The sequence below is a fragment of the Lates calcarifer genome, linkage group LG11 (assembly GCF_001640805.2).
Source record: "Lates calcarifer isolate ASB-BC8 linkage group LG11, TLL_Latcal_v3, whole genome shotgun sequence".
NCBI lineage: Eukaryota > Metazoa > Chordata > Actinopteri > Centropomidae > Lates > Lates calcarifer.
Genome location: NC_066843.1, coordinates 4,328,333 through 4,389,280, shown reverse-complemented (window position 1 = coordinate 4,389,280; position 60,948 = coordinate 4,328,333). Strand labels below are relative to the sequence as shown.

Here is a 60,948-nt window from a genome sequence, read left to right as displayed (position 1 = left end):
TTAAGAACTTTATTTACAACATGGTCACACATAACAAGACATAACATCACAACAATCAGGCATCCATTTAATAACTAAGTAAAGTACCCATAAAAATAAGATGTACATCAGTAAATTAGAAAAAGTCTAAATACATAAAGGTCATACATTAAGATAAATTAAGGCACAGAGAATGTCCTTAAGAGAAGCAAATTGACCACAAAGAGATTTAAAACAATAAGGAGATAGAAAAGGATTCTAAAGAGAGGTAACAACAATAAGATGCAAAATAACCACAAAAAGCATACAAATGACCACAAACAGACCCAAAACTAACACACACAACAAGAGACACAAACTGCGCAGCTGTTTAGCATTGTGGGGTGTGTTTTTACATGTCTGTGCCCAGTGGTCCATTTTTCACTATCTGTCCATGTGTAAAAGTATTTCTTTATATGTTTTAATACTACATTTGTGGCTTTTAATGTCTATTTTCTTGCTGTTCTGTCATTTTATCCGCTGCATGATTCACTAGGAAAACAATTTGTATTCATTTAATGCTCTTTTTTTATTATTGTAATAACAATAATAATATGATAATTGTTATCATTATAGGCGAGGTCTTTATTGTTTTATTATTTATTATATTGTGTCTCTGTTCAGGACGGGTCCTTCTGCGGGACCCAGAATCCTCTGCGCCGAGGCAAGATGGAAGAGCCCAGCAGCTGCGGGAAAACAATGTTTTGGCTCTAGATGTTGAAACGGACAGCTGAGGGGCGAACTAAACCGAGCCAAAACAGAAGGCCATGCTCCTGCACCGGTAAGAGAATAAATAAGAAGAAGGGGGTTAAACGTTTTTTGGGTGGTGGTGGGACAGAATCGGCGGAAGCTGTGGCGGTTTAAAACTCCTCCGTACAGGACAGACACAACAAAGCGCAGCGGCTAGTTAGCTGCTAAAGTTAGCCCCGTCGCGGCTAGCCGGAGGAGCATCATTGTTCGCTGGAGTTGTACGGGCCGTTTGTTATGGGTCATGCCTGTGCTGTGTGGTCGCTCCATCACTTACAGTCGGTAACTGTCCGCTTGTGGAGACGAAGCCAACAACTTCGGGGGAGAAAGCGGTTGTAAAAAAAAAAAAATGCACAGACGAAGTAAGATAAGCAACGTCTTTTGTTTTAACGTTAAGCGCAAACACCAACGGTCGGGTTCCTTTTCTAATTTTTTCCAGCTCGCAGATTTTCGTCTGTGTTGCCTTCTATGTGCTGATATCTCGCTACTAAATCGCTAATCTTTAATCTCAGCTGAAGGAGTAGAAAACTAACTTTGTTCGCTTGGTTAAAAGGGGCAGACTTTGCTCGGGGTTTCGGGTTGGTTTTCCGCTCATGTTTGCTCGTAGTTTTTTTGCGGTGTTCATCCATTAGCTCGGAATCTGCGGCTGTTATTGCATGGCCATATTAATTATTGCCTGATCCTGCATCACAAAGAAGACGAAGGGCCCCACAAGAGTGGGTTAGCCAGATGGTTAGCTAGGTAGCTAATTGCACAGCGAGCAAGCTTGGTAGTTTTCTTTAAAAAGGGGGTTTACAGATCGCAGGGTTTAAACCGGTGCCATTGTTTCGTCTTCCTGCAACACATTTGGGAAAGCTGGAGTAGCAGAAGTCTTGTTTTGTGTTTTTAAAAGTTTGCTTTGTGTTGAGTGGGTTACTGCTGCTAGCACACCAGAGCTGAAGGCATTTGGCAGCACTCATTAGCTGCTCATGCTGTGGCTGAAAATTATAATAATGCTAGCAGTTTATTCAAGAAACTGCAGGAAAATCACCTTCAGGAACTGCATCTGCTCACAGCTAATCACTCACATTTAAGTTGAATATTAGAATTAATATAAGAGCTGCTAAAAGGACATGCACTTGATTTGTGTTGTAATGCAGCAGCCACATAATTACACCGCCAGCCTTTCTAATGCAGTCTGTGTGTGCTCTCTCATTGGCAGATAAGCTCATGCAAATAGGATGACTGGGTCAGACGGGCCCATCAAACAGATTAACACACAACTTCAATCCTCCCATTCCTCATCTCATGTTGTGTCTAGCTCTGCAGCCACAGTGATCCTTTTTTACCCCTGTAAAATACTGTACTCATGCACATTGTAATAATCAACCAGAGAGAGTTTTGTGCAGGGTGGGTCCAGCTTGTTTGCTGTTGTCGTTGTGCCAGACTGTAGCCCTTTGTTGACCCACAAACCGTGCATTTAATCCGACTAAGCGCCCAGTTGTGAGATCAGAGGCCGTGACACTGATTCCTGAAGACCGAGCTTAACTGGCTGTGTAATTGTTTTCTGATTATTTGTGCATGTCCTCGCAGATTGACTATAAAGGCATTCAATTATCTGTTTTCCTCACAGGATGACACTGATTGCCACCCCATAGTTTTCCTGCCCACCGGCTTTCACCATGAACATCATTCAAGACAAACTAGGCAATGAATTCCTGCGCTCCAGTGGAGGAATGGACTCCAATTTCGGCCCCGGCATGATTATGTTCAGCCACCTCCCGCCGGTGACCAGCTTCACCCGGTTGGCCGCCCACTCCGTCATGCAGGACCTTCCGCCGCAAGAAATGATCCTGAAGAAGGAGCGCGACTCACCCGACTGCGGCATGGGCACCCAGGGTGGCAACCTGGGCTGTGCAGGGGTGGGCGACTATGTTCACACCATGGGCATCAAGCAGGAGAAGCTGTCGGAGCATGATTATCGTCTGCCGCTGTATCCCGGAGGGCTGGGGAAGAGCACGGAGCTGCTGGAGGTCACAGTCAGTAACAACCAGGGCCTGCTGGTACACGACCTCAACATGGGCAACGTAAGTACCTTTGACAGGAAATCAGAACAAGAGGGGGAGTTAGTTTGGTTTATTCTGGATTAAAGGCTGTGATTATTTATCAAGCTTAGAGCTGCAATAATTAGTTGATTAATGAATTAGTCATTCTAAACAAAATTAATCAGCAACTGTTTTGATAATTGATTAATTTAAGTCAGATTTCAAGCAAAACTTTCAAATATTTGATAGTTTCAGTTTCTTAAATGTGACACTTTGCTACTTTTCTTTGTCTTATATTACAGGTAGTTGAATATTTTGGGGGTTTTGGGCTGTTGGTTGGACAAAACAAAACAACTGGACTTTGGCTGCAATCAATTAATCGAACCAATAATCTGCAGATTAATTGATAATGCAAATGATGCAGCTCTAATCAAGTTCACAAGTGACGACCTTGCTTGGTGGTGCAGCTCTTTTTTTTCCACTCAGGGGCACCTAGCTCAGTTCTTTTATTATTGTATATCCTAAATGGTTGTAACGTATAATTAAACATAAAGTTACTGATGAAAAACATCACATCAATGCAGTTCAAATATGGTGTTTATTTTTACCATCCTACATTTTAATTCCATCACATTATCGCAGGTACCATAAAAAGCAGACAATCATATATTCATTCATATGTGTCTTTTAAATCTTATGAAAATGTGATTTGGAATAATTTTAGGTTAGTTTGTCCCCAAAACAACGCTGTGTGTTGTCAAACAGCTCATATTTTAAAAGTCTAGATAGGGAAGAGCTTGTGTTATAAATCTACTGACGGCTTGAGACGAAAATATAGATGAGGTTCCCTCCTCTCCTCCCTCCTCCTCATGCATCCCTCCCTCCTTCTGTTTCTCTTTCTGGGTGGAAGGGTGATGTCATCCCGTCTCAGCGTGAATGAAAATGTCTTGGCAAGGACACAGCTGTCTTGTTTGAGCTTGCAATTCATTTCAGACGTCTTTTGTGCTCATTCAAATAGGAATACACACATCCACACTCTCCCAACAATGGCCAGTCATCGGAGGTCATCAGGGCTGGAGATGCTGAAGTATGCTGAAAAACAGAATTAATTATTGTCTTCTCTGTGCCACATACTTTTTTTTTAAATAAATAAAGCTGTCTACTCAAGGACGGTTTCATGTTTCTAACTTTATTTTAATGTGAGACAAGGAGCCTTTAGAAACCACAGACTTAAATTTTTCAGTCAAACTCACATGAGTGTTTTATTCATAGATGTAAAGCTGCAGCTAATGTCAGAAAATGGTGTCAAGGTGGCATCTTTGGATGTCTTGTTTTGTCCAACCAACAGCCTAAACTTGGAAGATATTTAATTTCGGGTTGCAACTACTGTTTAGTTTCATTATCAGTTCATTTACTGATTGTTTTCTTGATTAAGTTATCAATTGTTTGCTCTATAAAATGCCAGAAACCAAGAAAAAAATCCATCACAGTTTCATAAATCCCAAGTAAAAACAGGCATTTTAATGACCTCATTAAAATGCCTGTTTTTATCCAACCAACAGTCAAATCCAAACATATTCAATTTACTATCATGTAGGACTAAGAATAGCAACATATCCCCAGCAAATTAGCTGGAGCCGCCTTATTTTGTATTTTACTTACTAATGACTTATTGATGATTAACACAGACTGTTATTTCCCTGTGAAACGATTAATCAACCTATTGTGGCAACCTGAACTCAGTTTATGAACATTTATGAAGCAGGAACCAGGGAATGTTTTACATCTTTTCTTTAAAAAGTCACTCAAACAATAAATTGATCATCAAAACAGTTGCAGAGTAATTTTCTGGTGATCAGCTTAATCGTTGCAGCTGTACTTTGGAGGGACAAGCTGATGAAATAAGCCACTCAAAAATTGTTGCACCTTTTCTCACGCCAATGCTGCTTCTTTTGTGTGTGCAGCAGTTTTTCAAACCACTCAAGACAAAAATGATTTTTTACCTGTTTTTTACCCTAAAAACTGGGCTGATTTTTGGAACAGCAGGTGCACCAGCAGTCGCCCTGTCAGTCTCCATATGGCAGTGAGGAGCTGAGAAAGAAATGTGCAGTGCAGGAGGGTAAACAGAAAGAATAAAAGAGGGATCAAGAGCCTATTTTCTTCTTTTCTGAATGAATGCCTCACTTAGATTGTTTTGTGATGAAGTTTAGTGAAGAGTAATAATTGTGAATGTTGAGTTTAGCGTGTGAGGTGAGCAGTTTGTGTATTTCTTTGGTTAGAATAGTAGATGAAAGGCCTCTCACAGTGAATTACAGGCTGTTTATCCATAGAGGAGCCATAAATTTCAGGCTTTGTTATCCCGCCCACTGGAACCACATCTCACACAACGAGTCTCCAACAGACAATCACTGCCCTAGTGTTTTTTATTTATTTATTTTGTTTGTCCGCTTGCACGAACAACAAGCACAGACTTGTTTGCATGATAGTTTTTGGACTGAAGGTCCTTAACCTTCGATCAAGTGATTTCCTTGTCATGGCCGGCTCTCACGGCCCTCTCCTTCTCCCTTTGTCATCCTCACAGCTGCCGAGTCAGTTAGGAAAGGAGCCCACTGGGAGAAAAGGTCGAAGGTCAAATGGTGAGGGACAGGAGGGTAAACCGAGAAAGAAGAGAAGCGAGGCGAAGGTTTGTCATGTATTTATGTATCTGTGCATGCAGTTTACACAGTGGTTAATATTCAGAATAAACTATAATACCTTCTTGTTTTTTTTTTGTTTTTTTTTGCCTTTTTTGTCAGTAACTGAAAACAACGAGCCCTGTTTTTATGTATTGCTAAAAATGTATGCTTTTGTCCACTGAAATCTCTTCAAAATGTTTGTAGGATCATAAAAACACTAATTATATATATATGCATATAATAGAAACTTGAACCCTCTATTCACTGATGAATGAATAGAGGGTTATAGCGTATGTTTTTATTTGTAGTAACATAGCTGTGTTCATTTATCATGTCGAGACAAGCTGAGGAATAGTGCTGATGTGGGGGTTTGACTCAGTGTCATTTATGCCTGTCGGCTATAACAGTTGTTTGTAATTTGATGATGATTTGTAAGCATGCATAGATTTTAAATGATAGTCATTTTACAAATGAATAGACTATATTATATTTTTTAATTATATTTTTTATTTATATAAATAGTGAAACAATGTTGTTTACAACCCTGACCTGCTCTATGATAATATTTTGATTGATTACCACTAAATATTACGTTTTACAGGTGCCTGTTTCATTTTTCTTGTATTTTGTGTTCCCTTCAGATTTACACATACGCAAGAGTCTGATATCATACATGTGGTGTAGGGCACTTTAAAAGGTGCTAAACAAAGACAAAAAGTGAGTTCAGTTCACTTAGAAAAAGACTGAATCTGACCCTTCTCTCTCCGTTGTTCTGCAGCAATCAATGATGCTGGATGCAGATGGAGGCAGCCTGTCGCCAGGAACCAAGCCTCACATCTGTGAGCACTGCACTGCATCGTTTAGAAGCTCCTATCACCTACGCAGACATGTCCTCATTCACACAGGTGTCATTTTGTGCTTCTTTCCACTTTCTTTCTCTTGAGGTTCATCATTTAATCATAGGTGAGGTCCATTGAAGCAAAAACATCAGTAGTAATGTTTAGAGTTTATGAAAATGAAAAATACCTACAGATAAGCTGATGCATTGGCCTGATTAATGTTTGTTTTATGATGCATTACTGAGTGTTGTGTGTTTTTGTTTTCTCCCTGTGTGTCTAACTCCTCTTTGTTCTGACTCGACACAGGACTTCAGTCCTCATTCAAGAATCCCTCTTGTATTTAATGTAATCGCAAACCCACCTGTACACAGTCTATCACTTTATCTGTTCAGATATTTAGACTCGCCGATTGATTATGCATGTACTATGTTATCTGTCTTAGTTTGTGCTCATATTACAACATCTTGGCAAATACGAACGTAAATACTGTATAAGAAGACTTTTACAGTCATTAAATTCAGTTAGTGAGAAAGGTTCTCTAAATTCAGAATGTGAGGTTGAATTGATAAATTAAATAATTTAAGGTTTTCTCTCTCAACTCTGTGAAAATAATGAACTCCACTCCCATGGGCAACAGTCAGAGAACAATAGATGGTGTTTCACCAAGAGATGAAGACAGTGGCATGAACACCTGTGAAATACAACGCAATCCATTGCAATAACCTTGCAACACATACTACTTTTGGTGAAGTGTGTGTGTGTGTGTGTATTGTTGCTTTAACTATGGCCCATGGTGTCACCAGGAAGAAAATTAACAGCTGTGATGACAAAAGAAATCCCTAAACAAAATAAAGTAGTAATTATTGCATTGAGTGGTGTTACATTGTGCAGCAGATAACCTTTTGGTTTTATTTCAGGTGAAAGACCCTTCAGATGCAGTCAATGCAACATGAGTTTCATCCAGAAGTACCTTCTTCAGCGACATGAGAAAATCCACAGCGGTAAGTGATTACTGATGACTGTTCGTATCACCTAACGACCTGATGCAACCTGTGAGTCATCGTGTGTTTGCAGTAAACTGGAAGGTAATTAACCTGGAGCTGTGCTGCTTCTGTTTGGCAGGAGAGAAGCCATTCAGCTGTGACCAGTGTAACATGCGATTCATTCAGAAGTACCACATGGAGAGGCACAAGAGGACACACAGCGGAGAGAAGCCGTACAGATGTGAGACCTGCCAACAGGTAAGCCAACCTCACACATCCTCCTCTTTGCTGGGTATAAGTCAAGAGCACACCCCCCCTGTGAATCTGTGTGATCTAACAATAATTGTTTTGTTTCTGGAAGTGAGGGGTATTTTAATATTATGTATGATTAAAAACAAACATGTTAGGTAGATGACATTGAAGTACAACGTCAGTGCAACAAAGTTCACTTTAACTGTCATCACTGGTACAAATTTGATCACACCTGTGATTTCCAGTCAAGGCTAATTGCATTAAGGTTATAAAATAACCTATAAAACAGCCTCCTCAGTTTTGGCCTGGACTGTGTCTGTTGCAGCATGTCTCCACATGATCAGGAACTGCCTGAACACATAAGAAACCAGAGACTTCATAAACAAAGGAGAGGGTACAAGAACATCTGCAGGTGACTGAATATAAGTGGTTAGGAGGTACAGGAAGAGTCGTACGGGCAATAACAGAAGGTGCAGTGACCGTCCTCAAAAAGTAACGCCACGCACAATTTACGCAACCTTGCCTTCTGACTTGGCACAAGGATTATCTGCGGAAATTGGTGTTTTCAGCGACAGATCAGACAGTGTGAAGGACGCTGCGGACAGGGCCCGAAAAGAGAAACCATTCCTCACATATCGGCACAAAACTGCACGATTACACTTTGCCAGAGAACATGAAACGAAGCCTGATGAATACTGGCAGCACATTCTTTGGGCAAATGAAACCAAAATAAATTTGTTTGGATAAAATGGAGTCCAGCATGTTTGACGTAGACCTGGCCAGTGCTGACTGTGCTAAAGAAGGTTGGCAGGAGAGGAGTTTTCTAACATGACAATGATTCCAAACAAACAAACAAAAACATGTCCCCTGACTCTGACTAATGAAAGGTGTACTGACTTTTGTTTGCAGTTGGTTCTTTAGAAGTAATTTGCTTCTTTTGCTTTGGCTAAAAACAAATAAAATGTCGTTACATGGACAGAATTTGCATTCATTAAACATTGTAGTGACCAGGTTGTGTAGTCAGCTTATTTGTATACATCACTTTAAAATCATTCTTTAGATATTTGCATTAAAAACAACATTTGGTGTTTGTTCCCTTCAGTATTTTTCTAGGACAGATCGACTGCTTAAGCACAAGCGAACCTGTGGAGAAGCCATAAAGAAGGGGCTGGATCCCGGGATGATGGACCTGGGTTGTGTTGACATGGGACATGGCAGCTATGGAATCACTCAGGGAAATGCTGGGAGCACTGGGAGAAAGAGGGGGAAGTCCAAAAATTGTGGAGAGGGAGGGGAGCGCAAAAAGAAGAAGGGTGACGGAGGAGGGGCGAGGGTCCCGCATGTTGATGGTTCTGTATCTGGAGGCTACAGCATCCATGAATACTCTATGGAGAATCAGACGGTGTCCTCCTCTACTGAGCCAGGACCCAGCATGCAGCAGAGCCACCACGGCCGAGCTCCAAAGATGGCGTTCAAGAAGGCCAATCGCAAGAGCCTGGATAAAGCAGGTCTGGGTCAGGCCAAGCCGGGCCCATTGGAGCAGGGTGTGGGCATGGATGGACTCGGCCTCATGCAGGGTAACGGGGCCAAAGTCGGCACCAGCAGCAACTACGACGACGCCATGCAGTTTCTGAAGAAGAGACGCTACCTTCACGCAGCAAACAATGCAAACCCATCAGGGCCTGCGGTGGCTGGAGGAACCGGCAGCGAGTACGACGTCAGTCACATGTCTTCCCAGCCGTCTGTCATCCAGGGCGTCGTTTCCAGTGTGATGGACAGTGACGCACCTCTGAGCCTCGACAAGTCAGGGATCCCCGATGAGGTTCTGCAGAGCCTCCTCGACCACTACACCCAGAAACCCGACGGCTCGCACCACAGCGTTCACTTTGACATCAGTGACCAGCACGTGGAGCTGAATCCCGCATCGGCAGATGGCGCCGACATCAGCCACGGCACCGACACCCCCAGCCCGTCCGGAGACAAGAGCGTCATGATGAATGAGTACTCCCGCTTCCTGCTGCAGGCTCTGGAGCGCACCAGCCACAGCGCCAGCTTCCCTCTGGGCCCCGGGCCTTCCCCCTCAGGACCGTTCACCAGTTCCCACCCAGGCAACCCTCTCTACACTGACAAGAACATCTACACTACGTCCCCACTGGAGTGTGGGTACGGCCAGTCGGTGGCCTCGCCTTCGCTGCCCTCCTCTGTGCCAAAGTCTCACTTTGCGATGCTGACAGGCTCCTCGCCACAGCACAGCTTCCACCTGAGCAGCCTGGAGCCCTCCACACACCAGCAGCTCACCCCATCTCAGGAGCTCACCGACCAGATGGAGAAGCAGCACTCCTCCACTCCCCCCTCCTCCTACCAGATCAGCCCATCTGACCTGAACGGCCAGAAGGACCAACCGCCGGTCAAGAACGGCACGACGGTCTACCCTCTGGCCCCCTCACAGGATCTGGCCCCACTGGACTCTTCTAAGCCTTCCTACCACATAGAAAACTTTGCCCAGGCCTTTGGCTCCCAGTTCAAGTCAGACGGCCGCGGCTTGTCTTATGGCACTGACTCTAGTGGGGAGGTGGATCACAGGATACGGACGCCTGTGTCTGAATTCTCAGGGTATAGTAGTTTGTTATCTGATGTCAATGAGCCAGTAAGTACAGGTTCCAAAACTCCAACAAGCCAAAGCTACAGATGAGAGAGCCTGAGAGGGAGAGAACACACTGTCGTTAAAGTTGATGTTCTTATTTTAATTTTTTAGTGCTCCTATTTTATTATTATTATTATTATTATTATTATTGTTATTATTATTTTTTAAGTGACATCTTTATTTTAATTATACTGATGCTCTGTTTTTGTGCCCACTCCTCTCCCCACAATAAGCCTGCAAGGCTTCTTGCAAATGCAATTTCTGTTATTTTTAAGTTAAATATGTATTGACTTGTTTATTCTCATCATATTAGTGACATTAGGTCTAGTCATTAATCATGAGCTGAAAGTACTTTTTAAGTAAGCGTACGTAGAGTTAGTGCCAGATGTATTTCTTTTCCAATGAGCTGAAGTGTTTGAGCAATCAACTTTACAACTGTAAAATAAATAATGGAAATAATGGCAGGGAATAGCCCAGAATTGAAATAGCAAAAAAAAAAAAAAAAGAATAGTAAAAGAAAACATAGATGTTATTGTCTGTTACAAGGTCAAACATATAACTCAGGAAAAAGTGGAAAAGGAGAAGCCTACGAGGTGCAGTGAGCACGGTTTTCAGAAGTGTAAGTTTGCGACTTCAAAGAGGATTTTTCTTATGTTTTGTTACTTGTTGAATGAGTGTGACACAAACAGACTGCTGCCAGCTCACTTGAACACTGAAACACTTTCTACTTGGCTATATAGAGATTATGGTACTTTCATGTCAATGTGAAACTCATGTTTTCTTCAATAAGGGCCATATATATATCTATATATATTTATAAGAATATATATTAATGTAAAATAACAGATTTAATCATTCTGGGGAACTGCCAGTTGAAGTGCAGGGAGAACGAGGGCTGGCTCAGGGGGTAAATGTTGTCCTTGATATATTTTTGGAGAACAAAAAGTGATGTTAGGGCTTTTCTGTGGCCAATAGAGGTTGCTGTTGGACAGCAATAGAATGGCCTTCCCCTTTTCCCGCCCTCCTCTTCTTCCTCAGTTCTCCTATTTCTTAAAAAAAAAAAAAAATCCAATTAGCACTTTGAGCCGTTTTCGTACATCGAGTAAAGTACCCCGTCAGATCAAGGAAGCTCAAACGTCAGGTGTGAACTGGCTTTTTGACTGAGACGTGTTGTTTGGGTATATGCAGATAGGGTTTAGACATATTCTGGGTGGATGATGGGGGGGAGGGGGGGGTACCCTTTTGTCTGGGTAGCATGGTTTATATGGGCTCATGGGAAGGGAGGGCTGATATGTGAAAGTGGGATTTTTCATTGACATTTTCTTGTTCTCCTTACTTTTAGGGAGGGTTTAGCTCGGGAGGGACGGTGGGAGGGTGGGTGGGGGATTTTAAAATACAGTAACATGTAATCGGGATAATGTAAATGTAATTCAAACCCCTAGTTTTAGTTTGACCCAACTTAGCAGCTTTGCTTTCTTATTGAATTTGATGACAAAATGTGTTAGTGATCAAGTATTTCTTCAGCTGTTACCGAGGCAGCCATATGCATTATAAGCAAAAAAAGAAAAGAAAAAAAGATGGCTGCCCATAAACAATTTGTATGCATTTAGACTTTTTTCACGTGTGCTGGCAGTACTGAGCATATATGTCCCGTTTAGAAATTGGGTGCCTATTTCTGAGAAGTGCAGGTGCAAGATATTGTCTAGTAAATGTTAGATGTCATTTCTTGCTGATTTTTAAATGTATTTATGCTGGGGTTTTTTGTAAAGACACAACAATAATTGCGCTGTCTTCCATAGCTACAACTGGCCTTGAGTGCTGGAAATGATATCACTCTGCTGAATGAGTCTTTAAACCCCTTTACGCCCTGATGGCCTGTTGTTTTAAGCAATCATTAAACATGGCAGAGTGAATGCAATGCTGTAATATCTTTTTTTAAAAATGTGTTGCCATGTTGAACGGTGGAGGCATGAGCTAGAATTCGCCTCACATATACCTCATATCACGATAAACCAGGGACAAAGGAGTGAAGGTTTGATGTATGTAGCAGAGATGCTGTTGTATGTAAAAAAAAAAAGAAAGAAAAAAAAAGAAAGAAAACAATGTCATGTTTCTGTGTGACTATTTTTGTGAACATGACATTTATGTGACCCATTAAGACGACGTTGCTGAAGGGTTTCTGTAAATGTCTCATGCCAACCAGTGTTCATCTAGTCTCTTCACTTACACCTCCTCTCTCCTCCACATCTTTTTTGCCATATTGTTTCAATATGCTTTGTGTTTACAAAAAAATGTACAAAACACTACATCTTATTTTACTTAATTCTGACCCCCTGTATAAATTTTATTTTACTATCTTTCTATCCTTTTATTTTTTTTATCACCGCCAAATTTTGTAGCTGATGATATCTTCCATTTTTATGTTGTTTCGGGATCCTGTGACGCGTCTCACAAGACTGTACTTGTCCAATGAATTTAAAACTGATTAGGGAGAAAACTAATAAAAAAAAAACTGTTACCGAGAACTCTTTATGTGGTAAGTGGTGTTAAACATGTTAATTCATCTGTGAAATGAAATGTATCAGTTGTAATCAGAGGTGTTGATGTTGATATTGTTAATGATGTTGTCCTTGAAGTGTTGTAGCACTTAAGAGGCTTATGGAAGCTTAATGTTGCTGCATTTATTTTCACCACCGGGTGGCGATAATGTCTCTCCTGTAGTGGATACTGTCAGCCTTTGCTGTGATGTCTCAGTAGTTCAGTCATTTTAATACTGAATGCAGTTCAATGTATTCTAATGTTCATATAAGTTCATTTTAACATCTGTTTTGCTTTTTCTCTACATGTTATTGATCATATATTTCAGGAGCAGCTCAGATTCCTGATAAGTTTCTAGTTCTAACTCAGGCCTGCTTTACAGATCTCTACTCACTTGGCTCATTCAATAGTTCATCCTGGAATTAAAAGAAACACGGTAAGTCTTTCTGCTTTAAAAAAAAAAAAAAAAAAAAAGGTGGTTTAATGGACTAGACGGTTCATATTCACTCCTATAAAATCACATCACACCTCTTAATACACTGATCTGAGAGCTGGCGTTTCAGGGTGCTAACTCACAAGAGCTTTGTCCTCAAGATAGTCTTCCACTTCTTTTTAATTATTCCTTTTCTTTCTTAAACAGTAGATTTTTACCTGTTTCCAGCACACAGTACTTCCTCTTCCTTTCATTCTTTCAATCATCTCTGTAAATTTAACTCAAACCGGGGGAATAACAGGCGTATGCATATCATTAATAATACACCAGGTATCATACATCTTCACCAAGATTCATCTAATGATTTACTATTCTCAGCCAAGATCCCAGCAGAGTATTTGGTGAGTACAGCAAGTACTGTGTAGAGTGATTTCTCTATTGTCTTCCACTGTAATCTCTAAGAGCTTTTGTTTTGTTGTCATGCCACCAGCTTTTTATTACACAGATTGTTTTTTACTTTGTTTGGTGCCAAAAAACTTCAACATTTATGAAAGAAACACTACTAATGTGTTCCCAAATGTTCTTCCTCAATTAAAGGTTAAAGTGTGAGCATATGTAGCTTTGATGTGACATTATTCAGCATTTGTGATGTAAGTTAACTGCTTCAATGTAAGGAGTGATCCATCACACCCATGTGAATATGATGTCAATGTTACATAAATACAGCATTCAGTGAACACATGCTGACATTATTATGCTCTCAAGAAAACAAATATGAAAAAAAGTGCATTATTTCCCCAAAAATGATGAGAAAACTAACATAGAAACACATTTAACTTATCAATGTAAATAAATATTACTAGAGGCCCAAACTCCAGCCTGCACCACCTAAGTAAAGCAGCATTTATATTCATAGCCAGCACTGCATGTCAATTTGAATTTAACCTTTAACTTTGTCTCATGCATTGATGATCTGATATCCCCTCATTTCCTTTTCAGTGTCTGTGGGGAATTAAACTTGCTTCCTGAAATGGCAAAAAAGAGAAGCTGGCTGTGTTCCCGTCACCACGGAATAAAACCTGCATTTCGTGAGTGTTGGTGGCCAACATGAATTGCTAACTTTTACGCAATTTCATGTACTTGTGTGTCCGCACCCTAAAATGCGTGTGATTCAGTGCCAATCCCGTCTCTCTGTTAATAAGTGACTGTATTTTCTTTATAGTGTTGATGATTATGTGGCCAAAGTTTCTGTTCTGTCCTTTTTTCTTTTTTTTTACATCGTCACCATGAGTAAATATTGATAAGCTCCTTGTACTCATAGTTGACTGGAAAATGAAGAATCTGGCCATAAAGTTGAAGAAATGTAAGGGTGTGATCAGGAGGCATGTGACGTCATTTTTATTAAGCAACCAAAGAGTTTCGTTTATCCGACACAGGCAGGCAGGGAGGACAGTGCTCCATATTCCCTGAGCTGGATGTCAAAACACACCACACGACAGACGCTAAGTTAACCCTGTGAGATGTTGGTGAGCTTTATGTTCCTCTGTGTCTCTGCTCTCGTTGCCTCTTTATGCTCCCAGAGGACACAGGTCTGTTGACAGTGTAGATGTGAGCATGACGTTGCCTGGTGTTCTTATCACCGGAGCTGGGAAGAGGCTACATATTGGGCTGTGTACACAGTGAGATAATGAATGGGGAACAACAGCAATAAAAAAGGGGTGAGACTTTTTATGATTCTGTAACATGGGTCATAGCTGAAGAGGAATTAAATACAGAATGTAAATAAGTCTTTAAAGCCGTGCTAGTGACATGGTTTCAAAGGACAGGACAGCGTCAGTATGACGGTGCAATGCTTTGGTCCAGACTAAAGTATCTATCCTAATGGCTTGAGCAGACATTCATGTTCCCCAGAAGATGAATCCGAATGAGTCTGGTGCCACTGTGGCATTCACATCTATGGTTTTGAGTGAAATGTGTCATGATGGACTGGCCATAAAATTCCAGATAAATTCAAACAACTCTGGTAAACACTTCATTTTACATCTAGTGCAATCATCAGATCAACATTTGACACAATATGTCCAGTATTTTGGTTTATGACCAAATACCTGCAAAACCTGCTAAATGTCAGTATATTCTGCTTTTTCAGAAGTACAAATATGCACTCCTTATTCCACTACATCTATTTTAAAAGCTTCAGATATCTCTCAGATTCAGATTACAAATTCAGAATGTAATAGACAAATAAATTATCACAGATTACCCAATACTATATAATAATAATATATATTATTCTGAAAAGGGGGCCATTCTGCATATCAAGTACTTTTGATATTTTTTGTATCTACTCAAACAAAATTGTTTTTACCTAAGTAAAGGAGTACTTCCTCCTTCACCACAGACTCAGAGCAGCTACAATGGCTGTTGCCTTTTACTCCTGTTTGTTTCTATTTCATGCATTAAAGTGGAGTTAAAACATCATTAACACGTACTTTAATGACTTTAATTGCTTTGGTCTACTTCAAATATTCTTGTTAGATAATCCATCATTATCAAAACTAGAAGGTCATGTAAAAATGTGCTTGTGTGATATTAAGAAGGGCAAACCTTTTTCCCAGAATCCACTTCTGAAATAAGACGCACTTGTGTCAACACAGAAAGGCCACTGGGATTAATCTTGGTGGTTGCCAGGCTGAAAAATCAACACATAGTACTGAAAAATGTTGCAATGTCCCAGAGTATTTGCATGTGATAAGAGTGAGGTCAGTGAGGTCTGTGTGTTTATACAGTGCTGGATGTGTGTTGTGTCCCTGATGCAGGACCGTCCCAGAGAAGAGCCATAAAAAAAACCATGCTAAGTCAACATGGGGAATGTAGAAAGATATAAAAATGAATTTGCCTGGAAAATGCTTCATATCAATATGTTTAACAGTCTAAACAAAGCAGCAAGAAATAAACCATTAGCTCAGATAAACTCCACCTCTTAGTTAAACAATAACACAATCATGCTCCAGAAGAAAAATACTGTAAGATTGTCAAGAGCGTTTTAATATGCTTAATAACATGTAATTACTGTGGTTAGTAGCAGTGTTTTGTTGCACCATACACTTAAACCAGTGGCTAAAAAGTCAAAAATATGTGATACAGGTTCAAACAGAGCTGCATACGGTGAGAATATGAACACAACAGTTTGTTGCATTGAGGACTTTTATTGTTGTGTTAATAAGAAAGTTACTCATTCAAGTATTCATGACAGTTCCTGATAATTACTGCATTTTTAACTTGTGTACAGTAGTGTTTGAAGTGCGTGCTGTCGTGAAGTCATACCATCAATCATTCATATATCACAGCTCTGGAACAAAATCAACAAAACACCTCCTTGATAACAAGAGGATAATGTTTAATAAGTGACGTTTTGTTTTGATATTGTGATCAGGCTGACCTAGTTAAGAGATGTTCAGCTGTTTTTGTTTGAAAAATTCTTAATGCCACAGAGGTTTGGGCTTCATTTTAAAAGCATCTTTACTGTTCGTCTCGTCTTTTTGCTGATGTGCGCTGCCCAGTGTGTCATCCATAATAGATCAAATATAAAACCAGAGTCAGTCGTGTGATGAAACAGTAACAAAGCATGCTGACAACCCAGTTTCAAAGAACAGATACTTCCTGGAGAACAGAACACTGAATGTTTATTTTTATTATCTTACCATATTTTGTTTGTTGGTACAGAAACAAAAGAGAACAACGCAACGAAAACGTACACAAAACAGACAACGGCACCAACATGGGGCATAATAAAAGAACCGTGCATCAGTGTTTTATAATTTAAACCATTAGATATTGTCCTGAGTTGCTTTTATGAGGATCTGACGTGTGAAAAACACGTATTGGCTGTGACATGACAAAGATTAAACTGCTGCAGACCTTTGTGTGAGAGTTGAACCAGGATCTTTGACCACAGCTATTTTTAATTATCAGAAGTTGGCACATTTTTTGTGTGCATATGACAAAGCTCTAGTAGGGAGGAGAGTGATAATTATTTATTAACTTTCCAAGTTTTTCCAAGTTCAGTTTTTTCCTCTAATGTGAGTTGTATCTGACATACAATACACATAGATTAATGAAAAGAGAAGAAAAGCGAGAGCGATATTTAAATTTCTCCATAATAAGTCACATATTAGCCTTGATCAAAACATGAGCTGCTTGCCAAAATGCAATAATCCCAAAGAAATATTAACATGTTCTTTTCCAATTTATGTTCATCTGAAACATGATCAGGAAAAATACAAGTACTTTTAAATAGATCTGCTTGAATCACTGGAAGCCCCTATGACTACTGGAAAGTCAAAGATTTGCCCATTAGCTATGAAGAAAAATCACTTAAAACAGCAAGTTTTGCACCTACATTTCACACGTCCATTTGTCTATCATTGATCTTACAAGAACCACCAATATAAGCCATGGATATAATTGTTAATAAAGTGTATGGAAATGCACAGACGTCACTGTCACCACTTCCTGATTGTTGCAAACATACAACAATCATTTAAATATTTGCGTTCACAAAGGAAAAGCAAACATAAAACATGAAAATCCCATGCAGTTAACTGATGCAAATAGTTTTATAAAAAATTCAGGCATATGATTTTACAGATGGCTTAAGCCCAAAGAGAAAGACTTAAAATCCAGAAACCTAAATGTCTTGCTCAGGCCACGTTTTGATGCCCACAGTCAAGTTTTATTTATACTGTATTGCCCAAATTCACAAATCACAACAATTTTCAGCTTCTCGATATGAATTTTGCTGATACTTTGGTTTGACTGTGTTGACAAACAGACATTTGATGAAGTCACTTTTGGCTGTAGAAAACTGTGATGAACCTTTCTCACAATTCTCTGGTTTGTCATTGACCAAGCGATTGATCGACAAAAATAATTTGTAGATTAATGGATGATGAAAATAGTCATGAGTTCCATCTCTGACTCACTGACATTGTATAGATCATTGACCTTTACTCTGTCATTAACTGGAATGATTACACTGAGAGACTGAGTCAATGAACTGATCATGAAAATAATTTTAATCGCTGACTTGATGCAAAGGAACCAGAAATTATACTGATTGGTCACGTGCTTTCACTTTTTTAGTTAATTTGATTGGTAAACCTTAAGGAAAGATTCAGTTTTCAGAAGACAATCAGCAAACAAAGAACTAAACCGTCAGCAAACGGAAACTGTCTGCAAGACTAGATGCTACCGAGGTTAAGTGGGAAAAAGTTTGTAATTTGAGTGAACTGAACTTTTAAGCACTTAACTCAAGTGAAGCAAATAAGGTCCGGCAATGATTGCATGATTTGTTTACTACCTTCACAAGATTGCTTTATATCTTATATAACCATTGAAAGTATAACAGAATAATGTCAGTGGATTCCTTCTTTTCATATCCAGACGAAGCCAATTTAGCCTGAAATGGTTGAGTCCATTTAGAAGTCCACAATAATCATGTTGTTATGAGAAGGGAATGACCTTGGGGAGGGTTTATTTCGTTTTCATTCTGAATGAGTTTGTGCTCTTGTGTTCTCATTTTTGGACGATAAGACTGAATGAAAATGAGCTCACTGTATACCTGTGTGTCATCCAAACTTTGTCCACAAAACATACAGATAAATCTAAATAAGAAACACCAACCTCAGGTTTTTCTTACTGCAAATTACACTATCACATGCATTATTTTCACATTACCTCTTTGAATATCAAACTACAGAGCTCAAATTAATTTCAAAGTCAAGTTGACCTGGTCTCGGTCCAGTGCTTGATGACATTGCCGGAGGCCAGGTTTTGATCAAAAGCTGCTGGAGTAAACTTGAGACACTTGAGCTCTACATGCTTGAGAGAGAAGAGAAAAACTGACCTGTCCTGCACATCAGTAGAGGACAAAGTCATTAAAAGTGTATCATATTAAAAATACAATTCCGTGACGCAACTGTACTGTTGCATTTAGAGATTTTTAGGATAAAAGTTCACATAAAAAGTTAAATATTTGTATGGAAACATTCAGTTAGACTGTAGCTGATTAAGCTACTTATTATGTGGATTTTGGGTTGGCCATTGTGTGACATCTATTGTTCAGACTATTTATAGACATTAGAAAATCAGATGAATATGAATGGAATTTGGTTCATGCTGTGCAGCACAGAGGACTATTCAATACAGGTTTCTATTTGTTCAAACTCACCTTTGGCACTGCTCTGTGGCCTGAAATATCTCCACAACCACTGGATGCCATTAAATTTTGTACAGACATTCATAGTCCCCAGAGGTTGATTCCGAATCAGAATCAGTTTCCTTTGGTATCACCATAAGGGTCACATCTATGGTTTTTAGCGACACATCTTGACAATCTTTGTAGAAATTGCTGTGACCTTCAAGCTTGTGCACTTTGCTTATTTCTGACTTTTCCAGTAGTTTACCCAGTGAAATATCTTAGTGTCTATAAAACGGATTTTGGCACAGTATTTGGTGCAGACATTTGAGGTTCCAAGATGACGAATCCTAATAAGTTTGGTGATTCTTTGGCTTTTCTTCTAGCATCACCATGATGTTGACATTTTTGATTTTGAGTGAAATGTATCAAAAACTATTGGATGGATTGTCATGAATTTTGATGCACACTTTCATACCCTCCCACAGGATGAATTATAGTAACATTGGCAACCCCTTAACTTTCCATTTAGTGCCACAAAATTTAAATTTGTCCAGTACTTTGGTTTTGGACCAACTACCCACAAAACTTCTGCCATTCCCTTCCGCCAAAGTGCAAATTATCACACACACATAATCGCTTACTATTTCTTTGATAACTGAAATACAATTAGCTAATTTGTGTCTCTGAATTTCCAGAACTGTACAGTAAAAACAGCTTATACACTTGGCAAAATATCAGCACATAGATGCAGCTACCAAGCTGTTTGATTCTCTGAAACTTAGTGATCTGTTGCTAGCAACATAAGCACTGTCGCTAAGGTGGTGCCATCTTAGAGTTTCAGCCTGGTAAGTTACACTTAACAACGCTAAGTGTGCGACTCAAAACCGTGAATATAGTTTGATATTTCATATCTTTAATATTTTTTAAATAATTTCACAGTGCTTTACATTGTTAGAGTGGCATTTCTTTATTAAAAAGAGCTTTGCTTTTGCTGTAACACATTAAATATCCTAGGCATTTATTTGTAATGATGCCAGAGGGTGAGGTTGTGCTGCCCTGCCCAACTGTCCTTGAGCAAGGCACTTGCAATATTTGCTCACCGCACATGTATGTAAAACAACATAAGCTAAAAATAGACTCTTTATTGTACATTGGCTTCCTTCTTTTTTGTCCTGCTGATGACAGGTTTACGGTCAGAGCCCTGACTGGTCCCTGGGGTGGAGGCAAAGCATGAGTACAGTAATGATGAGTGACAGGAGCGACGGTCCAATCAGAGGAGGGACCAAAGCTTTTAATGCCGTCAGAGGCTGCAGCTCCCAGTATGAGCCACCTGTAGCAGCCTGGTGGAGACAACGTCCGCACAGCACCGTTATATTCACCGTTACACCGACAGGACACGGGACTTCGTTACCGCCTGGATATCGTTAAAAAGAACCGACATAAGACTTAAAACATGTTTCTAAACTACCTGTATGTCGTGCTTCTCCATGGCAGCTCTCGCCCAAGGTGAGTGAAGTTTACTTTACAGTTTACTGACCAAACTGTTTATTACTGTGTGTTTCTATCGACATTACACGGACTTAATTGGGAATATGAGCTGAACCATGTAAATACATTTTAATGTTACTTTTTACTTAAAAGTAAAGTATAATCAGAACAGATTTCATTTTAATTTTAGTTTACCCCGAAACACATGTGAAAAGTGGGCGAGTAAATATTCAACTCCTTCACTTACCACACTGTAAAATATTATAGTAAAAGCCCTGCCATCAAAATGTTACTTTTAGGCTATTTATTGGTTTAATTATTTAATCAGCTAATGTATAATTAAGTATCTAATAACATTTTGTACAGGTTAAAATGATATATATCATGTTAATTGACTTTTTATGCTGTTTTTAATATGTAAGTATAATATCTGTTGTAGTGGGTAGAGATGGCGCTAATAGGAACTAACATATGTAGATCTGGGCATTTTAATCTCCAACAATACTTTGATCATATGTGTTTTATGTCAAATTTTGCATCTATCTTTACATATCTGTTAAAATTGCATTTTGTATGTACATGAATGGTGTTTTGAACATGTACAAATACATTTATGATCTCTTTTCTGCTCATTTTTCACAATTTTGGAGGGTACATTTTAGGTTACATTGTAAATCATGAACATATCTTTTTAAGTTTATCATAGCTTACTGTATGTCCCTGCACTGTCCATGTGTATTATTTATTATTTTGTAGAGGGATATGGTTTAACAGAAAAGCATAAATGCAACTTAAACAATCCCAGAGACCTGGTTTGGTTTACTGACAATAGTATAATGAATAATAATAATATGCAACATATCAGACTTGTCAGGGATTGAACAAAAAAGTACTGGATTATTTCCTGTTTACACAGTCCACAAACCTTTAGCTGAGACATGGACAGGTATTCAGGTCTTCCTTCTCCTTAATTTGAAAGAAGTATCTTATTCCATTTATTCAAGTTTTTGAAGAAAAATCTTTCATTCCTTCTTCATTCTCTGTTCTTCACTACTCATTCGTGGGGGGTTTCCCCAAATAGTCTGTACCCCTGACTCACTGCTCCTTCAGTGTGACTCAAAGCCTTGTGGGGGTGGACAGATGCCAGCGAGGAGGCATTGGTCAAACAGCAGCGAGCTTCCTGAAGCGCAGCACACTCCACACACAAAGTTTACTCTGTGCGGACCCCCTCGACAGCGTGGTGAAGCCGCCTGAGGAATTTTGATGAACTCTCCACTGTACGCTGCGTCGCTAAGCTTAGCTGCAGTAAAATCCATTGGTCACCCTTTTGTATTATTTTGGACTATTCTGAAATGCATCTCTGTGTGTAAAGGTTTCCATATGAGGACGGAGAGTCGGTCAGTGTCATGTGCTGTGGAACCCTGCAGGCTGTTTATCCCCTCCTGTCATGTGTCTTACTTGTATATGAACACAGAGTTAGAGGGAGATAGAGGAAGGCTGGGAGGTGACGGAGGCTCCAGTTTGGGGCATGACTGAGTGATGTCTGAAGGAGCAGTAAAGGGCTCCAGATGAAAAGACCTCCTGAGGGTCGTGATCCTCCTCCCCTGAGTCTGGCACCACATTTTCTTGAGAGAAAGTAGCAGAGGACGTTAAATTCCTGCCTCTTCTCTCTCTTTCATCTGCCGCTGCTTCCCCTCTTGCAACATACAGTTGTCTTGTCTCCTCCACATGTGTCATATTTTGCAGGCCAGTCATCATTAGGTCATTACCAGAGCATGCAAGATCTGCTCAGGGGTTAACAGACGGTTGCAGGTTGTTGCTTACTTTGTCTGAGTAACAGTCTAAAACCTTGAGATGTACAATTTACTGCAACAGTGATAAACAGCTCATTTGAGACTGGAACCAGAGAATATCTGTCTTTGATTGCTTTTATTGCCATGTTATCGGTGGGTAAAGTACATGAATAGGTAGTTTCCGTGAACAGTAGTGTTGTTTGTGTGTGACTCAGTTCCTCCTCTCCTTTCTCTTTAATATTGATATCCGATTTCATGTTCCTCATTTGACTGCCCTCCCACCTGTGGGCACGCATTCTTTTTTACATCCACTTTTCACGCACACTTGTTGCTGCCCCCCCCAGTCTTTTCTCCCTCTGTCCCTGCTGTATCCTGTTGGATTAGACTTGCTCCGGGGCAGTAAATCTTGCTCTGTAATTGGAAAGCATGTGCTGGCGGAGCTTTAATTGGATATGATATGTGCAGAGGCCCTGCGAGTGAGCTCTTGCTCCAGGGAGCCATCTGTTACCTCCGAGTTACAGTATAAGAGCTGTGTTTGCTCAGATACAGAGAGCTCATTTCTGTCTGCCTCCTCCTATTGAGGACGCCTGTTAAATCGGAGACTGTCTAATGACAGAGGAACCAAAGAAACGCACCCACAGTATGACATACAACACAGGCTGGGATAAGATATCTAGCTTCTTTAAATTTGTCTGCCGTGCCACTCTGTGTATCCTCGTGCGATGGTAATTGTTAAACAACCGTGGCTTTCTTCCCTGTGCTGAGGTTGTGTGTTTGTGTTGGGCTGCACATAAGTGTGTCAGGCATGAGGTCTGTCTCGTCAGCAGCAGGAAGAGCCACAGTCCCCGGCCAAGACGAAGTTTATGTGACAGTCCAGATGGTAAGTGGTAGCAAGACAGAGAACTGGGGCTTTAAATGTGCTCACTTACCTTTATTATTCATCTGCTAATGATACTCATCATGGTGTATCATCATCTAATGAATTAAATACCTTAAAGATCAAGGGGTTTTTGTGACATTGATGAAGAAATCTTGTAAAACCAATACTGCGGTAAAGCATCTAATGCAACCACAGATACTACTAGCAGCAGCTACGTTTATAAAATAGTATAGGAAAATCTCTGCTGGGTGATTAGATAAATCAGTTAAATCAGTTCAAGAATTGATCAGTCAACTGTCAGTCTTTATGGAAACAATCTTAAAACAGTTTCCATAAAGGGATTGTTTCAATTCAGTTTCTTTAAGTTAACCGTGATCTAACACGTCTAACATCCATGTGTCCTCTGATCAGGACTGTTGACATGAGACAGTCAGCAGGATGATGGACTGTTGGTTGATGAAAATAAAAGCTCCCTCTCTGTCCTCTGAGGTCGCCCCTGGTGAACCGGCGTACGCTGCGTCTCTTTGATGTGCCAGCCCTCAGGCCATGTTTCCCCCTCAGCAATGGCCACTGGAAGGAAAACTGACTTGTTTGTAGCTGTGTGCGTACCACGAGGTTTGTAATGCAAGGATGGGACACCTTTTAAATATCAGGAGGTCATAAAGCAGTATGTTAGAAATGCTCACTCTCATTAGTCGCCAAAAGGGACCCAGAGAGGGACAAGTAATTAGCTGAAAGCTGGAGTCCAGGTCGCCTCCAGTATTCTCTGTCTTTGATCAGCGTGTTTCGGATGTCGTACTGCCTGATTTCTGAAACACAGGCACTCCACACGTACACATCACTATAGGTCAGCTCTCCACATGACTCCTCTGTCTCCTAATGAGATCCTGTCTTTTGGCCTCAGGCTCTTCCTGACTGTTGGGTCACAACCTGCCAGTTCACCTCCCCATCTTTCTCTAATCAGGTCCATCCTTCTCGCAGCGCTGCTTTGTGTAATGAAGAAGTATTACAGGAACGTGTTTATGAACTGGAAATATTTCATGGCAACATTGAGGAACAAGGACATTGTTTGTCTGCAGGATTCCTTCTGGGAATTAGTATCCCTCACCCAGAGCTGTGTCATCAATACAGGCGAGGATTTATTCCTATAGGGAGTGGCCAGGAGCAGGCAGGAAGTAGAGGATGTGTGTTATGGGAACTGGATCTGACATCATGAACGGGTACTTCATAGGAGTGCCATTGTGTTGCATGAATATAATTCCCTTGAAGTGCAGGGCCGAGCTGAAACGTAAGCATTGACGCCAAAGTCTAGCTCCGTTCCTCTTTCTCTCTGTGATTCTATTAAGGTTTGTGATTTGAAGTGAGGTGAAGCTTTGACAGCTGGAAGCAGGCATCTCCTTGGCAACAGATACACTCCCACACAGCGCTGGTTTGATTTGTACGTCGAGAGACAAAAGGCAAGATAGAGGTGGAGAAGCATTGCTCGGCTTTTAAGTGGCTTCATCACTGGTGATAGTTTGTCAAACCAAATAGCAGGTGTTCTTGCTTGAGTTGGACCAAAGGAATAGCTCCCAGTAGGCAAAGCCGGACCTTCTTATCCATATCCTCCTGAGTGTGTGTTCACAGGGCCGACCTTAGACCCAATTGTCACCCCGCCTGACCCAGTCAGCCCTTTTGTGTCTGCAGGGGATTATCCGGCTGTAGGTTAAATCCTTAGAGACAAGGCTGTCTGTCAGACGTGCAACGCAGAGTGTGCTCTTAATTGCTCCACTGTTTCAACTCCATTACACAAACTGTCTGTCTGTTTACATTCTTTCATATGGGTTTAATGGTTTAAACTTTTCCAGCTTCATGGTAATGTCACAGTCACAGGGGACAGAGAAGATGTACTGGCAGCTCTGTCAAAGTCAAAAAACAAAGGCGTTGGCCTGCTAACATGTAGTTTAAGAAATGCTGTGGTCTGTGGGTAAGTTTAAACACACATAGTTGCAGCTATTGTTGTTTCAATCTTTGACTAGGGCGTCATAGACGTTCTGTGAAACTTTTCACGGTTGATTCTTTGCACTTTGTGTACGGCTGACATTTCCATGCAAACAGAAATGGAGAAGAGGCAATGAACTTTTAAGGTGGAAGCAAACATCACCGTGAGAATGACAGTAGAAACATTTTTGTTTATTACAATTACCCTTTTGTACATCACTTCCCCTCTGTGTTCATAAATAAAAAATCCATTTTTTTATGACCAGACAATAACACTCTTTCGGTATCTTTATCTGCATTATTTATGACTTGTAGGTAGGCCAGAAATACCTTGATATCTGGTGCACTTGTTTGGTTAAACATTTTCAAGATCTCAGCAATAGCATCTTTTTTATCAGCAAAATCAGACCATAACAAAAACAACAATCACTCCTTTTGAAGGCTACATTTACAAGGTCATTGTAGTAGGTTGTAATCGTAAATGATGCTGTAATGCTAACCTCATAACCTCACAAGAACGACTGCCATCATTGTGGCAGTGCACATCCTGATTAAAATTATACTTTCAGTTTAGTTCTTAGATTATTTGTTTCACATTAAATTAGCATATATTAATATTCAGAATAAGTTAGAATGAAAAGCTTTGCATCATCTTATTGTTTGAGAGAAAGCTTAAGCAAGCTAAAATTAAGAACCAGACTAGCTTACTGCCATGCTAGCAGCTTCTTAAGACTACTTAGAGATGATTTAAGCTAAATGCTAACATCGCCATGGTAACATTCTCATAATGACAATGCTAACATTGATGATTAGCAGGTATAATGTTCACCGTGTTCACTGTCTAAGTCTGTTAGCATGCTAATGTTTGCTAATCACTATCCACAAAATGTATCTTAGGAACGTCATTAGATGTATTAGTTTGAATTAAAATTTTGACCTACTAAATAAAAAGTTAGGAGATTGATTACAGTTCATCCTGAATATCGTTATGAAATTCCGTGGCAATCTGTTAAATAGCTCAGCATTTAATGTATTAGCATGCTAATATTTGCCAGTTAGCATTAAATACAAAGTACAGCTGTGGCGAGGAGGAGAAAAATAAAATTTTCAGTGCTGATAACTGAGATAAGAGTCTAATGTCTTAACATATTATGGCATTAGTTCTGCCAGAAATTTATAATTTCATTCAGTGGAAAAGCATGAAACAACGTATTTTCTCTCCAGTTCCCTCTTTGAACTGCCCTTGTCCAAAATGTATGATTAGTTTGTGTGTCATTAGTCAAGACACAGAGACAGGCCTGTAGACTGTAAACTTTCCATTCTACAATTACGTGGAGATGAAAGATGCTGATAAGAAACACACAGAGCTGATAAGGCTCTTTGACTGAGTTTATGTTTTTACACTAGTAGAGTTAATATTACTCTTTTACTGCAGCGCCAGGGTTAGTTGTGTTTTGATTGATTGTGTGTATTAAAACTGTATTTCTAAAATGTTAAGGGCTTCCACTGGCTTTTAGTGCATATTTACCTGCTGGCACTGACACTAGTTTACTGGCACTCAGCTACCACAATGGGCCAGGTCACACACACGTGACTAATCTAGGGGATGGAGTGTAAACTGAAACTGGCTGCCCAGTTTCAATAAAGCAACAGGAATCTGAAAAAGATATGAAGGTGTTTTGATACAAGATAAAACTTGTGCCTGTGAGATAGTAGAATGCAAAGTATGTAGTGGTGAAGTGCGCAGTGAAATACTTAACCTTCAGCACAACCAAATCCTTGCAAATAATGATACAGTGGGAAATGTAACGCACAGAGCTAATCAAGGCAGGGTTGGTTAGATCTGATCTAAGAGGTTTTTCATTAATCTTGATTTGTGGTCATCCAGTAAGATTAGTCCGTTGCCCTTAAGTCTTAATCTAGAAAAGCCAGTCGCAGTAAAATGATACATGTGTGTTTTATGGCAATTATCTCACGCTATGCTGCTTCAATATAGATGCCTAACTCTGCCACTCCTTTGGTTTATGACCATTTAAAAACATCATCTGAGGCTATATAAGTCTTCCCATTTTTCGTCACTTCATGTAACATCGTTGATTGCTTAATGTCTTCTTGTACTACATAATTTTTAAAGGTGTGTATACATAAAAGTCTGCTGTCACAGGGGTGTGGAGCCTGTGTTTTTTTTTTTTTTTTAATCTGTTAATGAGTCTTGGTTACTTAGTGACAAAGATATTAGGTCACACACAAAATAATCAAATCATGCTCAGGATCTGATATTGGTCTTGGTTTTCTCACCACTTCCTTGTGCTTTTGAGACGACTTACTGGAGAAAACTGTTTGTATAGGGCGTCAACCCATCTGGCTCTGAGCAGTATGTTCTGTCTCTGGCTGCTGAAAAGGGGTTTTGAATGTAATCATTCAATGCATACAGATGAGGAGCTGAGGTAAACAGGCTTAGCCATTATCAAAGACCTCCTACTGTTTGTAGCACTCCTCGTGCTGCCCTCTGGCTTCCTCTGTTCCTCCTATAAACACAGAGCAGAGAGAGGGAGCAGGCTAAATGGGAACAGGCGTCACGGCAGCCCACTGAACAAACAGGAGGCAACTGTCTCCTTTAAGATGGTCAGATGAAGTTGGCAGCACTTTGTGGCCAACACATCTTAGTGTTGTTAACAGTCGTCACTTACCGTACATCTTATCTGCTGAGTCACAGCTTTTGTAAGGTTTTTACGCAATTAGGGTGAAATGTTTATTTAAGGCACAACCTCTGTTGTCCTCTGTGATAAAGCCATAAATGTGTCGTAAAAAGTGCCAACTGAGCCATTAGTGCTTTTACTCTTTAATAAAGTACTGTTTTTGTAATGCCACAGGCTAAAAAGAGATAAAATGTGTCTTAACACCAGATGCAAAGTTTCAATGTCACATTTAATTTCACTCAGAGTATGTTAGTGAAGTTGTATAAACCTCTCAAATTAAATGCTGTAGACTGGATATTAAATGTTCTTACAACCCACTGGAAAAAGTAAAAGCCAAGGTCTGTCATTTTGAAAATTAAAGAGTAACAGCCACATTATTTGATATTAAATTATTAATATATTGTGTTGAACAGTGTAAACATCATACTTACACAACAAGCTTCCAGTAGACAGTATGTGATCTAATTAGATTTTTAACACTGAGAATACTTAATATTCAATACTTAATATTCACAGTTTGCTGTGTGAACATATGAAGACAAGTACATTGACATGGAAATATATGCTAATTAATGCATTATTTATTATCGCTAATTACCATGCACAATTGAGCTGATAAGCTGTGATGTGTACATTAGACAGCTTAAAGCTGCTATAATTAATATTTGTATGTGAACAATGGATTAAATGATTACTTGTATGTGGAAGGTGTTGTTTGTAGTGATGAGCCCACAGAGAATTATCACCTCTGTAGTTCCATGTTTTGTTTTTTGTTTTTTTGATGTTAAAGCTTTACTATTCTGGTTCACTCTCATGTTGTTTCCAGCAGCAATGGGAAGCTGTTTTCAGTTAAAAATAAATAAATAAATAAATAAAAAATCCAGTAAATGTATTAATTAACTGTTTTCAGTCAATTATTTTTTGTGCTTTTGTTTTGACTATAGGAACAAACAATGAGAACACCACCACACCTACAACCTCTCACACCACTGTAACAGCAGGCGACAACGACACAACCAGCAGTTCACCACCATCTACTACAGAAGATCCAACAGATTCATCTACAACTACAGAAATCCCAACAGGATCTAGAACCACAGAACCATCCACTACTCATGTGCTGACGACTTCGTCACAATCGAACAATGGATCCAGGACCACTACAGAAACAGTCACCACTACAGAAACAGTCACCACCAGTAGTGTCACCGAGTCTACAACGGCTCCAAACAGTGGTACACCGGCATCCACTACGAGCCATCCCAGCAGCACTAGTGAGACTACACATACAACCACACCTGCAAGCAACAGCCCAATTACACCAATCACACATACTGACAACAACATGACTACACCAACTACAGCTCCAAACAACACAACCACACCTCCAAACGACACAATCACACCTCCAAACATCACAACTACACCAACTACAGCTCCAAACAACACAACCACACCTCCAAACAACACAATCACACCTCCAAACATCACAACTACACCAACTACAGCTCCAAACAACACAATCACACCTCCAAACAACACAGTCACACCTCCAAATATCACAACTACACCAACTACACCTCCAAACAACACAATCACACCTCCAAACAACACAGTCACACCTCCAAACATCACAACTACACCAACCACACCTCCAAACAACACAGTCACACCTCCAAACAACACAACTACATCAACTACACCTCCAAACAACACAACTACACCAACTACACCTTCAAACAACACAACCACACCTCCAAACAACACAACACACCACACCTCACAAACACTCCAACAACACAATCACACTCAACACACAACCACACCTCCAAACAACACAATCACACACCTCCAAACAACACAACCACACCTCCAAACAACACAACTACACCAACTACACCTCAAACAACACAACACCTCCAAACAACACAACCACACCTCCAAACAACACAACTACACCAACTACACCTTCAAACAACACAACCACACCTCCAAACAACACGACCACACCACACCTCCAAACAACACGACTACACCAACTACACCTCTAAACAACACAACCACACTAACAACACCTCCAAACAACACAACTACACCAACTACACCTCCAAACAACACAACTGCTCCAACTACACCTCCAAACAGCAACACAACTACTCCAACTACACCTTCAAACAACACAGCTACACCAACCACACCTACAAGCAACAACACAACAACTACACGTCCAGTAACACCAGGAAACTCTACAGTTGTACTAACTACACCCACAAGCACCCCTCCTGCATCTCCTGCATCCACTACCACAACTTCATCCTCCACCATCAGTGCAAACACAACACTAACAGCTGGACCACCCAACCCACCCTCTCCACCTACTTCCATCTCCACCTCCAGCTCTGCCCCTTCAAACACCTCCCCAGGCAGTAGCACCGCACCCCCCAATGGAACTACCACCACCCTTAGTCCCTCAGCAACAACCCCAGGAGGTAGGACTAACAGCATGATGAGTGTTGATGTGTGTTCTTTCAAAATTATAAGCACTAACACACAGGTGAGACAGAGGTCAGTGTGGGACTTGAGTTAAAGCTGCAAATTTTTGAATGCTGATTTTTGAATGACACAACATTTAAATACTTTTCTTTATCTTAAAGTCCCTATGTATTGAAATGACAAAATCCTTTGTTCCTTATGAAAAAAGTAAACTTGACTCGAAGTCTAGTCTTCAGGGGGTCAAGTCTCAAAAATATATAAATGACTAAATACAAGGGCAACATCTTCTTGATTTACCTATCATAAGCAAATTTCAAGTCTCTTGAACTTTTTTTTGAACCAACGCTGGTCTAGAAGGTAGGAAATCAATCTGAAAATGGATGCTGTGCTCTGGAACATTGCAGTAATGTAAACTGCATGTGATTTGTAGCTCAAGGTTTTCCAATGTGGAACTCTCTCCTCATAAGATAATTTAATGTAATTAGCCTTGCCAGTCTTACTTTGTGATGAATCTACAGCTTCTCATAGGTATAATTTGATATTTATGTAAACACTAATAATTTTGCTTTCTGCAGATTTATACAGGAGGTTCTGTTTTAAAGTACTGGGTATATTTTCACAACGGGACATCCATGTTGGCAGTGCTGTCTGTTTAAATGTCCTCAGGCTGATCTTTATGTGTTTTTTCATGGTACAGAAATCACCATTTCAACTCATTCAACTCAACCGACTGCTGCCAACACAACAGCTTCACCCACCACCACCGGCAGCACTGGCACCACCATCACTGCCACTGGCACCACCACCCCACAGCCAACAGAGATCACCACCAGCAACAACTCCACCACAACACCTCCACCCATCCCAGTCATTGGTTTGTAACCGTCTCCAAAGTGTTTCACACTTTCATCTGTCATGATTTCATCTGTTCACTCAAAAAACATGTTACTGATGAAGAAATTAGCCGCTGCATTTATTGGTTAGAATGAAATCCTGCATTCACATGGACCCTCAGTGCTAAAGATTATTGCTTTCATTTACTTTGTGCTAAAAAGATTCAGAATCATGGTTGCATTTGATTATAGCATTTGCTATATTAGATAATTTTTAGAAATGTATCAAAATAGGGTGACCTACAGAGACGTATCACCTCAATCTGTGCTGTTCTCAGCTTTGTGTAGTTTTATAGTGTCAGCTCATTGTTTAGCTGTCTGGCCCACAGGTTTACTGTTTAGGTTCCATCGCTCTCAGCTGATAAGCACAGGTAGCAGCTAGCTGGTGAACAGAGTGGATCATCTAGCAGCTAAAGAGCCAGACGTTCCCCACAATTAGAGACTTAAAACAGTTAAAAGAGAGTGAATATTGGACTTAGATTCATCAGGTGGCCAGAAACATACCTTAAAATGAGTCATAATGTTGGTTTATATGCTGTGTCCAAAGGGTAAACTTGAAAAGTGATACGCCAGTTCCAGGTGGCCAGAAAATCAGTTACTGAAGGCTTAGTAAATTCAGTTAAGATGAGAATAAAACTCATCATTCTTCTTCCATTTCTCATCAGTGTGTCCTGCTGTGCCATGCCCACTTGACAGTGTCTGTCTTGATGGCACTTGCCAGTGTCTCTCTGGGAGTTTCCTACAGGATGGCCGCTGCGTACCTGGTAAGAACGTTACAAAATTGAATGTGTGGCCAGATGATGAGATCGTATAATGGGGTGTTGGCAATGAAACTTTTGCTGAAAGACCTTTTGCTTTATTTTCTCCTCTCCTCCTCTTCACTCAGCCCAAGTGTTCCCAGGCGAGCTGCATTTCATGGCCTTGACATTTCAACCTGAAATGAGAAACAGGTCCTCGCCAATATTCAAGGAGACAGCGGCTAACATCTCAGCAGGGGTAGGTCGTCAGCTCACAAAGCGTGTTGATAAGTTATAATAAAAGCCCTTCTCTGAGTCATTAAAGCATGTGTTCATTCTGTTTCACAGCTCAGAGATGCCCTCAAAAATGAGCCGGGGTATATACGATCTGAAGTTGTGCGACTCCAGTGAGTGCTTTCTCTTTCTCATGCTGCACAAACACATTATTACACCACAGGTTACAAAAGATTTCTCAGCTCTTTTGATGCTTCTCTGTAATCCTCTAGACCAGGAAGTGTGCGTGCAACTGTCAATAACATCTTTGAAAACACCACCACCACTCAAGAGGCGGTTGATCAGGTCATTACTCAGGCTATAAAAAACTCAACCAGCGGACTTTTCTCTGATGTTACATTCACAGGTAAGAACTGCTAGCGCAAGTCGAGGGAAGTGTGGTTTGATATTTGGAGGGTAACCTGACATTTATGAGCCGCAGCTTATAATACATTATTTCAGAAGGGGTTTTCCTCATTTGTATGTTTTATATGTGCTCTGTTTTACAGGTACAGACCTGTGTCAGGTGGAGCCAACACCTTGTGATGTCTCTACCACAATGTGCAAGAGCAGGAACGGCCGGGCTGTTTGTTCCTGTTTAGAGGGCTACATCTCCATTGTGTACTCAAACACCAGCTGCAAAGGTAAAGGCAGCTATTTAATATTCTCTGTCTGTCTCCCTTATCAAGACTAGTGTTAAGGTTGAATAATGCTCTAGCATGTGAAGTATGTAATACCTTTTATGTTTGAAAATTCTTTAGATTATTAAAGCGTTAGACTATAAGAGCAGACAACCCACAGCGTCTGAGAATGTGCCAACTGAGCTACAGTTAAGAAAACTGTAACAAAACCTCCTTATCCTCGCTGAAAATGTGTGAGAATGAGGGGGGGAAACAACAGGGAGTGAGACTACAAGACAAGGTCAAGAGCTGTAGCCTTTTCTCTGTGCCGACCCTTGACCGTTGCTTCATTTATCTCTTAAATTTATTTCTTTTTAACGGGGTTGTTTCCCTGGAAACAAGGGGAAGAATCACAGCTCTCTCTCTGTTCAGAGGGTTGTGACCAAGGAGATCAGCTATAGGAAGAGCTAATAAAGAATAAGACCTTTAGCGTCAGACATCATGCTGCATATACAGTGGCACAGTTTTCCCAGGACAAGCATAATATGCTATTATGTGCTTGTTTGAAATGGTTATCATGCAGCCTCCACATGAAGAGGCCCTCATTGTGCTCATGTTTTCATTCTGTGTGTAATCGGGCATTCAGTACTTCTCCATCTACCGTGACCGAGTCTGAAACTGTAGCTTGTTATGTTCTCATTTCAGTCTCTGTCTGCAGGACATTTTGTGTGTGTGTGTGTGTCAGTTATTGTGTTTCTTTTTTTCTAGCTTGTCCAAGTGGGCAGCAGGCAGTAGGAGACACGTGCGAACCGTGAGTGTGCACATTTTCTAAAAGTAAATTTCAAGTTTGTGAGGTGTCTGAGCATTACTGTGTTTGTGGAACATGGTGAAATTTTACTGACATCCCCTGTGTGGATGCAGCGTTAAATTCTATTAAGATGCTACAGGACAGCCATGAAAAATTAATATCATTTTGTCTAACTGCTCTGTTTTCCTTTCAGATGTGCATTTGGATACGCTGGCTTCAACTGCAATGACTGTGAGTAGCAACACTGTTTCAACAGCACAAGCTATGCAGCAGCAGTAGAAACAAATATGCACTGACTTAAATTCATAATATGTCTTAAATGTTATCTTTACAGCGGCTCTGCTGGCAGTGGTGGTCATCTCCTGTGTACTGGGAGGAGTTCTTCTCATCCTGATCCTGGCTTTGCTCATATACTGCTGCTGGTGAGAATATTAAAAAAGACTAATCCTCCAGCAGTACAGCACACCAGCCTCGTATTGATTTATTTTCTCATACTGGATATAATCAAGGCATACAGTAGCTCTCTGGAGATATATTCACTGCATTTTGCAACATTGTGCCACAGCAGGTCGTTAGGCTTTGCTTCTTTGCATTGGCAAAATATGTGGAGCTGGGCTAAGTTTTGTTAGAAAGCCAAGCATACATGAAACTGTTTTTTAATATCATTTGAATACGTACATTTCAACATGTAGGTCAGACTTGTGAAATATAATCACAGAAAAATTCTTTGAGCAGCAGTTAAATGTCACTGTAGATGCCTAAAAAATGTCAGTTTTCAAGCAGGTTCAATTCAGTTTTAACTTAAATGTCTTTTTACTTGAGAATCCTTGAATTAACACTGAGGAGGAGGATAAGGCTAGAGATATTCAATAACAAATCCCATGAAAAGACCAAAATCATCAATGTATTAGTCCATCTTTAAGTACTTTCTAACTTCTCTACCCTGTCCGTGACACTCAGTGACACATGCTGAAATGTACGTATTCAAATGATATTAAAAAACAGTTTCATGTATGCTTGGCTTTCTAACAAAACTTAGCCCTGCTCCACATATTTTGCCAATGCAAATAAGCAAAGCCTAACGACCTGCTGTGGCGCAAAGTTGCAAAATGCAGTGAATATATCTCCAGAGAGCTACTGTATGCCTTGATTATATGCAGTATGATCTGTGACTGTGTTTGTTGTAATGAAGGAACATGCCACTCATCTCTACGGCACAGAGGAATAAAACACATCAGGCTTTGGCTACAAATACCGTCTTTCATTTTACTCTTTTATCTGTACCCTAGGAGGAAATGCTCAAACAGCAAGCCAGACCACAGCAGCAGTCCATATGCATCAGGTGACTTAAACCAGCCCTGGCCCACAGGCATCACCCCTATCCCTCGTGCCACCACCAACTGGGACGCAGCTCCTTCCATAGAGATGACAGAAGGGGGCAGCACTCGAGTCTTGGTGGACAAAAAGCATCAAACCAACGGACTGGTGAGTTTTCACAGATGTTCTTCTTAGTCGTCTCAGTCGTCTGAATAACTTACCACTAATCCTCACAGTCGTGCATAGTGTCGATCATCCACAAAATCACCTGCTTACCAAACATGAACCTGCACTGTAAGCATGGATTTGATCAGTTGCAAGGGAAAAGTACGTCTATGTCAAGGTTAAAATCAGGCTAAACGAGGTTGAAAAGTGTTTTTTGTCACCGTTGTTTAAACCAGTGTATAGGCGGGACCTACACACAATGTTTTAAATGCTTTTCTATCAAGTTTAGCTTAGTTTTAACCAAAGACAACTGGATGTTTCTTTTACTGCAAGTCGACAAATCCATGCTCACTGGGCTCATAACCACCCTGTATCATTTCAGAGACAGATTAGAAGCGTTGATGATATGTTTTAAGCCCTTCTGTTTAAACCAATCATCCAGAATGTAAATACAGTGCTAGCATGTAGCTCCCTCCCCTATGCTCCCTGCTTTGCCTGACTCCCAGTGTGTTGCTTTAGGGGTTTCAGCCGAAGCAGAAAGGATGGAAGAAGGTAAGGCCTGGCTTTGCTCTTAGATTCTTGATTTGCCTTGATGCCCCCTGCTGATGATTTAGACAGGCCACGGTGGGAATCACGGTGGGTACGGTGGGTGGGGCTTCCGGGTGATGGGAAGCTTCATGAGAGATCTGTGATTGTTGTGGAAAGCGGCTTGCTTTTCATCTTCATGTTAAATCTAGTGAGTGACAGTTCAAAGAAATTCGGCTGATGGTAGACTGGGGATAGTCGTGAGTAGTCCCTGCATGTTGGTGACTGAGGTTATTATCTGTGTGTGTTTGGCTTATCTGGGTGTTTCCGTGTGAATGTGTGAAGTCCCTACATCTAAAAGACACTAACACATTTTCACTGACATTTCAGTCGGGATCGTATGATCTCAACCCAGATGGGATGAGGACCTTCAAAGGTAAAAATCCGTCCCGTTACTCCTACCTGGTCCAAGGCCACGAGAACCCCTACTTCTTACCAGGGGATGACAAGAAAAACTGAAACACACCTGTTCAGTGGGGGGTGAAATCCATGTAGTGAGAGTGAATGAGAACCACTGGATCAAAAAGAAATCACTGATTTGACGCTCTCTGGAACTACAGGCACATTTCCCAAGCAGGACCTGGTTATTTATATGTTCTTGAACTTGCTTGGATCAATGACAAATCACAAAGAACATTTTTCTTAACTGGGACCAGCCACCAAAGAGATTCATCTACGAGCAAGAACATTTGAACAATTTATTTAAAGGATAAGATTGTGTGCATCATGTCTGTTCTTGCTGATAACCACTAGATGTCACTGTTGCTCAATATAATCTAGATAAATGTTTTTTTTATAGGTACATTTGACTTTTTTATGCTTTAAAGAAATCATTCTCTAGTCTTTTAAGATAAAGCTTCTTATGTTGCTAATTGCACTACAAATATGTGTTAAGTTTACCACCAGTTTTCCTCTGAAATCAACAGTAAATTGAATGTGGGCTTTCTGGGGCTATTAGATATTTTTCTTAAGGGTATGATTGCTTAAGAAAATACATCTTGAATGACTAAAGGGGCTGGATCCCTGGTTTGGGAGCATTTTTAAAGGGATTTATATTGTCGCTGTCTAAAGCTGAGTATTCTCTGTATTTGTTGAAGCTGCACTTGCAAAATGTGCCTGTTTTAAAGGTCTGTTTGACAAATAGGAAACATTATGCAAAGCTGATGATAAAGCCTGCCTCCTGGATGTGCCAATTATCACTTGTATACATTTCTTCTGAAAACTTATATATATATATATATATTTATCCTTGTGTGTCTGAGACAGTGCACTATTTTATAAGTGTGTAAAGTTTTTGTAAATAATTGAAGATCTGTTGGCAGAGAGAGTGTGTGTGTGTGTGTGTGTGAATGAAATGGTAATAAATTACTTTAAATAAAACAGACTTGTTTCTGATCATTGATATATGCAGTGACTATAATACCTTAAGTGCTTAAATAGCTTTATCACCCACTAATTCAGACTTTTGTGCCTTTTTTGCAGACTATTTGTATCATTAACCAAATGTATGCAGAGCAGATGGAAATGCACTCAATTCGTATGACATTTATTGGCATCTGAAGACTTAAAAATGTACATAATTCTAAACCAATCTGAGATGATCAAAGGACTAAGACGTTCAGATTCTTCACTGACTCATTGCAGACTGTGTAATATAGCTCTGCTTGACTAATGTGGCGACTTAAAAAGTCTACATCCATTTAAATATTAGACCTCTGTTTTTATGAGTTGGATGCTTTCTGCTCATTCGTTATAGTGTGCGTTTTTGTTTTTGCTATTTTTTCTCTCTTTTTTTCTCTTCCTTACTGTACTAACACGTGTTATTCTTATTTATTTGGATGGATTGTTTTACAACTGGGACATATGATATGTGTGTTCAACTCTATATTTAGGATCCATTTAAATATTAGACCTTTTTTCGTCTGCAGATGCAGATAAAACCCTATTACCTAAGCTTTAAGATCATATGCAAAGGAACACTTTGAGTAAGCATGAAAATCTGCATATGCAAAGCTCACTATTTAATTTTCTGTATTGCTTTTGCAATATATCACCACTCTTATTTAAACGGAATGAAATCTTAAGTATTGGTGCACTTCATTATGTATTTAACAGCAGCAGACCTAACTGAATGGCCACATAAATCACTGTGTTAATGGGATTATTCTTGGAGGTTGGAGTTGATGTTGCCTGTGCATTTACTACCATCTCCCTGCCCAGTGTGCGGCACTTTGTCACAATGAGTGACAAGGTGTTTGAAAGCTACAGAAGTTTTATGTTTGTGTTTGTGTAAAACGTGGGCGGCAGTGTTTGGCTGTGGCGTTACAGACCAAGAGTCTGCTCTTCACAGGCTCTTAAAAGCTGGGATTTGGTTTGCTGGGAGGCTAAATCTGGCTTTGCCAGGCTTTAATCTCGGGCACTGTGTCACTGGAACACACTGTGATTGGCATTCAGGGGGTACAAATCAAATGCACATGTGCTGTGGTGGTTTATATATGCATGTATGCAGTGAATGTGTGTGTGTAGCATCCAGATCTGTGGCTTAATATTGATGCCAGTTGCAGGGCTGGATTTGAACTCTCATCTGTGAGTAAAATAACACACATGAGGAGGGAACATGAACTTTGACTTGTCAGCATTAAGGAAATCTGGCTCCAGAAACAACATCTGTACCAGCTGCAAAGAATTACCACTGGTTTACCACATATAGTTGTCTCAGTTTAGCTTGAGGCCTTCCACTATCACGTGCTGGTTAGCTAATAATAGAGATTATTTCTGATCAAGAAAGATCAAGAATGCAGTATTTCCCAAATTTTGAGACACTTTGAAGACACAAAGTTTCCATCTGGCAGCAGTAAAACACAAATGTATTTTGAGGAACTGAAACCCCATGAACTTTACTTAAACTGTGCACTAGATTTTCTACATTGTAATGAACACCTCTCTCTGTTAGCCAAGGCAGTGCTTCTCATCTGTGGAGGAATGCATCGTATTTTGTACTCATTACCAGCCTGCCAAGTCCTGACTCTGCCTGCTGCAGCACATCCCATCAGCCCACAGGCTCAGCTGACTGATCAATAGACCACTTAGCGGCCTTGAGCCTACACATCTCAGTCATTTGACCTGCTGGAGTTGTGGGAATGGGCACGCAATCCAATAAGCATCGAACCACTGAAAAAAGCGTGCTGGACCGCCAACTTGAGGAACTTCCTCTTCCCTGAGAGGCAGAAATACAGATACAGTGCTCTGCAGATCAGTCCAGTTTCAACTATTGCTCCATGATGAGCTAAACTGTGCACTAAAGACATTTAAAATAGTCCCTCAACCCAGTTCTTCCTAATAGGTACAGGTTGAGATAGACGCACATATTTAATTATGTATATAACAATTTAAACTTATTTAATATTACAGTATTTTGAAAAGGAATGGCCATCAGTCATAAAAAGATACACATACATTACACATAAGTTGGTATGAATTTAGTAATGTAGAACTACTAATTCCTGGTAAAAATGTGCACACGATATGGTTTATTTTCACACAGCAATTAAAACAACAGGTGTATTTAAAGCTAAATCTTAAAAGTTTCCTTATAACATTAAGTATTAATGGCTAAATTAAGCACTGAGCAAACAAATCTGCTTCACCAAAAGTTAATTAAGTTTCCGTGAAAAAACTTTCCGACCTGTCCAGAACGCAGCATAATTCCTTCATGTTCCCACCTGGTCCTCACTGGGTGAGAAAAGGTTTCTATTGGTGTTTGCTCGCTTTGGCCCCGCCTCCTTTATAACCAGCGATGTGATTGGTGGAGAGCATGACATGAATCAAACACAGGGCGGTGAGCTCGCAACGGTACGTGATGTGTAGGCTGTATCGTCCGTGTTTGTAACGTTATCAACCGGTATCAAAATTAAACACGTTTCTTGTTAATCGATATTAAAGACACAGTCAGTTGTGCTGGGCTGGCTAACTCACTACAGACCAGGAATTTAAAATAGATTCGTCAACGTCAGCACTGTACCACCAAAAGGTTATGCTAGTAACTAGCATACTTAGCTAACATTAACGGTTAACGTAGCTAGCTAGCAAACTAAATGTGACAGGGTGTGCTGTAAGGTGATTTTGTGCTACTTGGCTAACATTAGCTGGACTTATTCTTGCTATGTTGGCATACTTATTTGCCAAAGAAGAGGAGCATTAGTATTTATTTAGGTATTTATGAGATTTAACATCAGAAGTTCCCTTCATTTTCACAACTGATTTGAGCATGTATTAAAACCAGTTTCTCCCTTCACTCATGACAAGTGCATGAACAGAGTGGCCTTTTTTTAGTCTGAGGTGTATCACTGAGTGGTTGTCAATACACATCAGAGAGAGACCCGTGTGCTGTATTGTTATCTTGTTATCTTATCGAGCAAATACTTGTGATGAAATTGTTAAAAAAAAAACAACAACAAATTTTCCCAAGTGCAAGACCAAAACTAGACAAATATGGTTCTCAGTGCCAGTGTCTGACATAGTGGTTTTCCTTACAGGCACCAGAGAGAGATAGAAGAAGACAGAGGGACAGACAGCAACAGAGCACAGGCCAGGCAGAGAGAGGAGAAGGAGGTCACCAGGTAAGCCCCAGACCCGCTGCCATAACTATGTCCCCACCACTGTACAGACAAACTCTACATCCTTGCAGGGGCTGCATTTTGGGGTGAATGTGGCCCAAATTTATCAAATATTACAGCTTCAGTACAGAAAAACATGTCAAATTTGATGAGATTCAGCTGTAAGGAACAGCCCTAAACCTAGAGGAATTGGGCTAATTATGTAACATTATATATTGTCAGTGTGTTTGCAAACTTGGTGCTTTTTAAGTTTTCAGTTAAGTGAAAGAATAAATACAGAAAACCTTTTTGAATTGAGAAAACAAAACCCATTGGTTTATTAAAATGCACTGCCATAAAGCTTGGAGATACATGGTTTTCACCTGAGTTCAAGTACTACTCATAATATTTTTCAATATATTTTATGTTCCAAGTTTATGTCCAAGTTCATAAAAATGACAGAAATAATATCTGATGATATTATAGTGAAAGGTGTGATGTTTAGCTCTGGGACATCACAACCAAACAACAGACAGACGGCAGCATATGAAGCAGTCGAGGGTAAAGAAAAGAGATTTTTTAACTGCAGCAGATGGAGATGATAGTTTGCAAACACTTAAGTTTACAATCCTTGGTTGCCAACAAAACAATCTAATAAATTCCTGCCAAAAGTCCCACAAAGGAAGCTGAAGCCACCTGCTCTACTATTTTATTGCAGTGAATGAGTAGAAATTATCCTCTCTTCTTCTTTGCCTCTCCTCTCCTTCCTCCTCTCCCTCCCCTCTTCTGTTTCTATTAAGTCACACAGAAGGCTGTAATTCACTTTCACTAATGCAGCTCTGAAGCAGCCAGTGAAGTACATAAAATTATGAAACATTTCCCGGCAACCTTATAGGTCTCGGCTAACAGCTGCCAAAAAAAACCCTCCACAGTCCTCCTCAGCCTTACACCTCCTTTATAGAATTATGGCTGGAGATGTAATGGAGGGTAAAACCATTTAAACTCGACTCACCAATCATTTTTATTTGCAGAAAGGGTTTATTTAACTATTTAGACAGACAAGAATTCTTCATATGTAAATAAGTGAAGTATATATTTTTTTAGCAGCTTAAATGAGACTTTATATGATTTTTTTGCTTTGGAAAAATCTTGTTTAAACTTCCCTCCATGTAACCATCTTGTCATCTTTCATTTAATCATCATAACCTCGTCTTTCTTAAATGCTGTATCATGTAACATCTTCTGCTTAGTGGTTTGGAAATGTGGCACTAATTTAAAGTTGTAAAATGAAGAATTGACATTAAGACTCCAATTTAAAGACCCAATTTCCTTCAGTTATAAATACATTGTTTATTCAGTGTAATAAATTAAGGCCACATTGTTACACTCGTTTTGCTTCTTTGCAACCGTATTGCCTCTCTTTGTGGTCCACTTTGTGCCTCTTTGTAGTTGTTGTGTATCTTTGTGGATGTTTTTGTGTCCCCTTGTGGTCATTGTGTCTCTTTGAAGTTGGTGTGTCTCTTTGTAGTTACTTGTGGTTGTTTTTTGCCTCTTTGTGGATGCTTTGTGTCTGTTTGTGTTTGTGCCTCTTTGAGGATGAATTTGTCTCCCTCTGGACACTTTGTGGTAATTTTGCATCCCTGTGGCTGTTGTGCTTCTCCTTGTGGTGGCTTTGTGTCTCTTTGTGGTCATTTTTGAGTCTTACTCACTGCCATCCCTCTGGCCCTGCTCCTGTTGGCATGAATGCCTGACACTTATACTAAATGAAAAATATCATCATTTTAATGCAGAGAAAAAACAAACTAAATGGCTCCAAAATATGGACTCAAGCTTGTTTTCTATCACTTCGCTCTATCAAAAAGGCCCAGTAATGTGATTGGCTACAACCTGATTTGTTATCCTCCCATCTCCCCCCTTCGCTATCTCAGACAGTGGAGAGGAGAGAGCAGTGGGAGGCTTTGGAGGAGCCCAAGTGCCAGCAGATAATGCAGAGAAGGTCAGACAATCATATTGATGACTCTTGGAGGCTCAGAGAACGGTGAGAAAGACGTGGCGCCGGGCAGGCATTAGTCTGAGAGGACATTAAGCCTCCTGCTTCCAGACAAACAGCAGCGTTCTGAGGAAAGAGAGAGAGAGCAGTAAATATGATTGCAGTTCATATCATACAGAGAGGTGATACCTTCATCGCTCTGTTAATCCTCCTCCACTTACAGGTCAAGTACAAACTAAGCTGGTCCCTTAAAAACCACAAGCTTGAGTTTGACCAAAAAAAAACAGAAATTCCTTTGTTTTTGTTTTTAAATCATTTTTAGCTTGTGACCTTTTCAAATGGAACAGTGTTTTCTTGTGACCCCTTAACTCAGGTTATGGACTCAGTGTGAACGTGGGCTTTGAGCAGTTCAACCAAACTTTTAACTGAACACCTGACCTTCATGTCAAGTCTGTTTGATGTCAGTGAAGTCCCTTTAATTCAGCTCTGTTTTTTATGGGTTGCCTTCCTTGTTGCCAGCTGCCTTGAGCTGTAACATCTCAGACTACTGTGTACACACACACACACGCACACACACACACACACACACACACTGACCTGCCTGCTAATGTTTATTTTTCTGGTTGTTTTTGTGCCTCATGTCTGAGCTGGTAATTCATGCAGCTCTTGATGGGAGGGGATGCGGAGCAGAACTGAGTCATGCTAAAATTAGGGTCCATTTTTAAGAATAATATAAGTCATAAATACCTCATTGTGTCAGGAGCAGTATTCTGCTGGGCTACCATTAGCATTTAGTTCCTTCAGTCTGTCCTGTGTATCATGTATTGTCATGTAGTTTTATTGGTTAAACAATCAAATTTAGCTTACTCAAAGTTCATAATTCCTAAAATACTGTAGACAGACACCTCCCTTACTGTAGTCTAGCTATAAACAACTGATGCTTAAGCTGAAATTTCTTCCCAAACACTCGTATACATCATGAGAGCAGGTAGAGACTTTGGACACTTTGTTACTGTAGGATGCATAGATGCAGATGCACTAATTGGCACTCACTGTGATTAAACTGATAACTTTCTGGTGATGGGATAGCATCTCTAATTGCCATCCCAGGGGGAAAAAACATCTTGAGTATATGTAGTGTATCCTCCAAAAGGCTATTATCTTTTTTTATTTATTTTTATTTCTATAAATGTCTCAGAGTGCACATATTTTTGGCTAAGCAGCTAGATTTTGTTTCGGCACTTTGCCCGCCATATGAAAATGTTTATGCAGAGATATGAGTCATTGCAGCCCCCCATAATCTAAAGTATGTGTTCTCTATTTGATTTCAGTAATGTCCACTTTTACAAAATTGAATGTTCAGAGTGTGATATAAACAGAAAAAGAGTGTGAGGTAGAAAAAGACACTTTTTTTAATGCACAAAGTAATTTCACCTCAGTCATTTCTTGTTTCTCATTTTGCTTATAGGATGAATGAGAGAAAGAGATGCTGGAGGGAATGACGTGAAACAAATTGAACGAGGCAGACCGATTTCACCGCAGGCTACGTCTGGCTTCTGCTGCAGTTTTAATAGTAAGTAAATACTTATCTTCATCATTTTGTGGTACAGCACATCTGCAGCCAGCACAGAATAATGCATGTGCCCTATTATCTGATGTCAGCTCTGTCCAGTGCACTCTCCTCCAGAGCTGACTGAACACACACACACACACACACAGAGTCCTAGTTTATCGCCGATTTGTGAGGTCAGGAGACAGCTTGCACCTCCCGCTCCACCCTTCATCGTGGACATCAGGCCGGCCTTTTCTGCTCCCCAGAGTAGGAGGTTAGCAGATGCCTCTGAATCAATTTGGCCAAAGAACCATAACAACCCCTGATATAATTAATGGGGGTGTTTGGAGTGGAAATACTCCCTCTGTCCAGCTGACCTGTTGTCACTGCACTGCTATGGCTGTAACAGGTCAACACTCAAAGTTTTTTTTTAATTTATGAATGAATTCGATTCATAGGGACAGTCTATACTATAAATCAGCATTTCTATAAATGTGAAGATGACATTTCTTAAATGCCCAGATATCACCTGAACAACCTGGGAAACATGGGAAGTATTTTTAATTTTTTTTTTGGTTTACAGTATGTAAACTCTAGCTGGTGATTGTCAATATGAAACAAATACCAGTTTAAACAAAAATCAATAAAAATGATTCTCAATCAGATACTGTAAATATTTTTGTCAGCAGAAAACAGCGTCTTGCACATCCACTAGAGATTCACTCAACTGAGATTCAATAGGTTTCCCTTTAAATGTGACCGCTGATCATTACACATAATCAAATGCATTAGCAGCTTGGTGGAAGCAGCTCAGCAGTTTTGTATAGTGCTCTCTCATCAGCATAAATATCATGTTTGTGAAAGCTCCATGAAGCTTTCTAAGCTCATATACTTGAGATTTGTTTTGATTTTTATTTCAGGAGATTGGATGCAGTTAACGCTCTTAGGCAAAAATTATATATTTTTAGCATTAATAGGATGTTTTTTTATAGATATACTAACTAGCGCAAAAAAGCAGATTGACTTTTACCATATTTTTTAAAAAATTACTGAATTGAATGAAACTACAGATGTCTGCATCTTAAAGTCATGTTTGTGTGTGCATGTCACTTCTTTGAATCTGGAGATCTGTGGCAGCCCAGAGATGAAGAGGAAGGGGGGCATGCAGGCACAAAAACAGACTGGAAACACCCGCAATTACCATGAGAATGAGGGAGTGGAGTGAAGGGGTGTGTGTGTGAGGAGGGGGTTAACTCGTCATTAAGATATGCTGTGGCCTCTGTGTGCGCTACATGCAGGCAGACAAAGAGCAAGCAGCCGCTCTGTAGCGGGATGAGAGGCCGCCACATCCTCAGCTTCAGGCCTGCCCGACTCAGGGAGGAGGGGGGAGGGGAACTCTCTGTCAGAGATAGCCAATCATATATCCAATTAGCTTGAGAGGAATCAAGCCAAAATGAGAGACTTAAAAAAAGAGGGAAGATAAGACTTTCACTCTGACAGAGGTGACCATAATATATCTGCAGCATCTGGTAGTTCCACTGGAGTCACAGAGCCAGGGATCATTAATCTGGAAAGTATATCCCTGGAGATCTGGAGAAAAACCAGGGAGGTTGTTCCAACATTTAGCCATTCAGATTTAAAAAAAAGAGACCATAACCACAGGGAACATATCTGCTTTTTGAATTTGAACAAAATTGAAGTATTTCTTTTCATGTTAAAGCAGTATCTATAGGTTTTTTTGGCCTCTTGGGGACAGCAGAATAAGATTTAAACACTGATCTATTATCACCTTATAAAGTTGATAATAGATCAGTGTTAGCCAGTAGTTACACAGATGAAGTCGTGTTTCTGGCTGACTGAGTCCAATATTCACTCTCTTTGTTTCTTTGTTTTGGTCTCCACCAACTCCTGACAAGCGATATTTGTCTTTTTATCAGCTAAATGCTAATGGAGCTTGCTAACTTTGACTGTCATTTGGTGCTGAACATGTAGCGTACCTGAGTTTTTTGGCTGAAAACAGCTGCCAGCCTCTGCTGGAAACATAGTAGATGAGAACTGTGAAACTGAACCAAAACCAAAATAAAGTTGCGGGCTATAGAATCAAAACAGTTAGCTTGACGATAAGATAGGAGAAGATGCTCAGCAACTGCAAGCAACTCCTTTGCATTTTTATGAAAATATTTATTAGTGCAGTTTTAATGTATTTTCCACCTATTTTTCATTAATGATAGTGTGTTAATATTTCTTCTTGTGCTTAACTAGCAAGAAGATATGTCTGTCTTTGACTTGAGAAAAGGAGTCTTAAGTTGAAAAATCAGTAGAAGATGTTTTATTTTTTAATGCAGATAGACAGAAGAGTCCTTGCTGTTTCTGAAAATACCTTCAAAGCTGCAGTAAGTGTTGTGAAACGACCCTTTATGTTGCTAAACGATCACCAGAGGTTTATTTTTCAGAGTAACAGATGCTTAGCTCTGTGAGAGAACAAGCTGAGGCTGCAAAATGTCATAGGCAGGAAAAATACAAAATCTCAACCCCTCTATGGCAGTCTTCATCCACTGATGTTGTGAACAGAGAGAGCATCAGAGATGTAAAAGGGAGGAGGGAGGTAAGGGGAGGTGCTGAGAGAGGCAGAGAGAGAGAGGGAGAAAGAAAGAGACAGGGGGAAGAGGCGGACACTCGGCGGCAGCAGGTTTGTGAGAGCAGCAGCAGCAGCAGCAGCCGGAGGAGGAGGAGGAGGAAGGAAGAAAGGAGGAGGAGGAATCAGAGCGAGAGAAACAGTGTGGCTGCAGTCAGGAGGGACACAAACACAGAGAGAGAGAGAAGAGAGGAAGAGATAGAGGAGGAGATACGGAGAGAGAAGAGAAGGTAAGAGGGCAGATGTTGCTAATTTCTTTCCACATTAGTCTTTCTGTTAGTGTGAGCGCGAGGTATCAGCTGGAGGACGGGATGCTCTGCTGTCCAGTGTATGTTTTCCTTTTATTCCGTCTGCCAGCTGACGGCACGCTGTACGAAGGGCAGCATTGTAGCACTGCGGAGTGATGCAGAGAGATGGAGGAGAGAGGAAGAGGAAGGGAGGGAGGAAGGGGAGGGAGGGCCGGCATTATGCTCCACAGACACGAGGAAGTACAAACAGAGGTGAGGAGAAAGAGGAGTGGAGGCAGAAAGAGAGAATAGACATCTGCCTCTGCTTACGTGTGTAGCAGTGAGGGGTGGTGTTGAGGGGGATTTGGGAGGGGAGGTGTGTGTGTGGGGGTGTAGCATTTGAGCGACAGTGTGCAGGAGTGTGTCAGCTGTCAACATCAGTAGTTTCCCTCCATGTTGGAGATGATATAAGTTTCTGTCTGGCGGTGGACCACACCCTCTGTTCGATTTCCTGAGAGATGAAATTAGATGATGATGGGTGGTTTGTGTGGTCGCATCAGTGTGAGAGTGTGAGTCTGGGAAATGTGTGTTAGGGCATCTGCGTGTGAAAGGCATGTTGGGTGCTGGCCAAACATGCTTAGTGTTGCCTCCCATTACTGTCAGAGCAGTGGATTAGCTGTGTGTGAGCGGCGTTCATTCTTGAGGCAGGGAGTCAAACAGATGCTCGCTCATGTACTGACCAAGATGTTGTCACTCTCAGCTGTGTGTGCATGTGTGTGCTTGTGCGTAGATGTACCATCCACCAGTGTGTGTCTGCCTCTGTCTGTCTGTACATGCAGAACGTGAAAAATGCTGTAGTACATGAGGTCTGCAGTGCTAAATACTCATCCAGCCTTCTGCTCCTGGCATCAATCCTCAGTTCAGACTCTCCACTTTCGCCCTTTGGTGACTGATGCCAGAAATAATACCCTCCACCATATCGTAAAAGCATGTACTGTCACTCAGAGAGTGTGTGTGTGTGTGTGTGTGTGTGTGTGTGTGTGTGTGTGTGTGTGTGTGTGTGGTCCTGAAGGAGGGACAGGGAACAGGGTTGTCCCCTCGTCATCTGGCAAAGTGAAATACTCAACCCTCTGAAAGGCAGACTGTTTAAGAACAGCTTGACCGAGCATTTGTTGTTTTAGTGCCTCCATGCCAAGGCATTTTCGCAGCATAGTAGACAATACATTTTCATTAATAGCTGTTATGTTCGAGAGGGTGTTTTCTAATGATCCCCATGCCCCCGCAGGAATCACCATAACTGCTCCAGATGGCACATTTTGTGTTGTAGCATCCTCAGACATGCATAGAAGACTTTGGCATATTTTATTCACATAAACAATGATAAGCAGGAACACAGCACAGCAAGGAGAGTGGGAACATCTGATGACAGATGACAAGGAAACAAATATGTTAAGTATTCGTGTTTGCTTCTGCGTATGAGTATGCCTCAAAGCCTAGAAAACAACATCTAAACCATCCCCAAATTACTAACATGGGTGTTTTTTGATTGGTTACCTCTGTTGTTAAGGTCTGATTAAGCTTAATTCAGCTAAAATTACTTTGTTATGTTTAGAAAATGATCACTTCTACATCTCAACCTCCTGAAAAAATCAGCAACATCACACCGTAATACTTATGTTTTTGTTCCTAAACATGCAGTATGTCCTCTCAGTAAATGTCCAGTTCATTTAGTGAGGAAAATTTTCTGCAAAATATAGCAGCACAGTTCATTTTAAGTGGTTGAATAAACTTGAGATGTTGTTGTTTTTGTAGTGAGGACAGTCCTGAGATCTTTTTTCATGTCTGTGCATACCAAAAAAGTCTGTGCTTCCTGTCCCACATTTTCACATAAATTAAATAAAATCACAGCAGTAGCACAACCATGCATTTCTTCACTGGTTCCCAACCTTTTTTTGCCTCCTCCCCAGACATGTTGTGTTTACTTTGATATGTTGTTGTTGTCTAACACTATAAAATATATAAAAATGTATATTGTTACAATATCTTTATGCCCTTTTTTGTCCGGTTCTGCCCAAGCTTTCTACCTCTTAAAAGGAAGTTTTTCCCATTAGTCTGATTTGCATTTGGACTTACCACTAGGAGTTTGTCCAGAACTTTTAGATAACTAGATCAACTTCTTATTAATTCTACTTTTATTCTAGTTTTTACACACTCTCAAGACACTGGATTACTTAATTGACCATCAGTTAATTGTTTATGTTCTTTATCAAATAAATGTGTCAGACTTTCAGATTCTATAATGTGAGGATTTGCTACTTTTCTGTTAATCATGGTGAATTTTAAATCTTTGAGGTTGGATCAAACAAGACATTTGAAGATATAACTTAAATAAAATATCAACAAATCACACAAATGAACTGACATCATTCTTTAAGGAGAGAAGAAACCTCCCACTGATTTTTATAACCCTGCTCAATGTCGGCATCGCAGTAGCTGCTCTGTAGTATCTTTAGAAGCTCTTACTGGCTGAGGTTTTACAGGATGACGTACCAAAGAGACCTGATGAAACTCTTGGCAGCAGGTTGGTTGCTGTGGGGGCCAACCGCTGTCCCGCTGAACCTGCTGACGTCACACCACCACCATCTCCAAGGGCTCATGACTGAAAACAGGCGAATAAAGGGCCTCTGGACGAGCTTGTGTGTGAGTGCCACAGAGAAAAAAAGATGAATCGGAATGAGGAGGAATGTGGACAGAAAACAGAGGAGTGAAAGAAAGGAAGAGAGTAGGATGTAGTGGGAGAAGCACAGAGACAGGATGTCTGAGTATGTTGGTTCTGTGTTCATACAAGTTCAGCACTGGGAGTCCAAACTGCTTATCTATTTATGAATGAGCGCATTAATGCGTGAATGAACAACACTGAGAATCACAACCAGTGTTATTTCGCCTCTAAATCTCTTATTTAACACAGGATCATGTTATTAAAGCAGTAATATTACCAACACGTGATGCATTTTAGCTAAATATGTCTAGAGGAAGGTTATATGACAAAGGCTTTCGTCCGATCAGCTGACGTCTGAGCTTTTTCTGTGACCTCACCAGGGGTCCATCATGTTTGTGTGATCTTCAGCTAAGCTCTTCACTAGATTTGAGCTGAAAACGTAATTTTTACTGGGACCAAACTCAAAAAGCGTGATGTCTGAGTCTATTTCTGGATCAGTGACGTTGGGTGATTTGATGTGTATAGTTGTGTTTTTGTGGCGATGTGAGACAGCAGGAGTCTGCCGCTCTCTGAAGACCCTGTTCAGCAACAAGAACTTCGACATGCTGTGTTAGTGCAGTCATAAAACCTGAGGTTTTGAACGTGCTGATACAAAGCCAGCACATTTCTACCAAAATAAATGGCGGCAGTGCACAATAGATCTGTGTGAGATTGTGAGCTTGGAGCATCTGGTTTTGTCTGAGGACCCAGCCAGAGCTTGTTGGTAGTCAAGTACACAACCACCAAACTAAAATAATGAGTTGAAAGCTTCAGACTGTGGTGTTGAATCAGGATGAGTTTTAGCAACCCTCTTCCATTTTTGCAAGAGGGTTGCTTCAGATAAACATGTTTATCACTCAACTTCTGCCCACTGACTCGCAACAGTGACCAAATTATCAACCAAGTCAGTCGGTTAGTGGGTCCAAAATGGAAGAGGCTATTGTGTTAGCCGTGTCACGCCATCCAATTTTAAATAACATCTACATAAATCTACCCAACAGTTGTGGCATTGGTTGGACCATCCACTTTATCTCTCGGCTGATCAAATACATTCTCTAAAATTCACTATGTTTACTAAATGCCTGGTTGGTGACCAGAAGCACAGGTAGTCCTACTCAAAGTAGAGCTATGCGAGTTGTCCAAAATCTCATATCCCCATATAACAATATAGTACTTGATGTAGTATATTTTCTGTACTCTTTTCTCATTTGTAAACCTTTTCCATAGTCTTTGACATAGTTCTTGCATAGGTGGTAGAAGAAGTTAGAGGTGTTTGAGTCTGTTGTGGGGTCCAGTGTTCGGCATAATTTGCAAAGTTCAGTTTTGTGGTTCTTCTCAGACTTTTCCTAACCAAATTACGTCCATGCCACAGAGGTAGCCCCTCCTTTACGAACTAGCTCCTCGATTTGTCTTGGATGGAGCTACCAGGAACTACAAGATTCTGTCTTGCCTTCACTCGCCATGCTGGTATTCACATTTCTGCCTGCATTAACCTAGTGGCATGTAAGATTGTAAACAGTCATTCAAATGTCTGTGAAGGTTCTCTGTCTTTTCTTGAAGAAGAAACCTAAAAGAAGGTTACTGAAACAATATACATTATTATTTCGTCATACAATATACAGTATATTGTCATATCGCATAGCCATAACCCAAAGTGTTGACTTTGTCATAATTAAAACTCTGCAAAAGTCTGTATTATCATTAGACAAACTGATATTAAGCATTCTCTCCATTCATCCAACATCTATCCGTTAAGGATTGCAGGGGTGCTGGAGCCTATCCCAACTGACATTTTGCGAGAGATATTTAGCATTTTCAGTTTTTTTATTAGACTATTTTGTATTTCTATACAAGTCTTAATCTTAATGCCTACATAACATCACGAAAACAAAGGATTAAAGATTTCATATGCCTCTTTTGTATACAAGAAAATAATGTTCTTTATGTTTTTCCAAACATGTTTTACATTATCTTCTCTTCCCCCACAATGAAAGCAGTCACTATTTTAATCCACTTCCCTCCTCTCTCAATCCTCAACACCCTACGGGTGCCACTTAGAGGTGTTCCCATAAAACCTCTTTCTGATGACCTCACTACGTTGATCTGTAAGAGCAGCTCAGCAGATTATGTCATCTACACCGGCTGTAGAAAGAGATATTTTAATTGTCTAAAAGCTGCAGTTTTCTAAACATATCCATCTCCAGTTTAATTATTCAGAAAAATATAATTGGGCTGCAGTTTCCAGCTAATTAATCTCACACTGATGGACTTGTTTTTTTCCTACTGAATGGCTTTTGTTTCCTCAAGCTGATTTTGACATCATCAGTGGTGGGAATAACAAAGGAGAAAATGTCCTCATAAACCATCAAAACCTCACCCTTCAAACTCCAGTCCACATGCATTTTACTTGAAGATGTAGTGATACAGTGTGTGATATGATATTGCATACATAAAAGTATATTACTGTAAGTCAGGGGTTGTTAAAGTCTAACAATGCTCACACTCCCTTTCTGTCTAGGGTCAATAATCCTCTAAATTTTTGGAACAACTGTTTCCGTAATACTTTACAGGAAGTATAACGTAGCCATGAATTTACAACTTGAGCCCATTTTTTTTAGCTTATATTTTTTTACATTCTGGCAAATTGCTGTCATCAAAACTATGCAGAATTCGCTATTAGCAGTCACTATTTGCAGTGTACCCACAGACAGTTGCTACAACTACTTTGATACTGCAAAAAAACTAAAAACATGATAATTCTCTGGCAAGTTCTGGAGTTATAAAGAACTTCTGTTTCCTGTCATTTCTATATGTATTTATTGATGTTTAATTGCAATGAATATCAGAGATAGGAAAACTCAGAAAGTGTAATTCATACAAAATCTAAAAATATGCATGTGTACCATTATTAAAAAGTACTGAGATGAATCCATAGGTATTGGGAAATTATTAAAAGAAGGGATAAAAAATATATATATATACAGCAACATTTGTTCTGTACTTCCCTCCATAATGAAGCCCAGTCCATTCACATCATGTCTTCAATATAAATCAACTCTTTGCTCATTATGGAGGGCGACGCTTTAAATTTTTATTTGCTCATTAATTCTTTTCGTCTGCAAGTTATATCAGTCATAAGATGGTGGGAGGAAATGAGAGCAAACTTTTAAATGGTTTCTTTGCTGAAGATGGTTGTTTGGAGACCTAAAAGTATTATCAGTGTAAAGTGAATATTGATATAAAGTACAGAACGAAGGCCTTACTTTATCATTCCCAAAGTAGCTGTATTCTTAATGATGTTGTTGGTGCCCTCTCTCTGAGTTAAATATAGCGAGGTTATGTGGAGTATCTTGTGTGTTGATGCGACTGATTCCCCTGACAGTAAAAAAAAGTGCTGCCTCCCTCCTTCTGCTTGAGTTGTTCATCTTCTCCTCATCCTTCTTTCTCCCTCTGTAATATTCTTTCAGTTCATTATTCATGAGCTCATTTCTGTCTCTGTCTGTGTCTCCACTGAGGTTAATCATATTCTGACTGTTGAACCATCAAAGCACAAGGATATCTTTCAGGAATGCTTTAGGTGGGGTGAAAAAATGTATACATTACGGTGAAATTAGGCTGACATAATGTCGGATTCCTTGTCGACAAGCTCATGCAGAACTAGTTTTATTTCATTGTAACAGCAGCATAGATGAGCACTATCTGATTTTTTAAGTTGAGGTCTCAGACAGCTGTAGTTTGTTCATGTTGCCTCCCCCCATCCTCATTCAGGAACTCCTCACTTACTGCTGATCTTATCGAGGTTGATGTTTTTAGGTTACACATTCTAAGAATACAGTTTGGCAGTAGTAATGTAGTTAACCTAAATCATTTTTAATGGCAGTAATTTAACATTGAGTGTATATCAAATTGACAATAAATAATATATGGATGGATGATAATGCAGGATATATAGAATCGGCTGCTCTGTGAGGCGGTATTTATAGGCACAGGGGTGCTCTGAGCTAAATGCTAACATAAGCTTGCTAACATACTCAAAAGACAGTTAAATGACCAGTGACATCTAGTAGTTAGAGTTCAGATTGCAGTCAACTCACCCCTCACTTACAAAGCGTGTTGGAGAGTCTACGGTGGCTGTCAGGTGACAAAATGGCGTCATCTACAGCATTCACTAGTCTGTCGAGTGAAGAGGTTTGTTTATATAGCTATATTTAGCTGTTAGTCTTTAAAACTTTAGGTAATAGCTGACATATACTATTTCCTTTCTTCCTCTTCGTCTTCTTCGTCTTCTGTCACTGTAGAAACATGGCAGCGCAACATGGCGGACTCCCTGGAAGAGGACCCACCCCCTATGTAGATATAAATGGACTCATTCTAAGCGAACGAAAACGATTATCATTTTTAGGTGATTATACACTAATAAAAGCATACTTATATATATTATACTCTATTTCTGCCAGTAGATCTCTGTAATGTTTGCCATGTCCACCAGCATAGTTTAATGTGTTAGCATGCTAACATTCACTAATTAGCACTAAAGGTAGTTGGTTATGTGGTTCTCTAACTGCCTTCACGCTGCTGACTAATTATTTACCCCACATGTTTCTCCAGTCTTAACTTTAGCCCCTAGCTTGTAACATGAAATTTATGCTATGCTATGCTAACCAGTCCAGAAGTTGGTTCAGCATTTGATATGTCCCTGCACAGTAATTGCTAAATACCTCTCTGTGCTCCTTAAACATTACCTAAGGAAAAAAACACAGCAAACGACTTGTGCTCAGGATTTCTGGCGAAGAATATGTAGAAATAGTCTATGTGCAAAAAAGACAAAAATATTTATCATCATGACAGGCCTCTAAATGAGGGTGGACAGTAAACACAGCCCTGTGCTAAATATATCCCTTATAAAGATTATATTTATTTTACACATAACAGTACAACGCAGACAAGCACACTACAGCCAGACAAGTTAAGCCCCTTTTTCCAAACAGTTTGAATATAATTTCTGTCAATGTTTCACCAGAGTAAATAGGTAGATTGGTGGGTGATTATATAATACATTATTTAGATGTCACATTTTTGAAGAATGGTGGAAAACCAGTCCGATATTTACCTACTTATTTAAATCCATTTCTGGCAAAGGTCAAGTGATAAAGCTTAACATAACTTATGTGAAATACTCATTATTGCAGCTTTGTTGTATTGTTTTGGCCTTGCTGTACTTTTCTGGTGTTTCATCATCAGGCCTTAGTGTTACATGATGGAGTCTGTGGTTTATGTTATTGACTCCTGTTTCCAGGGGGAAGAAGTATGGAGACTATTGAGTGGAGTGACAGGGATATTGATCAGTACGGGATGTGATAATCCAGCAGTCTGTGCAGTACTCCTGCTGACTGTATCTTTGAGTCGCTCACAGGTCCGTCTGTGTATATGAATATGAAGTCAGTGGGCACTTTATTAGGTACATCCGTAAAATCTACTGTAATCTAATACTACCTTTACAAAGATAATAATGTTCAATTATTATAAACACAATCAGTACAATGCAGTCCAGTTAACACGACTACAAACTACAGCAGCCAGTCAAAACACATAGTTGAATTAACTCCTGTTGGATAGTTTTAATAAAAACTGATTATTATATGCTTTTTAAAGGGAGAATTTATGGCTGTGCTGTTGTACTGGATTGCTTTGGATTTTACAGGTGTACCTAATAAAGTGGCCAGGGAGTGTGTATACTGAAAAAATGCCATTAGGGATATGGATACCTAAAATTATATTTCCATTATTGTTTTTTTTTTAGAAAAGAAGTGTGTTAATACCCATTCTAATACAAATCAAGGTTGTTTTTTCACCTGATCTTCCTGTGTTTCAAAATGCTGACACTGATTTATAGATAATACCTTGCCTTGCATCAGAACTGAATAAGAAAATGTAAAATTATCTCACCCTACCTGACAGGTTTGTTTGCTATTTCAAATTAAAAATACTTAGCCTTATGTGTTCAGACTGAGACAAAAAACCTGTCAAGATGATTTTCTTTACTGCGTATTGTTCCTTGTTTAGACCTAAATATAAAACATCTTTACCTCTGTAGTCATTATTCCCTTCCAGCATAATTAACTGGATGCTTCACATGTAGCTTAATTATTGGGTGAAGCAGAGAGAGCAGATAAACAACACAACAACAACTCATACAGTGCATCCTACAGATTAATGAGCAGTTACATGAAAGGCCTCCTCTCTGAACCATCAGTGTTTCTTATCAGTTTTTCCATCACTCTCAGGTATGACTCAGTGCTTTAGTTATTTCATACAGGTTTGTGCCGGAGTAGCCCACTCTGCTGCTTTCTCTCACACACCAACACAAAGCTCAGTGGGCCTGGTGAGAGTCCTGTGTGATTAATAGTACCAGCAGCGACTGTCTATCTTACTAGTACGGCTCTATAATGTAAGCAGACTTACTCATACACACCTACACATTCATAGATGAGGTAACTGCCCTGTGAAATGGAAAATGCCGCCTGGATTTATAGCGTGAAGCACACAAGGAGATGATATATGGCTGTAATTACTGCACATGGGTCTCTGGATGCCTTTACATCGGTTCTACACGCTCACACACAAACACAAAAACACCATTACCATTTCTACCTTTCTTTTTTTGCTGTTCTTTTAGGAGAGGTTATCCTAGAAACAGAAAGCATCAGTAAACGTCTGTGTGAAAGTGCATGGAAGCGTTAGCTATAATTTCTCTCTGTCTCCCCATTCCAGGTTTCCTCTCCTCACCTCACTGACCCATGAAAGAAGCCATGCCGGTCCTGACAGCGGGAGCTGGTGAGACAAGTTGGCACAGATGCTCCACACATACCGTCCATGCTGCTGGAAACTTAGCTGTGCTCCATCTGTACACGTTAATGTACATAACAGGTTTTCTTATCTGTCTCCTCCGCAGGGCTACATGAAACGCTGGCCCTGCTGACCTCTCAGCTGCGGCCCGATGCCAACCACAAAGAGGACATGGTGTTCCTCAAAGATGTCTTCAGTGAGAGGAGCCTAGGATACCTCATGAAGGTGAGGAAGTCTTACTACTAATACTACTCCTCAGTCTGATTCCATGGGCAACCATTAATATTTACATTCAGATGTAATTTGCATGTTTGCTAAATTTGTGGATGCAGTTTTGGAACATGTGGTTTCCTTGAAAAAGAAAGTCCAGATCTGATTGTCCTTTAAAGAAAGCCTTGAAAATGTACGTCCTTTTATGTAATCTGGCCTGACAGAAATCAGACCATGTGTTGGCAAGACATTATTTGTCACTGCAGTGTTGTTTTTCTGTAGGTTATAATAGGCAACTGGCATCATCATACAGAAACAAGGGTTAGAAATTTAAAAAATGTCAGAACAATCTAGCAGCTGGGTTTGTTTTAAAATGAACTGCTATGGTGTGCAGTGGAAGACAAATGTTTTGCATTTCCCTTGACTCAGATGGAAATATTAAACAAAGTTAATATTCAAGATATTAAAGTAATTTGCAAAGAGGAGAAGGTCTTTGGTCCATTTTTTCAGGCTTTTTGTTTGTTACTTTTGAGGATATTAAAAAAAAGTAAACAATTGTTGTTTTCTTTTTCTTCATGCTACATCATTTACTCAAAGATAAAATGTTGCATGTTTCACTAGTTAAACATTGTGTTGCTTCATCCAGACTTGGATGCAGACACACAAAATTCAAACATCCTGCAGCAGTGGGTTGGACCACCACTTTGGTCCAGACTAAAATATCTCAACAACCACTGGATTGATTGCCATGAAATTTGGTACATATATACATCCATGGAGTCCAAAGGATGAATCCTCATGACTTAAGTGATCCCCTGATAAGTGTATAGAGCTGGATGTATATATTTATAATTGTTTGCTTAGACCTTTAGCATTTTCCTCTCCTCTAATAAACTAAATGTGCTTTGTCTCAGATCCATGAGAAGTTGAGACAGTACGAGAGACAGAGTCCAACACCTGTCCTCCACAGTGCCTCTTCTCTGGCAGAGGATGTAAGTTCATCACACACCCAACCCCCCACCACACACACACACACACCCTAAATTACTTTTCCACTTGGGCCCAGCAGTCAGTCACAATGAGTTAGCTCCAGCAGAGAAGCAATGCAGGTATCAAAAGTGAATTTTAATGTCCTCGAAGTGCTGAATCATCCCGATGCTCATCTAATGAAACTCCATATCCTGCTGCTCTCTCTCGCTCCCACCAGTTATCAGCGGGGGAAACTGCTGACCTTAGCTGCTCGCTACTTATCTCCCTCTGCGTGCATGTCTGTGCATCTGTCTGTGTTTATTTTACAGTAAACTGCAGCGTGCATTACCGGCATACACATGCTCAAGGTTCACATCAGGTCAGAGCTCATGGTTTCAGGTGTGTTGTGATTGGCAGGTGGCGGAGGAGCTGCAGAGTGGACCAATGAGCACTGAGGAGAAGGAGCTGCTGCACCTGTTGACGTCACCACATCTCAAGGTGAACAGCAACTTTTTGGCTGTCGGTTCTCCACCTATCCAAAGAATGTTTTTGCTCTGAAATATGAAGATGAAGAGCTCTTGTCTCGCTATTTCACACTTGTGTGCATCCATGTGGCCATTTTTCCTTAGTTGTAGATTTCATTTGCCCTGACGTTGCACTGGAAATTCATCTCTGAGGCTGCTCACAGATTCTGGCAGACGTCAGGCCGCTGTGTGCGCTCCCCAGCAGCTGAAAATCAGCATTGTAATCTCAGCACGTCCCTTTTATGTCCCATCAGGCTGTTCTCTCAGTGCACGACACTGTGGCTCAGAAGAACTTTGACCCCGTGCTGCCGCCGCTGCCGATGACTTCGAGGACGAGCTGGAGGAGGAGTCGGTGAAGATTGTCAGGCTGGTGAAGAACAAGGAGCCTCTGGTGAGTTCTGACAGAATGACGAGAGTGGAAATGAAAACATAAGAGCTTACAGGAGAACAGGGTGGAAGACTGAAGGGATTAGGGGACAGAGGCCTTTGTTCTTTTCTGTTAATGATCCTCATTCATTCGTCTGTTCTCCAGGGAGCCACCATCAGGCGGGATGAAGCCACCGGGGCGGTGATCGTGGCTCGGATCATGAGAGGAGGAGCAGCTGATCGAAGTGGTAAATTCTTCTGCTTCTTCTTGTGTGTCACTGTAGTTTTTACAAGTCTCATCACACCACAAGTCTACCAGCATCTGTAGGTCCCAACATGGGGACTGGAGCACAGTGAAATGAACTGAAAAGGTTGTATGATGATTACAAGGGTAAATTCTACACAAAACTGTGTAGAAATAAAAAGAAGACTGAGCAGAGACTCTGATTTAACTTAAAAAATTTAATTCAGGACTTTAGCGAATTCATGGCTTCAGACGTTTAAAGGCATAAGGCAAATCTGATGTTTTTCATGTTTTTACACTGTATATTGTATCTTGCTTATTGCTGTTTCAGAAACCAATAGCGCCAGGAAGTGTGAGTAAAACGCAGTGGAAATAACAGTTTCCTTCTAAGTAAAGTCTGATAAAATAAAATTTTAAAATGCTTGTGCATCAATGATTTATGATGCATCAGTCAGGTATGAAATATATGTTAAATTTGATGGATAAACGATGTGATGGTATTGCATAATTTAATTTGTAACTAAATGTTCACACTGTGGGACTGATAAAGCATTATCTTTTATCTTAATCACTTCAGGTAGTGTAGAGGAGACGCTGAACATACAGTAATTGGCCACATTAAAGTAATAATGCAGAGGAAAATAGTTACATTTAATTATTCTAAATAGAAACAAAACAAAACAAAATATCAGTGGAAAAAAAAGCATGTATGCAAATATGTTGTCATCGAAATCAGTTAAATTGTGTTTGTCGACAGTTATTTTAATTCTGGTGGAGAAAATACATATAAATCCCTTTAATGTTCTTTTCCCCATAAAATTATGTATGTTAAATGTAATAAATATTAGAATCTACTTCAAGAAATTCCCACAGTGTGTAATTATAGAATGTAAATAACTCTTAAGGTTATTAACCTTTTAAAATACACAGTTCCTACCCTGAGGATGCTTTGGCCTTGGCAGCGTTACTTAAGGTGTGTTTTGGTCTCAGTCTTCACAGTCTCCTGCACAGATTTTATTTGGGCAAAGTGTTTTAAGGATCCTCATATCATCAGGAATAAATAACTTACATTTCTACCACCATTATTTTTGAGCTTGTGCGTTAACAGTTTAAAACCCCCAGATGTATGCTAAGGGATCACAAGCAGATTTTGCTTCCTAAGTTTCACTGTCTTCCATGTGTGTGTTATTTGCAGTGTTATTGTTTAAAGATGACTTTTTGAGACATTCTGCTGTTGTTTAACAGTTATAGAAGCAGGAGAGAGTCAGGGATGACAAGCAGAAATGTTCCCAGCTGTGGATATGAGCCAGGACATTGCAGTAATGTAGCACAGCCCCGAGGCAAACTGAGCCACCATGACGCCCCGAGAGGCTCCTGAGTTTTACAGCAGTGTGATGGCATTTGTCGTTTTGCAGCCAGAGAAAACGAGGGAAGCTTGTTTCTTGAAAAATATACATATATGAATGGGATAACAAATCAAAAACTGATGCTCAAATGAAAGTGAGATCAAAACCTCAGCATGAGTGAGATGCACTGTAGCAGCAGCAGAAAAATGAAAGGAGGAGGAGGAGGAGTGTGGTCGCTGCTGAAACCCAAAGCTCTCTGCGAGTCCCTGGAGAATCAATCACACCGTATAGACTCAGCAAAGATCCTTTCATGGGCGTTACCATGGAAATGTCAGCCACATGCAGGTGTGTGCGTGTAATTTGGCATTATAAACACGCATGCTGGGAAAGTAAACCAATCAGTGTCCGTTCTCCATTAATCATTAATGTCCTCCTCCTGTTTTCTTGCTGCGTCAAGCGATGGGAAAAAAAGGAAAAACTGGTTAGTGTGGAGACAGAAGCTGTAGAGAGATTTCAGAAGTAGCCTTGGGCTTCTGTGTATGTCTGGTAGATGCATACATTTAATGATTGTACCATAGTGTGTCTGCTATGTGCTTTTTT

The 60,948-nt window shown here is 40.2% G+C and overlaps 3 protein-coding genes across 4 annotated transcripts in view; all 3 read left to right on the top strand.

Annotated features, from left to right (window-relative positions):
* The first annotated feature begins 665 nt into the window (after positions 1 to 665).
* znf281a (zinc finger protein 281a) lies at positions 666 to 10,690 on the top strand. 2 transcript variants are annotated; one of them, XM_018660610.2, is made up of 7 exons: positions 666 to 799; positions 2,378 to 2,831; positions 5,371 to 5,472; positions 6,243 to 6,369; positions 7,221 to 7,304; positions 7,426 to 7,544; positions 8,641 to 10,690. In XM_018660610.2, exons 2-7 carry the CDS (start codon positions 2,427 to 2,429, stop codon positions 10,228 to 10,230), a joined length of 2,427 nt encoding a protein of 808 aa, XP_018516126.1. In that variant the 5' UTR covers positions 666 to 799; positions 2,378 to 2,426; the 3' UTR covers positions 10,231 to 10,690. The 2 variants fall into 2 exon arrangements, with proteins under 2 accessions (XP_018516126.1, XP_018516127.1); XM_018660611.2 differs by lacking the exon at positions 666 to 799 and adding an exon at positions 848 to 1,127.
* A 9,858-nt stretch (positions 10,691 to 20,548) lies between these two features.
* On the top strand, positions 20,549 to 37,466 carry si:ch211-198m17.1 (mucin-2). Its single transcript, XM_018660572.2, has 14 exons — positions 20,549 to 20,861; positions 29,140 to 30,684; positions 31,386 to 31,562; positions 32,247 to 32,345; positions 32,468 to 32,577; positions 32,667 to 32,725; positions 32,825 to 32,958; positions 33,101 to 33,235; positions 33,980 to 34,022; positions 34,213 to 34,250; positions 34,354 to 34,441; positions 35,309 to 35,504; positions 36,021 to 36,053; positions 36,417 to 37,466. The coding sequence occupies exons 1-14, from the start codon at positions 20,828 to 20,830 to the stop codon at positions 36,543 to 36,545; spliced, it is 2,820 nt and encodes a 939-aa protein (XP_018516088.1). The 5' UTR covers positions 20,549 to 20,827; the 3' UTR covers positions 36,546 to 37,466.
* A 9,369-nt stretch (positions 37,467 to 46,835) lies between these two features.
* LOC108872774 (MAGUK p55 subfamily member 3-like) overlaps positions 46,836 to 60,948 on the top strand; it is a 25,278-nt gene continuing 11,165 nt past the window's right edge. Inside the window, 8 exon segments of the mRNA XM_018660635.2 lie at positions 46,836 to 47,088; positions 56,615 to 56,677; positions 56,796 to 56,914; positions 57,814 to 57,891; positions 58,286 to 58,366; positions 58,647 to 58,710; positions 58,713 to 58,783; positions 58,925 to 59,006. Coding sequence (XP_018516151.1) covers positions 56,641 to 56,677; positions 56,796 to 56,914; positions 57,814 to 57,891; positions 58,286 to 58,366; positions 58,647 to 58,710; positions 58,713 to 58,783; positions 58,925 to 59,006 — 532 coding nt within the window. The 5' untranslated portion in view covers positions 46,836 to 47,088; positions 56,615 to 56,640.

Coding starts and splice junctions, on each gene's coding strand:
- si:ch211-198m17.1 (XM_018660572.2), top strand. CDS start 20,828: ATGTCGTGCTTCTCCATGGCAGCTCTCGCCCAAG. Junction 32,346..32,467: donor GGATGGCCGCTGCGTACCTG/GTAAGAACGTTA, acceptor CTCTTCACTCAG/CCCAAGTGTTCCCAGGCGAG. Junction 34,251..34,353: donor TGGCTTCAACTGCAATGACT/GTGAGTAGCAAC, acceptor TTATCTTTACAG/CGGCTCTGCTGGCAGTGGTG.
- znf281a (XM_018660610.2), top strand. CDS start 2,427: ATGAACATCATTCAAGACAAACTAGGCAATGAATTCCTGCGCTCCAGT. Junction 5,473..6,242: donor AGAAGAGAAGCGAGGCGAAG/GTTTGTCATGTA, acceptor GTTGTTCTGCAG/CAATCAATGATGCTGGATGC. Junction 6,370..7,220: donor ACATGTCCTCATTCACACAG/GTGTCATTTTGT, acceptor GTTTTATTTCAG/GTGAAAGACCCTTCAGATGC.